General features: G+C 36.9%; 3 protein-coding genes across 7 annotated transcripts; all 3 read right to left on the minus strand.

The window, feature by feature from the left end:
- Positions 1-6,742: 6,742 nt before the first annotated feature.
- On the minus strand, positions 6,743-12,824 carry LOC103030477 (placenta-specific gene 8 protein-like). Its single transcript, XM_007231186.4, has 4 exons — positions 12,749-12,824; positions 10,936-11,072; positions 10,621-10,808; positions 6,743-8,909 (listed from the first exon to the last, which is right to left on the minus strand). The coding sequence occupies exons 2-4, from the start codon at positions 11,036-11,038 to the stop codon at positions 8,739-8,741; spliced, it is 462 nt and encodes a 153-aa protein (XP_007231248.2). The 5' UTR covers positions 11,039-11,072; positions 12,749-12,824; the 3' UTR covers positions 6,743-8,738.
- A 5,043-nt stretch (positions 12,825-17,867) lies between these two features.
- Positions 17,868-29,446, minus strand: ponzr2 (plac8 onzin related protein 2). 5 transcript variants are annotated; one of them, XM_022681057.2, is made up of 5 exons: positions 29,179-29,349; positions 28,334-28,419; positions 21,657-21,764; positions 19,857-20,011; positions 17,868-18,272 (listed from the first exon to the last, which is right to left on the minus strand). In XM_022681057.2, the coding sequence occupies exons 3-5, from the start codon at positions 21,760-21,762 to the stop codon at positions 18,147-18,149; spliced, it is 387 nt and encodes a 128-aa protein (XP_022536778.2). In that variant the 5' UTR covers positions 21,763-21,764; positions 28,334-28,419; positions 29,179-29,349; the 3' UTR covers positions 17,868-18,146. The 5 variants fall into 5 exon arrangements, with proteins under 5 accessions (XP_022536778.2, XP_022536779.2, XP_022536777.2 ...); XM_022681058.2 differs by having other exon boundaries at positions 29,258-29,343; XM_022681056.2 differs by lacking the exon at positions 28,334-28,419 and having other exon boundaries at positions 29,258-29,446.
- Positions 29,447-37,687: 8,241 nt separating this feature from the next.
- Positions 37,688-53,586, minus strand: cldn7b (claudin 7b). The gene is made up of 4 exons (XM_015608826.3): positions 53,026-53,586; positions 42,242-42,406; positions 41,890-41,974; positions 37,688-39,375 (listed from the first exon to the last, which is right to left on the minus strand). Exons 1-4 carry the CDS (start codon positions 53,246-53,248, stop codon positions 39,216-39,218), a joined length of 633 nt encoding a protein of 210 aa, XP_015464312.3. The 5' UTR covers positions 53,249-53,586; the 3' UTR covers positions 37,688-39,215.
- Positions 53,587-65,515: the final 11,929 nt, after the last annotated feature.

Below are 65,515 nucleotides of genomic sequence, written 5' to 3' on the forward strand. Positions count from 1 at the left end.
GGGGATAGAGAGAGTGGGTAAAAGAAAAGATGAGTGAGAGAAAGATTGATAATGAGATAATGAGTCATTAGAAGCATACATTAGCGTCTACAGAAATGTCTAATGCCCTCTCAATCAGTTTCAGCTCTCTTATTTCTCCCGCTCATCTTCTTCATCTTCTTGCCCTGTCTGTCTGTCTGTCTGTCCGTCTCTCTGTCAATCTGTCCATCTCTCCTCTGGTATCTGATGATGATGATAAGGATGATAGGGAGGAGGGGCTATTCTCTGAGCTGGGAATTCTTCCAAAGGGCAAAATAAGCTGCTTCTCTCTTAACCGAAACATATGTTTGTTTTTGAAAGGGTGGATTAATCTTTGTCTTTGCGCTTAATCACTCGCTTCTGAAAGATTAATCATGGGAACCCAGGAATCCACTGTAAATGTATCTGTTGCTCCATCTACTGGTGAAATACCTGCACATCCTCTGATTCTAGAAAACACTGCTGACCACAGACAAATCCTGCCTCAAATCATTTGCTTCGAAATAAACCAAAGCATGTTTTTTTTTCCATTTGATTGGATTTCCAGTTGCATTGTTCTGTATGTTCGTGTTTGTGGGTCTGAATCACAAAACGAAAAAAATATATATATTATACAAGATAGGAATAAATGAGATAATCACCAAATTATTCAGCGATCACAGATCTTATCCGGCCCAGTGCATGATTACATCACCCCGGGCGAGCCAGTCTGTTTACTCAACAGATGATCCTGACTGCCTTTTTTCTACAATTACTCTCGTTCCTAGCGTTATGCAAAGCAGGGATTAGCGGAAACTTTAATGATTCCAGGAAGCGGCCTGAGCCTAATCATCAGCACTCATGCAGTTTGAGCTTGGCAGGGAATCTTTGGAGCTGAGAGAGGTACAGCTTAAAGTCCAGACAGGAGGGGGGAAAAAAAAGAAAGAGTGAGAGTCATCTTAATAAAAAAATTCTGTTCTTTTCCAAAGAACCTCTTAAAGAGTGATTCATCTATCAGCATCCCCCAGAGATATACAAAGTACTCCACTGTATCCCTAATAAGTTAAGTCTACTCAAATCATTTGAGTTAATTTGTTGCCTCAAATTCATAAGAGTTTAAACAACTTATGGGTTTACAGCGAAAAGACCCAGACTTGAGTAAAAGTATTCTAAAGTTCTCTATTAAAAAAGTGACTGAAATAGAATTTAAAGTGCTATTTAAGCTCTACACTTACTGTATTTTTCGCGCTATAAGGCGCACTATATTTTAAGGTGCACTATCAATGAACATCTATTTTCTGGTCTATATATTCACACTGGATTATAAGGCATATTTTAGGAGACACTATAAGGAACTTCTAATTTAGCAGGTCACGCTGCTGGGTGGAGGGGGGGGGAGCTAACTAAGTTAAGTGAAACTATGCTAAGTAAACAAAACTAATAAAAAAATCAGACCAGCACTGGATCTGAATCTACACAGATCTCTCTCCTGAAAACTGGAGAATTAACATTCGCGCTAGCGGGTAATGCTAATGCTGATCCAGCTGTGCTAACCAGGGTTAGGAGCAGGCTACAGGCCGGTAATACTCACCTCTGAACAGCAAAAGAGCTAGTGAGGTTAGCGGGTATGCTAATGCTATTACAGACATCCCAAGTTGCAAAAGTTGATTTCAGGGAGGTTAAAAAAGCCTTTATTTGACAAAAATTGACAGTTACAATACCACAAAAAATTGCACAACATCAAAAACATTTCATATCATATTACAATAATTATTAATATTGCCTCCGCCATGATCTGCTTTCTCTCACTCACTGAACAAATCCTGTCCGGGAGGGGGGAAAAACACTGCCCGCCCACACTAAAAACTGATTGGCTGTCTCACAGACTCTTTGCAGAGAACAGGCCAATAAGAACCCTCTGTTTTCTCTCTCTCCTTCCCACACACGACTAGAAAATAAGTCTGTGGCCTGTGTGCGCGTTTGTGTGCGCGTTTGGGGCACTCGTTCTGAATTCCGGGAGATTATATGTGACTCGCGGGCATCAGGGAGCCACTACCGAAATGCGGGAGACTCCCGCAGCTTCAGGGAGACTTGGTTTGTCTGCTATTACCCCCTAACCACCAATGCTATTCCAGCAGTGCTAGCCAGGGTTAGGAGCAGGCTACAGGCCAATTATACTCTTGTTACTGCTGTTGGTCAAAGTTGACCCTTTTCTGTTTGACCATCCCTTTGCCTGATTTTTGTTTCTTTTATTGATAAAATATATTTTTATCAGCATCTGCACATGCCTGAATTCTGCCCAGCCATGAGCAGAATGCACAGGAAAAAATGCTAAACTACAAAGCAAAGTTTTAGCTAATAATAAATGTTAGCAAACAGGACATTAAACAGTTGTTCTAATTGCTAGCTTAATGCTCCAAACTCAATGATAGCCACATTACAACACTGACTGGACTATTCAGTCAAATTACAAATGAAACAGAAGCACACAGACAATTAAACTGGCAAATTAAATTTGTATTTGTTTTGCTTTTTTTTACTTGTCAGAGAGTATGCAGATAATGGGAGTCCAGACTGTTTTTTTTTTTTTTAAGAAAATTGAGCAAGAAGAAATGGACGACTCTGTTTCAAGAGCAGAGGCTATGATGCAACATGTACAGTACCATTCAAAAGTTTGGACACACAATCTCATGAATATTTGTTGTTTATTTGCACTGCCCATCACAAAAAAACATTAAATGAGAATAGGTGTGTCCAAACTTTTGACTGGTACAGTATGATAAAACAGTCTTCATCACTGATTAAAATTAAGAGCTCATTTTTAAATTAGCAATTGCACTTCAGCCTGGATTGGAATTGACCCCAACCCCCACCTCCTCCCCAAAAACATGCACCAATAATAAAGTTTTCTTTTTTCTAAAATGAGCATTTCTGACCATGTTACCAATACTTATGCACCAGATTATGACTATGACTAGTCACACCATTAATAGTCACTCCTTTTTCTATCGCATTCAAACATTTTCTCAATGTAAAGGACTGTACGACACTTAACCCTCTTTTTAGCCACTCCAGAATGCACTTTTACTATGTTTTTTAACCAAGTATGAGGTATGAGAGGAGGTGGTTGTTAAACCCAGTCCGAGTTTACAAGAATAGACTTGGATGTTTGGGAGATCTCTATGCATGGAGTGTAATCTCATTCCTAAGATATAGGGAACAAATCTGTCCTTCTACTCCAGTCTTACTCAGTTGCATAATTCTTTAGGCTTTATAAAGAACATTAAAGCGACTTAGGATAATTACTAATCCCAAAGGCTGTTTACTGAACAGTAAAACTACACATTACCTATTTATCTTTAACTATAGTTGGTTCCATTATTATTAACAGTGTATGTGCAACACTCATTACACTGACACCCAGCCCTGACCCACCAAAATGTGTATGCTCTTTAAGCTTTTCTAACTGTGTCATGACCATCTGCTGCATGTTCTGCACTGAAGTTCAGTCATGACTGGGCACTGCATGATCCCATTAGCCTGAAGGACCCCTGGCAGCCAGTCATCTTTGTGCTTGGGAATTGATGGCCCACAAATTGCAAACTTAAGTATACCACCTTAAGTATACCACCTTAAACCATTGTTGACCTTAAATAAAAACATTACACCCATGTCCAATGGTTCACTTTATTTAAAATGAATACAAAATTTGTACAATAAGAAGAGTGTTAGAATTTGTTTAATATAGGCTACATTTAAACAAAGCTTGTTATGCACACATCTTCTTTCTTTCTCTTCCTTTCTATGTCTGTGGCCCAAGCCACTCCCTCTCCAGGTGTTCTCACTGTAGTAATTGACTGACTGATGCCAGTTTCATCAAATGGGATATTTTCTTGACTCCACCTGTTCACCAATTTGATTTAGTCTAAGATTGGAGAAGGCGTGCATTAAAAATCAAAAGAGGGTCAGTTTGACCGTGGCCAAAAATGGGAACATGCACTACAAAAACTATAGTTAGCATGGCAGGTTTAGCAACAGTGTACAGTCAACGATTCCTTATTGGAAACTTTGGTTTCACATTTTGTTAATTGTTTTTTGCATGTTCCTATAGGTTGCATGTACCTTGTATTCTCAGTGCGATTATGCATGACGATTCGTAAAGAATACATGTACAGTTACACCCCTACTATACATTCTCTATCACAGTCATCAAAACATTCTTATATATAAAGGGCTATATACTTACAGGGGTTGGACAATGAAACTGAAACACCTGGTTTTGGACCACAATCATTTATTGTCCAGACGGACAGTTCTGGTGGAAACAGGAGAGTTGTATGTTTTTTGTATACAATCCGGGTTTGCACCAGGACATCCCTTTTCAGACAGCTTCCTCTTGTGTCCACAGTTAATCCTGTTAGATGTGGTTGGTCCTTCTTGGTGGTATGCTGACATTACCCTGGATACCGTGGCTCTTGATACATCACAAAGACTTGCTGTCTTGGTCACAGATGCGCCAGCAAGACGTGCAGCAACAATTTGTCCTCTTTTGAACTCTGGTATGTCACCCATAATGTTGTGTGCATTGCAATATTTTTAGCAAAACTGTGCTCTTACCCTGCTAATTAAACCTTCACACTTTGCTCTTACTGCTGCAATGTGCAATTAATGAAGATTGGCCACCAGGCTGCTCCAATTTAGCCATGAAACTTCCCACACTAAAATGACAGGTGTTTCAGTTTCATTGTCCAACCCCTGCATATATTAAGGGCTAACCAACATGGCTGTCGGCTGGCTGCCGATGACCACGGTAGCTGACACCAAGTGCACCAAATGCAGCAAAAGGCAATGGGGATGTCCTCAGAAATGTTAACTGAAAAACATGAAATACACATTAATACCATGATTTAACCAATCTTAACTATGTCTGTCTATCTATCTATAAATCCATCCATCCATATGTCACTACTGTCATGCAAATATCTTGAATCCAAAATGGCAACTTAACAGGAGAAGGACCTCAAAAGCTGCTGGGGTGCATATAGTTTCCAATAGGTTTGGCAAAAATAGCACCAGAATGCAAAGCAGCCTAAAGGCATGTCAAGTGGCCTTTGTCCAATTACTTTTAAGCCCCTAAAATAAGGAAGCTTTGTAGAAAAATGGTTGCTATTGCAGTTTTACATGTAATGATGAAAGGTACCTGTACACATTCCCAATAGAGACAATCATGCATTTTTTTTCCACAGCGTTCACACTTAACCAAAGTACCGAACCCACAGAGAAAGCACACGCAAAAAAAGGTCTAGTGTGAAAACTTTTTTTTTTCATAAATTTTTATTTCTAATAAAACATCAGTAGGGTGATGACTAGCACATGCCTCCTCTGATACATGTGAAGTGAAGTCAGCCACTGCTTCTTTTCAAACTGTTGCTGATGCAGCTTTACCGAGTAGCATCATAGCACGCTCGGAGGAAAGCGCAGCGATTCAGTTCTGATACATCAGCTCACAGACGCACCTTATGCTGATCGACATCACCCTTATGGAGTGATGTGAGGAGAGAGAGCACCATCTACTCACCCAGAGAGAGCAAGACCAATTGTGCTCAGGTCCAACTACATGAACAGGATTTGAACCGGCAATCTCCTGATCATAGCCCTCTGGACCCCTCGGAGCCCCAAAACTCCACAACTTATTGAAGAAGATAAAAAAGGCTTGGGGGAATGAATAAAGACAGTAAAATAACACATTTACAGTCTCTGCAAGAACATTAGTCTTTCACAGCACAATATAACTTCTGTTATATTCTTATAAATGGTATGTATGTATGTATGTATGTATGTATGTATAATACACATGAAAGCCTAAAAAACTGTGCTGCTCTGTAAGCTTTGCTAACTGTGTCATGACCATCTGCTGCATGTTCTGCATTGAAGTTCAGTCATGACTGGGCACTGCATGATCCCATTAGCCTGAAGGACCCCTGGCAGCCAGTCATCTTTGTGCTTGGGGAGTGATGTTCCTTTGCAGACTACTAATATTTAACAACTTGATGATAGCATTGATTGGCTAATCATAGGTTGTATGATAGGTTTCTGCCATCATACAGATTAGACCTGATGACTGACAGACATGTCAAAACATGGCATTTAGCATGACTATACATTATGAGGGCAAGATTGCTAAAATTGTTTGTCTTTGTCATTTTAAAATGCATGGCAGAGCATTTCCTGTTGGACTAGTTTATAGTGTGCATTGTTAGAACTGCTGTAAAATGCATATTGAAATGAGATAACACAGTCTTATACTTTTGTTAGTTCAGAGGAGACTATGTTTGCAAAGGACACTGATCTGCTCTGAATTATACAATAAATAATAATTAAGAAGTCTTGCTGGATGTTATTAAAATGGACTTTTAAAGGCCTTTAAAGTGAAAGGATGCTAGCCTATGAAAATATTGTGAAATATCTCTAATCTCTAAATTAAACCACATTAAACCTCCTGTGATCTTCAACAAAAAGGATTCCTGATAAGTTTCAACACACCCATGTCCCATGGTTCACTTCTTCTATTTATTTAAAACCCAGTTTATGCCTTCTGTGTGAACCTGTACAATTCTCATCATTGCCATTGCATTCTTACAGTCCCCTCCAAATGTATTGGAACAGTGAGACCAATCAATTTATTTTTTCTGTAAAGTAAAACATTTGGGTTTTATATTAAAAAAAAAAATTCTGAGACAAAAAATCAACATTTCAGCTTTTATTTCCAGCTTTGTATTTACATCTGTTTTGAAGATAGCACCTTCTGTCTGAACCCACATTTTTCTTACAAAAATATTGGAACAGAATACTTAAAATAAATGTAAGTAATTAAGACTATATATTTAGTAAGCCGGTGACTCACCAACACCACCAAACATTTGAATTCCTCTTTTGTGATGCTTTTCCAGGTTTTCACCATAGATTCTTTCAGCTGGTGTTTGTTTTGGGGGGTTACTCCTTTCAGTCTCCTCTTTAGCAAGTAAAATGCATGCTCTATAGGATTTGGAGGGGACATTTAAATGGATACACCTAAATTAAATGGGAATGGTTGGTGATATCAACTTCTTGTTTGTGGCACATTAGTATATGGGAGAAGGAAAGGTTTTCAAGATGGGTGGTGACCATAACCATTTTGAAGTCTTGAAGACATTTTGGATCCAACTTTAGTTTTTTCAATACGAAAAGGGTCATGTGACACATCAAACTTCATCAAATTTCACAAGAAAAACGTGTTGTGCTTGGTTTTAACCTAACTTTATCCTTTCATGAGTTATTTACAAGTTTCTCTTTGTATACAGCCCTTAACACGTCGCAGAGGTTAACACGTTAGGAGCGGAAAGAAATTGTGCTGATGTCTGGTGAACGCAGAACCTGGGTCATTGCAGCAGATTTTAATGCAAGACACCCTACGAGACCGCCTATCTCCCATGCTACAGTTAGCAAAAAGCTTGCCCAGTTTTCGTGAAACTGGTTCAGTGTTGGATTTGCCAAAATGTGGACGCATGAAAACTGCGACTAACGTAGACACATCAGTGGCTGTGCTAGCTTTATTCAGCAAGAGCCCACAGCGTAGCACTCGCCGCCAGTGGAGAGTGGCATCAGTCGAACATCTCTTCGGCGGATATAAGCTACTCACAAATGGCACCCTTACAAACTCCAGCTGCTGCAGCTTCTCATCAAGAATGACCCAGATCTGTGTAAAAGCAACAATTGGAACAGGACCCTCAGTTTAAACAAACTTTTATGTGAATGGAAAAAAGTTAACAAACAAAACCACCACTATTGGTCTGACACTAACCCACACTGGATAGATCACTTCAAGACTGCTGGAACACAAAAATTGGTGGTATATGGGGTATAAAGGTAGTGGGACCATTCTTCATCAATGAAACCTCAAGGCCACTGGATATGTGAAATTGCTACATGATGATGTGATGATGATGAGTTTTTTCAGCAATATGGTGCACCACCACATTATGGGTGTCAGGTCCGGGCATTCCTAGATGAACAGTTTCCTGGAAAGTTGATTGGTCATTGTGAGCCAGTTGAATGGCTCCCAAAGTCTCCCGATCTGCCCCCTTAGACTTTTATCTTTGGGGTTATCTGAAGGCAGTGGTCTATGCTGTGAAGATACAAGATGTGCAGCACCTGAAACTACGGATACTGGAAGCCTGTGCTGGCATTTCTTCTGTGTGAACACAATGAGCAGCACTTTAAACACATTTTATAAGTGGGCAGAAACTTGTAAATAACTCATAAAAAAGGAATAAAGTTATGTTAAAACCAAGCACACCATTGTTATTAATAAGTTTGTTGTGTCACATGACCCTCTTCTCACTGAAGAAAATAAAATTAGCCGACTACAAAATAGTCGCCATGGTCACCACCCATCTTGAAAAGTCCCCCCCCCTCCCATATACTAATGTGCCACAAACAGGAAGCTAATATCACCAACCATTCCCATTTTATTAAGGTGCATCCATATAAATGGCTCACCGTGTATAATGTTTATGATGTGCTGCACTGATATTTTAGTATATGCATTGTGTAATTACAGTGTAATTATTAGAATTTATATTTCCAAAATACCCTGTGAACATCACACCACTTAGTAAAAAAATAACATATTCCATGAGAGAATTATTGATAATGCCAGCTGGTGATTCTTAATTGTGTGAGAAAACGTGAGTCTCTGTTGGCTACACTGCGCTGACTATTACTGCCGCCGGCTGAGTGGTGACGACTGGGACCACCGGCTGGCTGCTGATGACCATGGCACGTTGTTGACGTTGCGTTATCTCTCTGTTCATCTGACACCAAGAGCACCAAGCACAGAAGCAGGTAATGGCGATGTCCTCACAGATGTCACCCTGAAATACACATATATACAATAATAACAAGTTTATCTTGGTCTTGTCCGACCACAAGACATGGTTCCAATTCATGTTCTTGGACTACTTATCTTCAGAAAAGTGTTTGCAGCCTTTCTTTTGCATCTTCTGTAGAGACAATGACAAAGTAGGCAGAGTTGATACAATGTGTGGCGTATGGTCTAAGCACTTAAAGGTAGTCCTCCCATGTCTTCAACCTCTGCATGATTTCTGGCAGCTCTTATACATCTATTTTTTAAAGCCAGCCTCTGGATATTACGCAAAAAATTCAGACTCAACTGCCCTGGCAAAGCCTGTTCTGAGTGAAACTAGTTCTTTTCATAGCCTAGGCCATCTTTGTGGAATGCAACTATTCTATTTAGCACATCCTCAGAGAGTTCTTTGCCATGAGCTGTCCTGTTGGATATCCAGTAGCCAGTATGAAAAAACTGTCCCCAAAACACCTCTAAGCAGCCACATAATACCAGAGCGGGACAACGTCATGACTGAGCACAAATTGGATGTGAGGTGTACTCAGTTGTGTTGACAGTTATGTAGACATTAATAGATGTGTGTTGTGGTATGTTCAGAAGATGTTCAGAAGTTATGCTTAGAATCCATAGTTCTATCAAAGCTGTACACTAACTACTCTAATTTAGTTCTAAGTTTAATTTCTATAGTACCGTCCCATGAAAATATATAAAATAAAATATTTACACAAAAGTAAAGGATGTAGTTACTTTTGTTTGACACTGTAGGTTAAAAAAATTAAAGTATGTAAAAAAAAAAATATTGTATGCATGAAAATAATTACAGTCAGGCCTTGAGCCAAGGGGGTGGTGGTTATAAGTGAAGTGTCCCACATCCTTAATCTACCAAATACTTAATAATTTACCAATAGATTTTAAATTATATATTTTTTGTCTAAAGCAGTTAGTACACCGCACTGTTCCTCCTTGTTTCTTTTTACAAATTGCAGTAAATCAACCATGGTAATTTTGCATATTTATTAATTTGTGCTGTTTATTGGTCACAGTTTCCAAATGACAGATAAAGGTAGACACTGGCAATAGTGATCAGACTAGTGAATATTGATTAGACTGCACAATTTTGGGAACCTATAGATTTTTTTTTTTTTTTCATCGTCAACAACAAAACAACATAGCATATTTTTTGCTCTATAAGGCACACACCAGATTTTAAGGCGCATTATGCGACACTAGTAAGGAACAGGGGTGCTGTCATGTTTACCTTCTAATTCAGCCGTCTCGCCACTGGGTAGGGGTGGTGATAATACTCACCTCTGAATAGTGAAAGAGTTAGTGTTTAGTGTGGTTAGCAGCTAATGCTGCTCCAGCAGTGCTAGCCGGGGTTAGCAGTGGGCTACAGGCCAAAAATACTCATATCTGAATGGCAAAAGAGCTAGAGCAGTTAGCGGCTAATGCTAATCCTGCATCAATCTCAAATCTCGGTGCTGGAAAACTTAAATGTAAAACTTCTGTATAATGCTGTACTTCAGTTGGATGGCTTTACTGCTGCTTACAACCTCACTTTTTTCAAATGTATACATATGGTGCATTGGATTAATAGGTGCGCTGACAATTTTTGGGGAAAATTAAAGGATTTTAAGTGCACCTTATAGTGTGAAAAATGTGGTAAATTAAAGTTTAAGGCTGCTGCTTGATCATGGTTCGAAGAACTTAAAGCTTACCGAGATTTGGTATCTGTAGCGTACTGCCACCCTCATGGAAAGTGCCACTGGTGGCACACAAATAGCGACCCCAAAAGCCGCCATCACCGCTGGGCCGCAGATATCCACCAGGGGCAGGCATCTGTTCTCACCAAATTTTTCTGTTGTGGAGCAAGCATGGCAAGGACAGCACCAGAATGCAAAGCAGCCTAAAGGCAAAAGGATCAGCCGTACAGTATAAAGACTACAGTAATGTGCTACAATCTCAATAATTAATACAATATAACATTAGAATAAACGCTGTAAAGTCTGTAGTGAGTATATTTAAGTACTCACAGTTATTCATGTCCTGGCAGCAGTCGCACAGACCAGTAGTCCAAAAAGTGACACGAGGCACAGCCTTTGGTGCTGGCTGAACTACAACAGTTGTCCCTGCCATGATCAACTACGTACAGCAAATTCAGAAGGAGGTCCTGCATGAAAGACAATAGGAATAGCATGAGACTGTCTTATTACTACACTGTTTGCTCTCTAAAATACTCTCAAATTTCTAGATTCCTATTAGTACCTCAGAAAATACTCTGTCTGGCCAAAAAATATATAATATTTGGTTGTACATACTGTACATTATTGTACATACATATGTTGCTGAACCTAGGTATGACCAACTACACTAGCCCCAGATCGTAGCACTGCCCCACAGGCATGTACAGTAGGCACTGGGCATAAATCTGGACTCATCAGACCACCTCCTTCCACTGCTTCATAGTCCAATCTTTTTGCTCCCTAGCAAACTGAATCCATTTTGCTAGTTATCCTCACTGATAAGTGGTGTTCTTAAGGCTATGCATCTGTTTAGTCCTAAACCTTTGAGTTTCCTGGGCACTGTGTGTGTGGAAATGCTTTTACTTTCACTATTACACATATTTTTGAGTTCTAGTGTTGTTTTTCTATGACTACACCAAAATGATTGCCGCCCACCATCATTCAAGTTTTTGTTACGACACATTCCTTCCTTAAATATGATGTGTCCCCACTCTCCTTCCACTTCTTAATAATATGTTGGACAACTATTAACACAATTGTTTCGAGATGTTTTCGCTTATTGGTTAGGGTTAAATAACTTCAATCAAATCCTGAGTCAAATGAGCTGCAGCAGCAGCAGTATGCCTCTAATAGTGGTGAGTCCCAGATTGGTTGGACATGAGCAGGAGGGTGGCATTATTGACGAACTGATCTGTATATTGTGATGTGTTTGCGTACCAAAATACACGGACCCATCATCCACACCTATAGCACAGCTGAACCTAAGAGGAGGCTGCAGAGGCTGAATTTAACGATTTTTAAAAGGTTAGGATATGTTTAAATATAAACATTAAATATAATATATATGCAAGCAGAACTATTATGTTTCCTTACTTCAAAGGGACACATTTCAGCTATTAATTGACAAAATATGGTTTAGAATTTAGTGGCTCTTTAAGTATGTCAGTATGAATGCTAAACAAACCAAAGCTAAATCTTAACAGTGCATCACTTTCTGCTTGTTTTGGTCTGTGCCAAAATAGCCATGCTCAAAATGAAAGCATTAATACAACTGTTTTGGTTTTACAATAAAGAGTTAAACCAAAATGATGTAAGAAGTAATGATTACAGACTTTGAAAAACCTGAAAAAGAAACCAATAAAAAATGGCCTCAAAAGGCAAAAAATGATATTTTTGCACTTGCCACTTTTGCAGTTCTGCACTGATAAAACATATCTGGTATATTTTGTAAGTAATTGACGTTTGCTCTCTTGCATTATGAGGATGTTTTCAGAACAGTGTGACACAAAGTTAAACAGTTTTACTGTCATGCATACAGTTTTACTTATCATGCATAAGAAGTATATATCTGTAGAGAATGCTAACTTATTTAACATGATCATGTTATTGAACATTCACACAATATCTTGTCTAGAAGGTTTAACGCAGAATAACTGCATTCCAAACCAAGAAGATAAATCAGATTAATTTTAAAGATCACGTCTGCATTTCAACATTAAATATTATCATTCCACTAGCTAAAGATAGTGAATAGATAGATAGAGATTTTTTTTTTTTTTTTTTTAGCTATAAGCATTTCTAGACACAAAACTTATGATCTCACCTGTGGTCTTGGTGTTGCCCGTGCTGCTGAGAGTTCTGGTTTGTCCGTCACGGCAGGATCATTTGTTTCTCTGGACAGATTGTTTTGTTGATTTAAAACATGCAGAGAATGCATGACATTTATCTCTGGTTACTTCCTTAACTTGCTCAACACCTTTGATGAAAACAGATCAGGTTGAGCAATCTCGGTCATATCTTATTCAATTGTCATCAGATTCAGATTCTTAATTCACAACCAGAATGAACTCTAATGTAGAGCTACAGAACAATTCTTATGATTTAGTTTAGCATTGTTTTAATCCATGGTGAATAAAAATACATATGTATAAAATTGCATTCAATATGTTGTCATACAATGTATTATTTAGTAATGCATCATGGCATACATCGACCTTTTTAGCTAGTCATTAGTGTATTTGTGTTTGTTTTTTCATTTAATTTATTTGTATTCTTTATGTTTTGTATTTGATTTGATGTTTTGTGAATTGATTTCCTTACTTTTGAAGAAAGCTCAGTGATATGAACTGTGCAACACATGGTCTCAGTGCTTCCAACTGGCATTTTTCAGCATGATAATGCTCACTCACACACACACACACACACACACACACACACACACACACACAACAACAACAAGAATTTTCCAAGAATGTCTACACCAGATTGCAACACTTTCTTGGCTTTCAATTTTGTTGACCAGCTATAAAATGTTATTCTAGTAAGAGAACATAAAAAGGAGCACAACATCCTAGGTTAGTTGCATATCAGAAGCATCAGTAGTTGTTGGTTTACTTACAGATTCAAAATGGCCTGAAATAAACAACTTTTTAAAAGAGACCCATCAGTCTACTGTTGTGTTAAGAAAGAAAGGCTAATCAGTGTGAGACATTGCAAAGAAGCTAAAAAGAGTAGAACAAACTGGCTTTAAGAAGGACAAAAACAAGAGTGGGAGCCCCTGAAAAGAAGATAAATGCTCAAGAGGCGATTTCAGGATGCTTCAGAATTTAAGGCAGAATGACCAAGGAAAATCCATACTTCAAACTGGCCAGAGGCCAAAGAGAAAAGACACTGGTCACTGGAAGTCTGGACAAAGATATTGTGGACAGATGAGTCCAAGTTTAAGATTTTTGGTCAAACAGTCCATTAGAAATTATTCAAATTTGTATTTGTGGCAATAGGGTAACAGTAGATTACCTTCTGCTCCTGTTGAGGGAACCCAAATGGGGTAAAAAAAAAAAAATCTCACATAATGCTGCTTTAAATTGGACGTTGATTCTGACAAAAAGGGCACTTTCACACTAGCATTATTAAAAAAAAAAAAAACCTTTGGTTTGTTTTCACACCTGCTGAAACTAATCGCACCAAGAGTGCAAACAGTAATCGCACACAGGTTCAGACCAAAACAACCGCACTCAGACCCACTAGAGGAGGTGGTTACAATCTGGTTGCAAATGAACTCCAGAGTGGTTCGCTTGTAGTAAGAATGTGATTCGATCTTGTTCCAACCCGACTAACAAATATGCTCTTTATATTTTAGTTAAAGAGCTGTTCAGGTGTAGCAATAACCAGATACGTTAGCCAGATAACTAACAACAAATGCTGTCTCTGCTGCTGCTCCATGCTGAGGTGTTTTCAAAACTCAACATGGTATGTGCAGCGTTCACTGTTCTCAACTGCATAACTCTGTTTACCCTGTGGACACCTGCGCTGCACATCCCATTGAAAATGCTGGGTTTTGAAAGTGCAACAGCGAATTGATCGCATTCAGTGTTAAAGCAGCTTTACAGTGCGCAACTATACGCATTGATATTAAATACAGAACACAGTTCCTACAGTATATTTTCTTTGTTGCTTCCACGGCAGAGAGCTCTGACCAATCAGAGGGGACGTTGTGCTCGCAAGCTTTGATGGGGAGCATATTGGTGCATTCAGGTTTGTGCCTGTGTGAAAACAAACCAAACCAAATGAAGAAACCCCTCAAGTAAACAAACTTATTGCCAATCCGGACCAAAAAATCGAACTACCAGTGAAATTGGCCTTAAAAGTTAGTCACTTTAATTTAAATTCTAGTAAACAAAATAATCCTTCCAATACCCTTAGAAGGACCTGTGGAGTATAATTCCCTCCTTTTGTTGTATTCTCTATGCAGCTCAGATAATTTAGAACAGAATCCAATCTTTATTCCAAGAATCTTCACCCAATCTAGTGATGATAAAATCAGTGCAGATCTTAATAAAAAAAAAAAATAGCGAATGCAGACTTCTGTTTAGACTACTAAAAAAGGAATCCCACTCAAAATTACTACAATGAGAATTATATTATGTTTCCTGTAGGGTTCACACTTTACTAATCTAAAATCAAATTATTTATTAATTTATAAATTATTCTACAGGTAGAGGTTGTTCTTTGTACATTATTAATGCTGTAAAAATTCTAGCCATTTATTACAGTGCGTCAAAACGAAAGAGGCGTGAAACAAGCACACCAATCTGGGTAACGCACTTTTTTTTCAACTTGTTTTGATCAGCTGCAACCATTGTGTTGACAGCAGAAGAAAGGTATGAAGAAGTGTCACTCACATTGATTTACTGACTCTATTGTTGGTAGATTCTACAGGGAAATGTGCAGCATTTTTTTACTTGCTCAACCTGTTAATAGCTGTCAGAAGAAGCATGAAGAAGAACCATCCACCAGTCACAGGTGTGGCATATCAAGATGCTGATTAGACACAGCGATTACTACAGAGGTGTACTTTGGGCTGGCCACAATAAAAGGCCACTCTAAAATGAATATGATAATAGAATGCCACAAATGCATAGGAGCATGCAATTGGCATGCTGACTGCAGGAGTTGAATGTTCATTTCTCCACCATAAGCCATCTCCAAAGACGTTTTAGAGAATTTTGCAGTACCTCCAACCGGCCTCACAACACAATATTTAGCAACTTCACACAGCCATAGACCAGTGAAATCATGTCCTCATTTTGTAGTAGGCGCCATGTTGTTTATGCCCATATTTGGGGTTCCGTGTCTAAGTGGTTCAAATGAATGGGGAATTTGAATGGGCTTTTCAAAAACTGGCCTCTGTCACATTCTGTGGTAAATAAATATGTTCAGAACCCTGTACGTTTTATTCTGTGTACATTTACCTCCTAAATATCACTGGATCCTCTGAATTTCGAGATCGTTTAAGGGTAGTAATTAGAAAAATGCTAACTTTAAGCTAATGCTTAACTGATATCGCAGCACAGCGGCTGGAAATGACAGGACTGGATTCTGCATAACACCAGTGAACTCTGATCAGACCGCGTTTTGGATTATTATGCTTATTCACAGAGGATCATTAAAGCATTTGAACAGGTAAAAACTCTTTCAGTGATGTTGAGCAGTGTGATGTTGAGCAGTGTAGTCTGTGTTAGAGCTTTAAAAGGCAGATAATAAGAGAAAGTGGCTTTCAGTTCAGCAGCGCTTCTCCGAAGGGTTTAGTATTTAATAACGGTCATTCGTTTATACTTATTACAACACCTGACCCAAATAATCAACTAACAACTAACTAATCAACTAACTACCTGCCCTCACTGAGGCGACAACAAACCAGAAACACCAGTTTACTTCACTGCATCATAAAGACGGCAAATGTTAAAACGTGTAACAGCTGGTTCTGGAGTATTACTGACCCGTTTTACTGATTTTATGCTGTGACGCTCTCAGCTCTCCTCAGTAAGGGCAGTTAGTTCATTAGTTGGCTCAGGTGTGTTTAATATGCTGTAAAGTTAAGGCTGGAGTTTGCTGGTGTTGCATCGAAAAGAGTCCTCTGCTGATCTCTGCAGCTACGCTGGGAGTTCAGTTCACTCCGCTGTAGCATTAGCCTAAAGCTAGCATTTTTCTCATTAGGAATCTTAAATGATGTCGTAATTCAGAGGATCCAGTGATGTTCAGGAGTAAAATGTACACAGAATAAATCGTACAGGGGTCTGAACAGATGTATTTACCAGAGAATGTGACAGAGGCGGGTTTTTGAAAGCCCTATTCATTTTTCTCATAGGGAACAACCGCTTAGACACGGAAGCCTTTCGAGGACTACAGAATGACACACCACTTCAGTGGTCTATTAAAGAAGGACACAATCAACAACCTGATCGTGACTCTATGTGAAGGAGATGTGTTGCACTGCTAGAAGCTTTCACACCAGATATAGACTGGTTTTCTAAACCCCAGATTCTCACAATACTGCAAAAAGTACACATTTTAGAGAGGTCTTTTACTGTGGCCAGCCCAAGGTACACCGGTGTAATAATCATTGTGTCTAATCAGCATCTTAACTTGCCACAACTGTAGCTGGTAGAAGAGCTCACAAACAGATTTACACCCAATTGTGAGCAATTTGAGAGAAAATGAGAGAAAGCCTTTTGTGTACATATTCTTAGAGAGGTCTTAGATGGGAGCACAACCAAGTGTGTTGTGTTTTTGTTTAGTGTATGTCTGATAAACAAAAAGCAAAATAAATCTGTATGGGCCAAATATTTTTCACAACACTGTGTAGATTACAGAAGTAAATAGATAAAAAATCAGCACTGCAGAGTTCAAGAAGTTTACTCCAATCTCAGCAGAGAACAGAGCTCAGCAGATTAAAATGCTAGCACTATGGCCAGAGGATCCCAAATAAAGATTCGGGGTCATACTACTCCATCAGCAGCCAGAGTCTGAGAGGGCACAACTGGCCATGATTTCTCATGTTGAAAGCTGGTCAGCACAGGCATCTGCTGGCTGATATATCAGAGCTGGAATTTGGTGCTTTCCTGATATTGGCTGCATTATAGAATACGGACAGTGGCAGCTGTGAACAATGCATTATTTTCTTTTGCTTCTTGTTAAACTGCACAGAATTATGCTCTAGTCCAGAACACAGAACCTTCTTCCTGTATTTACTTGCCTTCTCCCAGCCCATATAGCTGTGACCAATCAGAAGTGATAATGTTCTCATGTGATTTATGACGACTCATGGTAGGCTAGAATTTTTTTTTTTCCCTAGTCTACGTAAACCCACTTTTTACTGTTCAAATAATCGTCAGTTATTTTTAAATAATGAACTGTAATTTAACAAAAATGTCAATCAGCAATTTGACAAACATTTATATTTTTATTTAAATACAACATATTTTCTATAAATAAAAGAATACACAGAATAATGCAATGAAGTTCACAGAACCTTAGAATCAACAATATCAATAAATTCACTAAGAATAAAAATGTTTTGATCTAAACTCAGGCATAACAAGTATCAAGGTAATAAACACTCAAAATCCTTCAGGTGGTATATAATATTACTATAATAATACTTTGTTTTGACAGAACATGGACTCATATAGACTCATCAATTCGTAATCAACACCATGTTGCTACAACGTTGGTCTTGCGTTGATGAGGGCAATGGGAATAGACCGCTTGTTCATCTCTCGAGACATCTGACACCAAGCACAGGAGGTACAGCAAGTGGCAATCAAACAGTCGTTACAGATCGTCCCCTGTGAATGAAAACATAAACATCCAATAGGAGTTTAGTATTATTCAGTAGTCGTCATCCAACAGCTGATTTGTTTATTAGAGAAAAATCAAACAGTTCTAGGGTCATTAGTAAAAAAGATTTTTGTGAGTTTTATGGGCAGCAAACATGACTAGATCTTCTACAGGTTTCTGATTTCTGCAGCTCATGGAAAACACACTTCAAATCAAATCTGGGCCAAATAATGGGCTATTTATGTGCATTAAGTAAATACACATACCTGTACACATTTTTTCCCCTTTTTAATTTTTTTAATCCGCAATAAAAAAAAAAAAAGACTACAACATTTGGCAAATAAAATAAATTATCTATCTGTCTGTCTGTCTGTCTGTCTGTCTGTCTGTCTGTCTGTCTGTCTGTCTGTCTGTCTGTCTGTCACACAGAATGATCCATTTTAAATGTTGACAACAAAAACCCAAAAATCAGTGTTTTAGAAAATTTGAATATTTCATAACACCAATTGCTACTTTTGGAAGTTTGACCAGCGTGCCAATTCCTGCTGGAAAACGAAAAGAAGAGCCATGTTGCTTCACTGTGTTAGATCCAGTACAAAGTCCTCTTTGGTGTTCTCACAGAAAATCCTACAGCACTTCATGCTTCCCTCTGCTGACAACTTTTATAGAGATGCAGATTTCATTTTCCAGCAGGACTTGGCACACTGCCAAAAGTACCAATTGGTCTTATATAATATTCAAAATTTCTGAGACACAGATTTTTGTGTTTTCATTGGCTGTGAGCCATTATAATAATAATAATAATAACAATAATAATAATAATAAAATAATAACAAAAAATGCTTAAAATAGATCACTCTTTGTGTAATACATCTATATGACATATGGAGTTTCATATATTGATTTTTTTTTTTTTGAGATGCACTAGTACATCATTGGCTTAAACCTATACACAGTACAGTAACAAAACCAAAGACCACTATAACAACAATTTACACAATTGAAAAAGATCCTTGCATTATAACATATAATGTGATTAATATGTTTTTTTCTCATCATTGTATGTTTGTAAAAACATAATTGTGTTTGTACAGCTCTGGAAAAAAAAGAGACCACTTAAAAATAATGAGTTTCTTTGATTTCACCAAATTGAAAACCTCTGGAATATAATCAAGAGGAAGATGGATGATCACAAGCCATCAAACCAAACTGAAATGCTTGAATTTTTGCACCAGGAGTGACATACAGTTATCCAAAAGCAGTGTGTAAGACTGGTGGATGAGGACATGCCAAGATGACTAAAAACAGGGTTATTGCACCAAATATTGATTTCTGAACTTTTAAAGCTTTATGAATATGAACTTGTTTTCTTTGCATTATTTGAGGTCTGAAAGCTCTGCACCTTTTTTGTTATTTCAGCCATTTCTCATTTTCTGCAAATAAATGCTCTAAATGACAATATTGTTATTTGGAATTTGAGAGAAATTCCAGTTGTTTCTAGAATAAAACAATGTTCATTTTACATAACCTATAAATAGCAAAATCAGAGAAACTGATTCAGAAACTGAAGAGCTGTATTTTCTCTCCCCTACCTTAATGCCATAGCGGTGGCGCATCGAGACTCTCATTGATAGAGTGGCTGCAGGGACGATACCGCATATGTCCAGCAGGGGGAGGCATAAGCACTGTCCATATTCTTTTGTCTTTATGCAGGCAAAGCAAGGGCAGCACCAGAATGCAAAACAACCTGAGGAACAACACAGGAAGTAGGTATGGGTGTGTATAGTGTCTCCATTGTCTTCTCATCCCACAAGCACACAATGTTTACGTTAAACATCTTGGGGACACTTAACCTTCAGAAAGAGCTCAGTCAGGTCCATAAGTAGGTCTGTTTCAACTGCTACAATTTTGCTTCTGTAAACCATCTAATTAGATTTGAAACAAACCAATCAGGACATGATTACAGTGCAGCCTTAATTCAAGAGCTTTTACAACAACAATACTGCATGAACCCTTTAGGGTTAAAAATAACAGGCTGGACTCCAGACCAGAGTCTGATCCAATATTTATGTTTTTGTTAGATTGTACATTTAGTCCATATTGTTTTGCTTTCACACTGCAGTTTAGTGACTGAGTGAACTGAAGAACTATACATTACACTGACTGGATTGTACAGTAGAATGTTGTCAGTCCAGTGAGATGCCTTTTTACAGCAGAAATTGTCACAAAGCAGCTCTATAGAGAAAAACAGGCCCATGCCTCTTATAAGCAGCACCACAGAGATGCCAATTATTGTGGTGACAACAGTGACAAGTAAAAACTCTAACATTAAGAGGACAAAACTTTAGGAGGAACCAAGACTTTTCAGATTCTGTGCCAAAGTCCGTCTCCCAGCCAGAATAGGTTCCCTGCAAGAGCATTCCTGTTACCCAGCAGATTAAACACAACAGATTACACTCAGATTCTTTGGTAACACTTTACTTGGATGGTCCATTTTATGGCCTTGTTGATGCTCAACTGACATTCAACTAACACTGAATTGAATGTCCATTCAATGTAACTTAACCCTATGTTGAAGGCAAATGATTCAAAATAGAACCTATACCTACACCTAACCCTAACCTTAACCTAAGCTTAAAATCTAACTCTAAACCCAATCCCAAAATGTTAAGTTTAGAGTTTGGGTTACAGTTAAATGTAGGGTTACATTCAATAGAGAATCATTTACTTTCAATTTTCAGTCCAATTGCATTTAATAGACATGCAGTTGAATGTTAGTAGAATGTCAGTAGAGCATTAACGATGCCATCAAATGGACCATCCAAGTAAAGTGTTCCCGATTCTTTTACTTTCTGTTTAGAAATAAGGGTTAATCTACAGTTACAGTAGATACAGAAATCACCAGCACGATCCGTACCTTCCATACAACTGTATGAAGTACGTGTAGAGGACTTATTTCAGCAAAAAAACAGGACCATTTCTTAATAAGTACACAAGTGTGAACTCCTGTTCTTGGTGAGCTGTTATTCTAGAACTGGAACAGCTGCGTACCTGATGATGACCCTGTGACCCTGTGAAAGCCTGCTTTGAAATCAAATTAATTACAGGCATGTTAAATTCTGTTAATCCTTATGAAGCTCAATAAATTAATATATGTCATATGGCAACTTTATTATCGGTCAATCCTGCAGGTTTTTTGCAGGGCTGAGCGATATATTGTAAATATAGAATATATTTATTGTCGTCAATATGTTTCTTAAGCTATAATCTGCCCACACCATTTCTACACTTAAAAACTCTTCCAAAATGCCTTTTTTTTAATAATTACAATATTTTTGTGACACAAAATCAGCACAACTGCACCCCAACCAAAACACTACAGAGTAACTTACATTCAGGTACGTCATCACAGCAGTCACAGATTCCAGACCCCCACTCGTCAGACACTCTGGACTCCAGCACCATCGAGGGAGGAGTGATAACCACTTTAGTAGTCATGGCTGTGAAAAATAATATATATTATGAAAACAAAAGTAGTCAAATGCTGAACCATTTGTTCTTATGTTACAATATTAAATGTTTACATATGGTTGCCATATCAAAGCTTTTATTTTCCATAGTTTAGAAACAGCACATCTTTGTAAGAAAAAATATAATTTATGCAAAATTGCAAATTATATATTACCATATGCAACATAAGGTAACATTTAAAGTTAACATTTAGTCGACTGCTGACATTTGTTATGTCACGTATGACGCTTCCTCTCTCAGTAACTAATTAATAACTGATTACAAATATGATCTAATGAAACCTGGCAATTCCAGAACACACTGTATCAACACAAAAAAAAAAAAAAAAAAAAAAAAATATATATATATATATATATATATATATACATATACATATACGTATATATATACGTATATATATATATATATATATATATATATATATATATATATATATATATATATATCAAATAAAATGGTAGATTTGGGCATTTGTGATTTTTTGGAAATTTGACGGATTTGACAAATAATATCTTTCAGTTAAAATCAGCGTTTTAAGTTCTAAATCACTGAAAACTCAATCAGATCCGAAACCTCCACAACTATGAGTTCTAAATTTAGCTGCCTGATTGTCTGATTACCCATATCCACTCACCTGAGTGATTCGCTGAAGCACCGCTGGCTGATTTAGTCTGATAGGGAACAGTAAAGCACTGCTTTATACTGAAGGACAGAAAGAGCCATTAAATAAGAAACTTGCTTAACCTGTCAAACCAGAACACACCGTCCATCATTGTCACCACTGTATCTGAACAGGGTGGGACCGCTACGATACAATCACCTGCATGAGCTCTTAATTCCAACAGAACACATCACCGAAACTGAGGTCATAAGAAATCTATGTCTATCTCACATATTCAACCACAGGCATAGATACAAAGATTTCCAGATAAAACCCAATCTCCACTAACAGAGACTGCCAGTGTAAGATAAAGTTAGAACAAAGTATGATATGAGAAAAATGACAAGAAAGATAGAAAGAAAGAAAGACAGAAAGAAAGAAAGAAACAAAGAAACAAAGAGGAGAATAGAAAGAGAGATAAACACAAGGAGAAAAAAAAGACAAACCTAAAAAGAGGGAAAAAATGCAGAGGGTAAAAAAGACAAGGAAAAAAGAAAATGAAAAAAGACAACACTACAAAGAAAAAGAAAGAAAAGAATGAATTTACAACAAAATGATTTTAATAACAAAATGAATTCTGAAATAGCAAAAAAAAGAGATTTTGAAATGGGAGCCAAAAGAAAGAAAAGAAAAAAGAAATGCAATGGAAAGAAAGGGAAATGAGAATTGGGGAAAAAAAAAACATGACAATTAAACGAAAGAAATGCAGAAAAATGAGAAATGAGAGATAGGAGAAAGGAAGATGATATATAGGTTTGATCACTGAAAGACTGGAGGCGCTGCTTCTCTGTTGCTATGGCAGCAAAACAACAGCGTCCTCCCAGTTTCAGTTCTGTCTCTAGAGCTGAATTCTGTCCTGCTCTTCACTGGTTCAGTATCTGAACTTCACTGGACTGCAGGTGAGCTTCAGTAGAGGGTCTGGACCAAGGGGCAGGGCTATTAAAGCAGCTCATCTGGAGATATAAACCCTGTCCTGAGAACAGAGACAAACTCCCTGTTTGGATTCATCATCTGGATTTAGAGGAGAACAGCCTGGGCTGGGTCGGGTCCAGGACGTGTCGTAACGAGGGGCCGGGCTGGGAAATCCCTCAGACGTGATGAAGCTCGTGGCCCTTTAAGACCAAACAGCTTTCAGAGAGCGGAGCTGGGGTGGGTGGGTATGTGGGGGGCAGATCAGTCAGTCAGCACTGATCCTTTCCAGCCACACCGGTCAGCCTGTGGCATGAACTCAGTCACGAGCTGTGGAGAACAGAAGGTTATAGAAGGTTCAGTGGAAGTGATGCAGATATAGGACTGTGCAGCCCAACTGCAGCCCTGTATGAGGAGAGCTACAGTACTGGTAAGATGCTGGACCCACTGAGCCAACCAACAGTCAGTTTATAGCATCAGCAGTTTTACCTTGCCTTATTCTTTTTAATATCTGAGAAAGGAAGGAGTGGTTCTGGATTGTTTTCATCCCTACGAGCTCGGCTGCTGCACTGCTGCATGCTGTACTGCTGCGGAAGTAAGGAGGAGGGGGGGAAGGAGCACGCGGTGGGCTCCAAGAAGGAGGGGGAGGAAAACAATGAGGAGGAGGAGGAGGAGGCTGCTCCGAGGAACGGCGGAAAACCGCAGAGGCAGAGAGATGCTTCCGTTACCGGATTGTACGATACAGCGGACATGCCTGAGCTCCTGCCCCCCTGCAGTCCCTTCAGATCAAAAGACAGAGACCCTCGCCTAATGCAGAACACACACATCCTCACAGAGACGGGCATGGACCGCCTCAGTCTCAGTGACCAGCCCGAGTGTCCGCAACACAGGACCAGCCAGAGGGCACCAAAGCTCGGGCAGATCGGGCGGTCCAAGAGAGGTAAATTCTGCAAGAAATAAAATAAAAATATTTAATAATATTTAATAATAATTTAATAAAAAAAAATAATTACTGCTTAAAAATAAATAAATACTGTAAATGTACGGCAAAAAGTTAATCATAGTGAATATTAGTTTTAATCCAAAGTAGCAAAAAGAAAGAAAGAAAGATAGAAAGAGATTCTAAGAAGAAAAAGAAAATGAGGCATGTAGGAGGTAAATCTTATATCTAATAGTTTAAATCTAAAGCACTAAGTCAAACTATTGTGACTGAAATGATGCTGAAGGGACTCTCCACCAACTTTTTAAAATTCAGATACAATACAGTGCTCAGGATAAACAGTATCAGAGTGTGAAAAGCTTCATCGTTCTCCGTTTACTTACCAAATTAAGCCAATCACCACATTTAAACAACACAAACACACATTTAATTAAATGTACATTCTAAACTCACCACAAACCTACGAGTCTTCTGAATTTTATATGGAATAATATTGATTAGGGATCAAAATATTGATACTGCAATATATACTGTATATAATACTTTCATTTGAAATATATAATCTACGTGTGTAAAACACAGGCACTCTAAACTCCCTTACACTTGCCCCCAGAGACTGTAAAAAAAGATTCATTCAATGAAAATGAAGCCAAAATCTTCCGCCGTGTTGGCAATCCTGAAACCCGAGTCTGCGCAGTAGAGTCCAGAGGAGGGAGAAAGACTGTGGAGAGCAGCCTACTCATTTAAATAACCCCGCCCCTGAGGGCTGCCTCGCGGTCACAGGCTGCAGAGCGGAACGGAGCGGAGCTGACGTCTGTTATTGGTCCCGCCCATAACCAGCCCTTTTACAATAACCACACCTTTTTGAATAGAGCTGAATAACGTTTTAAAAAACGAATTCTGTGGGGATATAAACAATTTTACAATATAAGCAGAGGTTATACTAGCTGCTGCATTTAAATAAAGGAGGTAGAATTACAGTATATTAGAAAAATAAAACGTGATTGAAAGTTGTCTGTTTTGCCATTGAAACCTATGGGGATGGGTGGGGTTACACAGCTTTCTGCAACCAAACAGCAGGGGGCGCCCGACCTGTGGTGGCTTCACTTTTGAGAGACGATGCTCTGTCCAGCTATACACAGTCTATGCTTGCCCCAAATTTGACTTAAGTTAGTGCTTTATTATTCCACATGGAGGCACTATTCAAATGAATCGGTTAAACTTGCGTTGAATAATATTGGCTGTCCTCTTTACTCCCTATAATTAAAGAATAATTAAAGACTGGAGTCAACTATAGCCAAAATCCACACATCATATTAAACCCCAGAACCTTCTAATCTAACCAGCATTACCAACATCAGCCATTAATTCATCTTGGATAAACAGTTAGCATCTCCAGTTAGCCATTAGCTATTGTGGCTAATCTGCCATTTTGAGCTTCATAATAAAAGTCCCAAGGCAAATCACATTAAAACATACTAAAACAATCAATAAATAATAATAAAGAATGTTTAATATTTTATTGGCACCATTTCATTTTATTTGGACTACTAAAACTATTGATTAAAATATGGTCAAATATCTTAATTCTAAATAAAAATTATGGCGTATTTGAGCAACCTAGAATATCCAGAATTTTCTGTTTTCTATTATAGTTTTGTAATGTATAGGTTCATAAAGGTTCAGCTATATACAGTATTATAGTACCTGTTACTGACTGATGCTCATTACAGGAGCTTATGAATCTATGCCAGTTATTCATTATTTATTCATTCATTCATTCATTCACTCCTCACCTAAAATCTTTGCTTAGGAATGCAGTTAAATGTGATTAATTTAGATTAAGTCAACCACAGAGCATGTAATTAATTAGCTTTTTAGCCACATCTACACAACTTTAATAGTGTAATTTTTCATACAAATATAAATTAAAACTTTAAATGATTGATTTTGTATTAGTTGCATTATTATTATATTTTTTTTTTAGCTCTAACTAATATTAGAAACTATAGTTTACCATCTATTACTAACATCTAACTACTAAGAAACTTGTTTGTTTACACTTATTTTCAAGGAAGTCAAAACTCCAATAAAACTTGTCTAAAGCAATATAAAACAAAAAGTTACATTTATTGATATATTTATTTATTTTTATTTATATATGAGCTCCCTTTAATCTGTATTGCTGTAGGCAGCATGGCCGGACTGGAACCACATTCTGGCCTAATTAAAGATCTTTTTGAAGGTATTAACTAAATATGACATTTAGCTACGGAACGTTAGACAAACACCTGAAAGATCCTGCCGATTTTTTCTGTTGTCATATCGTCTTCTTTCACTGCAACGCGTTTAGTTCCTCTGAACAAGATAAAACTCTCCATCCTCAACTCCATCCAAAGCCTACAGCAATACAGACTGTGTAGATAACACTGCAGTGAACTCCCGCGCAACAGAAACCCACCAAGAATAAACAAATCAGTAACTTCCGGGGCACACAAATGGGTCAAGTTCAAAATCAAAATCAAATTCGGCTCCTGGTCCGTTTTTTAAATTTCCAATTTTTGTTTGGATAACCAAATAAAAATACAAAATACAAGCCGTTATTCGTTTTTTGGTATTATATTCAAAAACGAAAAAACGAAAAAACGAATTGGTTTTTTAATTTTCCGATTTTGATTCTCAACTGAATATCAAATGAACGAATGATACACGGATTACAATGCCCACAGGGCAGCTGAGTAAACTCATAATACCTAAATACATAAACACATCAAGCATCAAAGCTACAGAAATTACCAAAAAATACCATAGCGCCTCCTACAGTACTGGAGCACCTATACACCACAACCAAAATGAAACCCACAGAGAATGTGACATAGTAAAAGGTAGATTCAATGCCTGCAGGTTCATATACAGAGGAATTAGCCCCACCCAGATCATTATTACACAGAAATATGCACTTGCATACCAAGTCATGGAACAGCAATATTCAGCAGTAATTTTGAATTGTTTCTTTAGGTGATGGCTTGGGAGTGGCCAGGATTGTACAAGTGACTGCCTTTCGGGAGCATGCACCCCCGGTTCCTTCCCCAATGAAGTCCATGGTCATTTAAACATTAAGACACAGTTTCCCAAGCAGGAATTAAGCCTGGTCTTGATAAATCTTCCACTGAAAGCAAAACATAGTCTATGACTGGGTTTCGTTTTTGTACACAGTTCAACAAAAACATTCATGAGCTTCATTGATGCTGATTATTTATTTAGAGCAATTATCTGCATATATCTTTTAGAACCGACATCCTCTCCAGTTTCCCATTAAAATCCTGGCAGAACATTAACAGTATGAAACCCCACGTGGTTTGTTGGAATGCTTCCGTGATGCTTGGTATTTCACACCATATACACACACACAACACACTCTGCTAGGTGAAAGTGGATTCCGATTACCTTTCATCACTGTTCTTGTCTCCTACACTCAATTGAATTTTTTAATTAGCTGTTACACAACAATCTACTGTCGAATACCAATCTTTCAGCTCCAACAGCATCAGATATACACTATATGGACAGAAGTGCTGGGACACCTGGGAAAAGATCTGGACAGAGCACCGTTGTTTCAGAGAACAAAGCTCTACTGCCTGCCAGCTCAGACTGTTAGAAAGAGTCACACACACAAAACAGAGCTGTGTATAGGGCTGTATACAGACTCAGGTTTTGGGAAAGGTGCTCTAATTCCAACAGAAAATGTGTGTATATATTTTGTATTATTAATTTTAAATAGATTATATGTAGTACAGTATATTTATTAAATGCGATAAATACTGTTTACTTAACAAAGTAGGTGGACTTTTTAGGATTTTAGCAACAGTGGCTAACTCTTCAGATGCGCTAACTGGACGCTAACAATAACCCATACGTCAAAATATAGTCTACAATAAATGATGCTCTTGTAAAGGGCAGAGGTTCCACACAAACACTCTGCACTCGCTCAGTCGCGTAGTGTGAACTACTAAAAGATGCTCACTGACCTGTCGCCGACTGCTCACAGAACAGTCACAGACACATGGCAAATATCTGAATCAGTCAGCGACTAGGAGTCAGGAGCAGCAACTACCTACAGCCAATGGGATCACAGAAAGAGAAAAAGTCCAAAACCCACCATAGCTGTTTATGAAGAGTCTTCCCTGTTAGATCAGTAAATTGCTGTTAAACTCTAGAGGAGGCCCACGAGTGAGTCCTCTATGAATGAAGGTAAATGAAGCTAAAAGCTAAAAATAATTATAAACTACTTTGAGTATTTCTTTAATTTTAGAAAGGCAAATAATGTTTTTTACTAAAACAGCAAAGAAAACATGTCTGTTTTTTTCGGTTTATCTACAGAAAACTGATTTTACACTGTAAAAGCACTAGCATTATCGCTACTGTGAGCTGATTGGTTGGCGATACAGGCAACATTAGAGCATGTTTAAAAGGCTTATAACTGGAGTTCAAAACGATAAAAAAAAACAATGTTTACGGCACTGAAACATTTGATACAGTTCTGTGTTGAGGACATAAGTACATATTTCAGTATAAAACCGATTAGGCATGTAAAAAACAATTATTTAAGTGATTGACATCATTAATATAAATAGCATTATTTTAAATGTGTGTGTGTTTGTGATGGGAGGGGGGTGGGGGCATTCAAATGTAGCGTAGGGGCCCCTTAATCCAAAACTGTGCTAAAAAGTAAAGCACATCAATAAGAGAATATTCAAAAACTATTTTATCCACATTTACTTCCATTCACTGGAGACTCGCGCACTCTGTCGCCCTCTAGCCTTTTACAAACAATGGACAGGACTAGTAAACTGCATTCCCAAATTTTACACACCTGATTCAGGTAATTAAGAGCCTCTGAGAAGAGAGTGGATTACTGGATCTGGGTTAGATGTGAAGGTCTTTAAACTGACCTCTGCTCCTTCTTCTGCTCTTCCTCCAGTGGTGATCGAGGACGAGGACCTGGACGACGTGCTGAACAACAACGAAGAGCTGCCGGTTACCCTGAACCACAGTCCAGCCTGAGGAGCAGCGCACCTGCATCCAATTTCGCCCTACTCTGGCTCTCTCTCGCTGCTGCGCATGCGCAATCACCTGTAACGCGTCAGTCCATCACCTGTAGTTTAGTGGCAGTTTCGCGCGCTAAGGTGGAGGTGTGCTCAGGTGGGGCTTGGTGGGCGGAGCCACAGTTACGTAAAAAGCTGATTTAAGATGATAGGCCAATGTTGAAAGAAAATAACAGCAATGTATCGGAATGAGATTTATAGCGATATATGTAGAGTTGGGGGTTTAAAGCATTTTTGTTTTGTGCCTTTATATTTTTATTGATTTATGATGAGTATTACTCTTATTATATTTATTTGTCAATATGAATATCATAATTATTATTGTTTTGTTTTTTTTGTCCGATAAAATTTTTATTGTTGCTAATTCTGACTGCACTATTCACCAGAGGTTTGCATTCTTCTGATTTTATGCCTTATTATTACTATTATTAATAATAACAATGTTAATATTCCCTTAGATCAATGAGAGACCATTGAGACCACTGTAAATCGTTATGCATGTGTGTTTGCAGTGCAGTTCTCCTTTAAACGTGTTCATATGTTTACTTTGTTGGATTGAGAGTTGATTTTTTTTGTTGTCTATGTTTGCAGCAGTTATTCATGATGATTAGACAATTTATTTACACACATAATGTCAAAATAAATACATATAAACATAATTATATTATGATAAAGCGAGGTTAAATAGAACAAAAGCACATACGCTCACAGGGAACACAGTCACACAGACTATATCTCCGGCTGTTTTTTTTTTTTTTTAATGCTGTGTTTCTTAATTTTCAGTATTTTTTTTTTTTTTTCATTTTATTTGTAGTGTGTTGTTACTTATATTGACCGCAAGGTGGAGACAAATCCAAAGGAAAGACCCTCTGCTGCTGCTGCATGTGCTGCTGTTTATTTGGATTTTACAGCTTTGAATGCTGCTGATTAAATGTGTCACTACCTTCAATTATTGCTTGTTTAGTTCTTTCTTTTGTATGCACTTAAAAAAAAGCATTAAAATACATTCATAATTCAGTGATGGGAGATCTAATCAGAGTAGAGGTAGCAAAACAGAGCCTGTAGTCATAAAGCCTGATGATTGAAAATAGTCTCATTATGTTATGGCTAGGCTTTGTTTTCAAACATTTCCATGGTATTTTAGGCTCAGTCCACACATATTCATATATTTTAAAAAGGGAAACTATATGTTAGAAAATGTATGTTTTAAAAAATATTTATTCAAAGATGTTTTTTCCTACATTGTAAATGAATACTGAAGTCAACCAGACTATATAGGAACACATTGGGAATCATGTTGTAACTTAAAACTGTTAAACAAACAAAATACTCCTGATGAGTGCCAGTTTCATCACAACATTTTTGATGCTCTTTGCGACTGCACTTGAGGATATTGCAAAGGTTTAAACACACACACACACACACATATATATATATATATATATATATATATATCTTTGCTTTGTTGGATTTTTGTTGTCTATATTTGCAGCAGTTATGATGATTAGACGATTACACACATAATGTCAAAATAATCACATATGAACATTATTATATATTGATAAAGCGAGGTCGAATAGAACAAAAGCACATGAGCTCACAGGGCACACAGCCACTGAGTTTATCTCTTCAGCTGTTTTTTTAAACCAAAACACTCCTGATGAGTGCCAGTTTCATCAGAACGTTTTTGATGGTCCTTGCGACTGCACTTGACAACACTGTCAAAATATAAATATTTAAGCTTGACTGACATTATTTTTTTCATTCCAACAAGTATTTTTTTATTTACTTTATTTGAGTAGTTTTTGTTATAACATGGATTAGAACACTACTCAAATATTCACTATTCACTGTATACCTGTAACTCTACCTCTTCACAACTTTACAACTGATGCTCTCAAACACATTAAGAGGGAAATTCAAAGTAATTAACTCTTGACAAGTTCAGCACAGCTGTTAACTGAAAGCCTGAATTCCTGGTGATTCTGTACATATTCTGGTTTAACACGTTTTTTTTTTTCTAAATAATTCTATGTTTTTCTTCATAGTTTGGATGACTTTAGTATTAATCTACTGTACAAAACATAAAAACAAAAAGAGAAAAAAAATCATGGGCCCTCAGTTTCAACTCCAACCCAAAATTATCTCCACACTAATTTCAGCTCAGTCAAGGCTGTAATTGGTTGAATCAGATCAGGTGGATTATAGTTGGATACAATTATCATGGAAAGATACATTTTATATTGGTAGACACTCCTTTATTCTAATGAACTACTTCAGCTACTTTAAAGCTCCACTAGGTAGGATTGAGATTTTGTGCTCGTGGGCTCCCCCTATAGTTGTAGAGTGTAATAAATGTTTCTCTTTCTCGTTTTCTGGCTTTCACAGAAATATTCGGTCTCTTTCCAGCTTCTGCCAGAGTGTCTGTATGTGAGTTTATAAAGAATGAACCAGTAGTCCTTGTAGAACTGTTAGAAGTAAAGGTCGGAAAGCAGGTCGCAGTTCTCGCGAGCGTTGGTCGCGGCCGCCTCGGAAAACTTACAGAGTCTGGTATGAGCTCAGAAGAGCTCCGGCACAGACACGAGAGCACCGCTATTCCTCCTATTATGCCTCAATGGAGCGCTGCAGTGAGTTTTAAACTGTAATCCTACCTAGTGCTGTTTTAAGTGGCACCAACTGCTAAAACATATGTGCAAATGCACACACAAATTGTAGATACTTTAGTAGTGCTGTACATGTAGTATTGCCAATAGAATAGAACACTGGCACGAATAATTATGTACCTTTTTGTCACTATGCCTAATACATTGAGCTGTAGAGTTTTTTTTAGGATGGTAGTGCTCGGTTCAACACTTTTCTGTTGATTTGGAAAGTTAGGGATGAGGTGGGTCGTTGATCATCCAACATAAAGACCTCCCTCATGCTCTTGTTGCTGAATGCAGTCAAGACCTCACACCAGTGTTCAAAAATCTAGTAAAAAAAGTTACTTTAACTTTAAAGCATGATAAGCTATATTTTCACTCTTAATTCAATGAGTAACTAACAATAAAGGGGCAGGTACTGTTCTTCAGTTCTAGTCATAGAATAAAACATGACCTGCACATCAAGTACTTTTATGTTGGCAACATTATTATACGTTTTTATTTTTACTTGTTTAATAATAATAATAATAATAATAATAATAAATCAGTTTTATATAGCGCTTTTCTTGGTACTCAAAGCCGCTTTACAGAAAAATTCACATACATACGTACAATATGCACATGTGTCAATGTTCATATGCAAACTTGAAAAGGTGGGTTTTGAGATGACGTTTGAAGGAGTGCAGGGACTCAGAGTTTCGAATGGTAAGGGGGAGGGAGTTCCATAGGGTGGGGGCAGCGACGGCAAAAGCCCTGTCCCCACGGGTCCGGTATTTGGTGGAGGTAGTTTGGGTGAGGAGGTTAGCATCAGCAGAGCGGAGTTGACGGGCGGGGGAGTGGCGGTGAAGGAGGTCAGACAGGTATGGGGGGGCGAGGTTGTTAAGGGCTTTGTAGGTGATAAGGAGGATCTTGAAATGTATGCGTTGTTTTATGGGAAGCCAATGGAGTTGACGGAGGACAGGGGTAATGTGCTGTCTAATGGGGGAGCGGGTGAGCAATCGAGCAGCAGAGTTCTGGACATATTGGAGTTTTTGAAGAGCAGTAGAGGGGAGACCATACAGGATGCTATTGCAGTAGTGCAATATTACGTAAGTGAAAGAACGATGTTTTAACTATGTGGTTGATGTGTGATTTGAAGGAAAGTGTAGGGTCCAAATAGATTCCAAGGTTTCTGACAAGTGGGGAAGGAGTGACAGAGTGACCGTCAATACAGAGAGTGAAATTTTGACAGGTGGAGAGGCTGGATTTTGGACCAAAGATAATAATCTCCGTTTTATTACTGTTTAGTTTGAGAAAATTATGGTTCATCCAGTCTTTGATATCCATGAGGCAGCAAGTGAGGGTGGAGAGGATGGCAGGGGAGATGGTTTTAGTGGTGATGTAAAGCTGGATATCATCAGCGTAATGTTGTTTAACATTTTTACAACACAAAACAAACAAACAAAAAAATTAATTTAACGCATTAAAGTTTAGCCATATGTACCTTTTTGTGGTATTTAATAAGGTGTTATTTTGGTAAGCTTATAACTATAAACCAATAGGGTTTAGTAAAACAAAAAAAAAAAAGGAATCACCCTAAATTGCTGAAAACCCAACATCCCAGAATGTTTCAGGCAGATGTGTAAATCGTTACAGATGTAGTCTGATTAGAGTGCATCAAAACATGCTTCTTCTCTGCTCTATATAAAGGCTCTTAGAGGCTACTTTTGGGTAGTATACAGTAACTCTTGGTGAACGATTGTTGACTCATCTATAGCCCTATCTGGACGGGATAAGTTTCTCAGGGGGGCGTCTGTGAAAAATATTTCACACTTCTACTCAGTGATAAAATATTTTCAAATTCAAAGTGCTAACAATCGCCTACAAGGTGATGACAGTACAGGCTCCTTCCTACCTGCACTCGCTCCTGAAGGCTTACGCTACCTCCCGGCCGCTGCGCTCCTCCAATGAACGTCGCCTCGCTTTACCAAACACTCACACAAAGCAATCCAGACTGTTCTCATACAGAGTTCCCCAATGGTGGAACAAACTACCTTCCACTACCAGATCAGGAGAATCTCTCACTATCTTTAATAAACTCCTGAAGACAGAGCTCTTCAAAGAGCACTTACTCTCCTAACACCTCTAACTAACTACCTTCTACTACCAGATCAGGAGAATCTCTCACTATCTTTAAGAAACTCCTGAAGACAGAGCTCTTCAAAGAGCACTTACTCTCCTAACACCTCTAACTAACTACCTTCTACTACCAGATCAGGAGAATCTCTCACTATCTTTAAGAAACTCCTGAAGACAGAGCTCTTCAAAGAGCACTTACTCTCCTAACACCTCTAACAAACTAACTAATTCTAACCTCATCTCCTTCTTCCTCTTCTCTACTCCTCTATCCCATTATTTCCCTCTGACCTCCTTAAGGCCCTATCTATAGATGCTTTATTTTTAACTTCTATTATTTTTGTACTTAACCTCTTCTATTATTTGCACTTCAATATTGTAAGTCGCTTTGGACAAAAGCGTCTGCCAAATGTAATGTAATGTAATGTAATGTAAAACTCTTGCATTCAGAGTTGAAAAAACAGGAGGACCAGTGATTTTTTTAGGCTTTCTAAGTCACATGACATCGCGGCGTTCAGTAGCTCCTCCGTTTTCACTTTGGCAGTGGACAAATAGCTATTTTATTGAACACAAGGTGATGAAACTTAGACATGTAGATAATCAAGCCTGTAATTTTTTTTTCAAAGAGACGTCTGAGAAAAACACGTACATGGTCAATCCAGGTGGGAATAAAATCACAGAGGACCCCCCATAAAAGAGAAAATTACCCCAGGACCCCCTGAGAAACTAATCCCGTCCAGATAGGGTTTAGGGATTAAGCCCTATAGCAGGTGTGAAAGGGGGTGTGAAACATGGTATCATGGAAACACTTCTCTATATGGTTCTAGTGTACACGAAGGATAGTCTGATTCTCACAGAGAGCTAGAATTGGTTACAACACCTTGCAAAGAAACTCACTAAACTCATAACTAACATTCTAAAAACTCATTAATATGCAGTATAAAGAGACTCCGCCCACGTAGCTGATGATGACGATGAAAAGATGTAGTAAAAGTTCTTTAGTCCATCACTAAATTGCAGTGTAAAACCAAAAATAAAATGGAGTAAATACTGTATATACCAGTGGTGTGCAGTGAGGCCCTTCTAACCCTTCAGAGAAGGGGTGACAAAAAGTGCATGTAAATAATTACAGATTTTTTTTTATCAGGACGTATATAATATTATTATTGTAAATGTAAGCATTTATTTTATAAATTAACTAAAATAAAATTAAAAACGAATTCAAAGCATTAGTCTGTGTTTTTCAGTTGCTACAGGACTCTTATCTGACTGACAGCTGTTCTAACCAATCAAAGCTTTTTAAAAAAGCTTCTGCCCACGTGTCTGCTGCCCTTCTCCTGATTTTTTGAAGGGTGTAGTACTGAGTCTATTAGAAAATCATAGGACAATCTAACCAATCAGACTCATAATTTTCACTCCGGGGCGGGGCTATGACTTTCTAACCCCTTCTCTGCGCTCGGATGAAAGGGTTACGCTACGTGCATTGATTAGTCGTAAAACGCAAGGGCGTAGGAGCAGGTTTGATATTGGGGGGGACACATTTGCCAATATGAACCCAAGCCCACCCTATAGTTTCTTAGAACAACATTTGTGGAAATTACTTTTAATCACAAATAATAATTTTTTTCTGTATTTTGTTTTTTATTAGTTAACAAGGTGATTTTACAACCTAAACATGTTACTTCACATTACATTTACTGTTGTAAGAAAAAAATATGCATATACATATACATATGACAAAAATGATCAGTTATCACCTAATATTTAAAATAATATAACAGATTTGGTTATTATTATTATTATTATTATTATTATTATTATTATTATTATTATAATCATGTATTGGCATGTCAATTCTGTTGTATATTTACATTTTCTCCACTCTTTAAAAAAATCCTACGCTTTTATTTTTCTATTAAGAGCTCTTCTAAAGATTGGTGTCCTTTTATGTAAAAGAATGTAACTTTACGTTTCATAAAGATTTTAATTATAAACGTCAGGACATGTGGCCTTACTGTGAACCCTGTTCTTACATATTCTACTGAATATTAACACTGTTCTACATATTCTAGAGCTTTCTCTGCTTTAAAGACATTTAATAAAGTAAGTGGTGGTATGATGTGTCTAATACACTGCTGGATATACATGATTAAACTCAGTAAACTCAGTAAATGACTGTTTATTAGCTGATCAGCTGGATCAGGTGGAAAACACAATTTTGGGGCAGTGATCAGGGTTAAGAAACTGCTTTAAACTACAAACATAAAGTACTGTACTAAATTCTGACTATCCACTACATCTGGCTTCTAGATAACTAGTTAACTAAATGAATTTTTGTTCATTATTGCTCACAGTAAATCCTGTAATCCTAAATTAATAAAGACAGTTTAAAAATGAAACAGTAATTAGCTGATCAGGTACAGGGCAAATTGAACATTACGTATATAGTTTATTTTTTCTTTAACGTTGACTTCCAATCTATCTAATTCCAAAGTTAAGCTAACTCACTCAAACAGCTGCAGTTTATTAATCACAGTGGGTTTAATCTGTGTGCTGATTTAGAGTCTTGTATTTTTAACCAGCTATCAGAAACATCATCACAGTTTATGTGGTTAGCCTATCGTTACCTTTCTTTTAGAAAAATCCCCGTATATCCAGATCTTAATCAGCTGAAGCTGCTGCAGCCCGATCCCGCTGCTAAATCTCACAACGAGGGGGCGGGGCTTCCTCCACTAGCACACCGCAGGCCGCAAAACCAGCAAGCTGATTGGCTGTTTGTGCTGAGAGGCGGGACTTAATACCTGAACCGGCTCCGTGATTGGTCCGGTCTGTCTCCTCATTAATAGTACAGCTGATCTGAGCGAAACGATATAATTTTTGGGGGGGACAAATCCACCTGTTTCCAATATTGGGTGGGACATGTCCCACCCATCCCCCCCGGTTCCTACGCCAATGGTAAAACGGAGCGCGCATGCTGGATTAATTAAATAATTAGCTAACTATCATGGAAATAAGACAGATATTGTGTCATATTATATTAAAAAGCCTTTTTAAAGGCTGCCCTTCAACGTGAAGCTAAGTAATCGGCTGCCTGATTGATGAGTTTTGTGTGTACTTAATGTTTTGGCTGCTCTGGCGTCCTGTAGGCATACAAATGAGTGATCTTTGTTGAACGGCTGTACTTGTAGGAAAATTAAGGATTCATTGTTGGGTCTATTGTATACTATTGTGGTTTGTAGCTGTATTTTAGTGGGCTGTTTATGTGTATTAAGTTCATATAACTCAGTCAAGACAGAGAATATATAGTTATTGTAGTATTTATCAATGTGTCAGTCAATCAATGGTGAAACAATGTCCCAGGCATCAGGCAATGTGTTCATAACAATGTGATAAAAAGCTTTTAAATTCTTGTGTGAGGGAGTTAGACTTTAAAAGATTAAAACATGCATTAATAAATAAGACAAAACAGCTCACTCAATTTTTTTTTTGTTTATTTATATAAAATTAATTGGCATAAAATAATAACATTTTAAAAAGAAAGTAAGAAGCTTCTCATCCGATATGGCTAAGGAAAAATGATTGGGACCAGCAGGAGAAAAAAACAAAAAAAACATCTACAGCTATTTCTCCAGACAGATGAGTGGGTTTAAGAGAGGAGGTATATAAGAGGTTTTGTTACAGCTCTATGATGATAAAGCGCTATCAGAGTTAAAACAAATATTAAAGAAAAGGAGGCTGTCAGGTTTAGAACAGGTGAGGAAAAGGGCACAGCTTCCACAAAACTGAGTCACTGAGATTAAAAAGAGGCCTGAAGAGGGCACGGCCTGAAACCACTGAAAAGCATATTTTTGTTCTGGAAGGTGGGGAGAGTTTAAGCTTAGACAAAGGACAACTTTATCATTTATTGAGGGAAATAAAAAAGTTGCATGTCTCTGAGAGCTACAGTAACAAGAGAAAGCATTTTAAATATATAAAAAAAATTGTCTTATAATTATAGTCGCATGATTAAATGTATGATTTAAGTCTAGTCTTAGGTTTTATTTAAATTACAGCACTTTGAGGTGAAATAATTGCAATCAATGCAGTGGAAGACAAAGGTTTTTTTGTTCTTTTTGGTTTCCTAATACAATTTTGGAAAAAGCCTTTACAAAGAAAAAACAAATTACCTTATAAAAGTTTTACAGTGTAAAGGCCTCATGGATAGCTAAAATCTTTACAGAAAAGTAAAACCCTTTAAACCTAAAAAACGTGCACTTAATAGAGATTAATATAATAAAAATAGTTCAAATATGGTTTAAATGGGTCTGTACAGTATAGAACAAGGTTTTTTTGACCGCAGTGGTACAGCAGCAACAGCAAAAATCCCTTTGCAGGTAATCTATGGAACCATTTTAATATATAACTAATTAATAGTACAGTAATCATTTTATAGATATCTAATAATTTCCATTTAAAATAATTTTCTGTGCTGTGTATGCTGACCTGAATATAAACTCTATGCTAATACCCAATCCCCACCTTTGCTTTCAGTCTTCAAGTCTGGCCTTCCAAGATACTCAGAGTACACAGATGTTTGGAGAGGCATGTTTGCCTTTACTTTGGCTTTAAATAGGAAAATGAGTTCAAAGTGATATACACAGTTTTCCCTGAGCATGACAGGCTCTTCCTCTGCTCTATTACACTTTACAGATTAATTAATCAATCAATCAATCAATCTCAAGCTCTTATTTTGGCTTCTCCTTCTTGATTCTATGTGTGTTAGTTACAGCGAGCATATATTGAAACTGTAAAAAATAAAAAACAATAAAACAGGGTAAAAGGCACTTTTACATCAATGGAAGTAAATAAAAATAGTTTTAAAAACAGCTGGATCAGGGACAGGCCGGTAACAGCCTGTTTTTGGGTAAAAGTTCTGAACACAGCTGATCTGAGACCAGGATCACTGTGAAGCCAACTATAAAACTGGTTTCAGACCAGCAGAACAGAACATCCTCCACCCTTCCGCCCTGCAGGTCACGATCTTCTCAACCCTGCCCACCAGGTGGCGCTCAAACGTACTCCTTGGAGCTGCTGGGCGGCCGGGACTTGGTGTGGTATCTGGGGCCGGTGTTCCTGTTCTTTGAGCAAGACGCTGCCAGCAAAGCTCCGCCCATGACGTCCAGGAAGGTGCCGGCCCAGGCGATGAAAATGGCAGACCCAAACTCGTACCTGAGGAGAAAGAGAGAGAGACTTGCTTGAGTATGAGCTTTTGTTTGGAGAAATCAGCCACCTAAAGCATCTAAAGCATTTAAACCATCCAGACTACCTGAAACAAGAAAAGTAGATGAAGATTAAAATAGGTGCGGTCTCAAAAAGTCCTTTCAAAATGAGAGAATTCTTTAAGAAACATAGAAATATATTATAGTTATAGCTATTTAGGAACCATTCACATTCTGAAGATCATCAGGATGGAAATGCTTATCTGCTCATATCCTGCATTGACCTTTCTTGGTCTCTTAAGGGAAGAGCTGCTGTTCCGCTGTTCGTCCGTAGATAACTGTGTTAATGCACAAGCATAACAGATACTGAATGGGATCTGCTGACCACAGTTTCCATTAGACTCTGGGCACTTAATACTTCCACATTTGGCCAAACCAGCATTTTTATTTCCGGTTAGCCAAGAGAGCAGTGATGGGCAACAATAACATTTACATTATACATAAGGGCACAACTTGAATCTGGAATCTGTTTTATGGACTACAAATGGAATATAAAGCCATTTGAGACATGATTTAATCGAACACAGCCTTATCTAGCTTAAGAAGGTGTTTCTCAATTTTGTTTCTGGCACACTGCCCAACCGATCCAACTAGAAATGAATGAGCAAACAAATTATAGAGTTGATACTAGGCATGGGACAATATATCGATACTGGGATGTATTGTTTCAATTGTATCGATACGTGGCATCAAATGTTTTTTTTTTTTTGTTTTGTTTTTTTTTATAAACAAGGCACAAATAGGGTGAACCTGTGGTGAAGAATATTAGTTTTTCATATTTTGTGAAACTGACGCAAAGAAATCCAGAATTCCTGGTATTTATTTATGTAGAACTATTTTGTTCTCTTTAGTTAAACAGACACTGAATTATCAGAAAAAAATGTCTTGTAATATATATCAAATATTGCAGAATTACAATATCATTACAGAATCATCGTTATCATGCACAACAAAACGTGACATCATCAGATCGCCAGATGCCCTGTGATTCCCACCACTAGTTGATAAGGTTGTTTTAAGGAGTTAATGAATTAAAAATGTACAGGACAAGGATTTGGGAAATGCTAAGCTAAAGCAGCTGGGGCTAATGGTGATCCTGGAGGGCTGGCTCTTAGTACTTCTGCTAAGACCACTGGGAAAACTACGAAATTATGCAGGACTTGTCGCATCATAATCATAGGGTTGCAGCATTACATCTATTAGCGTCTTGGCTCTTTACGAAAAATACACCCCAGGCTTTTCTACATCTGCAGTTACAACTTAGTCTGGGTATGCTGGTGTTCCATAGTGTTTCATTGTGTGTATTTTTAGGATATTCTGATAGATTAAAGCACCATATCAGAAAACGCTCCCAACTGAAATACATGCACGATATGGATAGACTAAATCATTGTATTTAGGTAGAGAGAGGGTTAAATTGTTTCCTAGGAAAACCTTAGCAGTATTATTACTATTATTATTAAGATTCATCATGGACACGTTTTGTAACATTCAAGCAAAAAGCACATTTTGAAAAACAAAATAACTGTGTTTAAAACACTGTAGTATTAGCATTTATATATATATATATATATATATATTTTTTTTAAGAATTTTAATAAATCTGCCGCTCTGCAGAGAGACCCTTCTCCACACTCTGGCTCTATACACTCTCAGAGCTGCTACACTATGCACTTAGCTTAAGAAGCTCTTAAATGAACAGTGTACACATGAATACTGAATACTGGATGTTACATACTTCCCCCAGGCCATTTAAATGGTCATCCCCTCACCCCATTGTGAACATGTGAGCAATATTAAACGCTAAGTTTTTTTTGTACTTAGTATTTCTGAATTAGAGCTTAATTTGCTAACAACCAAGCTGATATGTTTACACCAAATAAAAAAAAAAAATGATATATCCAAATTATCATGCTTTTTTTTTTTTTTTTTTTTTTTTTACCAGCGCCCCACATTGGCTTATATATACTAGTATTTTAACTGACAATTAATATAAATATAATTCCATTTTACATTTAAATATTCACTATAAAACTTCTATAAAGCATCTTAAGAAGATCAATTGTGATTAATCGCAGATTATCACAGAATATTGTCTTTTTTTTATTGATTGACACCACTAGTCTTGATACAATGTTGGGCCACATTGCCCAGCTCTACAAAGTATAACAAAGTGGGAACACCTTCCTATTTACAAAGTCAATTGGTTACAGTCATCTTTCCCATTGATTTAAATGCAGAGGAGTATACTTCCTCATTGAGTCAGTCACTGTTCCTATAAAAGCCCCTGAATCTAATTCCAGTTAGATCCAGTATTTTCCTCCCTTTTTTCCACCAAACTTAGACAGTTAGACACACACCCCAGATAATGATGTTATATAATGTTATATTTCTTAACTGTATTCTTATTCTCTCTTTTTTGTAACTACGTGAAAACAGCTGTTGATCTGGCAGGAGTACATACTTTGTGTTGACCGGGGTGAAGGGGTTGTAGAAGTCCTGAATGATCTGATAGGAGAAATACGAGCAGGCAGCGATGGCACACAGAGCTATAAGAGAAAAAACAACAGAAAAAAAAAATGATGTTAAATGTCTTAATCCTATAAAACATCTCCACAGCACTGTCACCAATCCTTTCACTTCCTTCACCAATCAGCCAATCATGAGGTAAATTAGGGCTGAATCAAAGGTGTTTTGGCAGGTAGTTCCCTAAAAGCAGCCCTTAAAACCACTGATCTACACTATAGAATAAGAACAGCTAACAGGTACACAATAAAAAAAAGTTTCCTGACTCAAAACGAGTTCCACAAACTTGCCTCCAATAAGCAGAATGATTCCTCCAGTCATGGCGATGCGGGACTTCTTCACTTTGTCATCACCCCCACAGTTTGTGCACTTCATGCCCATGGAGGCCACGCCCAGTCCAATCACAGTCATGAGGATAGACACAACCATCAGCGCCCGTGTGGCCTGGAGAGACCCTGCACAGAGATAAAGAAACAAAGAGGACTTTAGGAAAAACAATGCTTAAAAAAAGTGTTTAACTAATTTAAAAGAAAACAGCAGGTGTAATCAGGTGCAGTCCATCAGATGTGATATCCGACAGATGTACAGGTACATGTAAAAAAAATTATATTATTGAACTGAATTCCTGAAAAAAAAGTAACTTTTCAAAATGTAAAACTCATATTATATAGATGTATTAAACACAGAGTGGTCTATTTTAAGAGTTTCTTTCTTTTATTGTTGATGATTAAAAAAAAAGTCAGTATCTCAGAAAATTAGAATATTATATAAGACCTATTGGTACTTTTGGCAGTGTGGGCAGTGTGCCAAGTCCTGCTGGAAAATGAAATCCACATCTCCACAAAAGTTGCTATCAGAGAACAGCATGAAGTGCTGTAAGATTTCCTGGTGGACTTGATTTAACAGTGGACCAACACCAGCCAATGTACAACACATCTATATAACATAAAGATGTATAGAGTTTCACATTTTAAACTGAATTACTGAAATAAATAACTTTTCAATGATTAATAAATGATAAATTTGAATTAAATGATTTTTTTAAGCTACTATTATTGTACACAAAACTTCTGGAAAGAAACTGGAAGCTAAACCTTAAAATTTCCTACAACCATAGGATTCTCCATTTAAAGTGTTAGAGTGTTTTCTCTGTGAAATGCATAGTTCTAATAAATTTACTATTTTTAAAAATGTCAATCTTAGCTACAAACATATTTTTACAAAAATTTAATTTTAATTTTCTGTAAAAAGCTGTATTTAACCCAATTACTCTGACCATTAAACCAATATTTGAGTCAAATTAGCCCAGTTAAACCAATTTAAGTTTTTTTTTTTTTGTTAAGATTTAACAGATTCATCACTTTTAACAGTTTTGCCTCAAGGGTCATTCAACTAGATTGGCATTAAAATACACTATGTATGTGTACTGTTTAGGAAAGAACTTTTTACTAGAAGACAACAAAAATGTTTAATTAAAAGATTAAAAAGATTTTCCATGCCATATTTCCCACAAATATATGAGATCCAATTTGATTTAACGTTGATTTTGTTAAGTCTTTAAATAATGGACTTATCTAAAACAATGGGGTCAGCTGGTTTCACATTTAGGGACCACACCTAGTCCTAGACCGCTAAGACTATATTGTGATATTTTTTTACATGGATTAGAATTACTATCATATATATATATCATATATATCATATATATATATCATTTAAAGATGTGTAGTGATAGCCTATTCTTAACGTACGGACTGGAAAATGTAACATTACAGTTTCATTTCAATACAGAATCCAACATCCCAGAATCTTGTATAGTCCAGGACTAAGGAGAATTATTGATAAAAACAAACTGAAAGCCTTAAAGACAAACAAGAACTATGAAAGGACTATAATGAAAATGAAATTGAATTAAAAGAAAACACCATAAATTGTGACGCAACTTGAGTATTATTAATTTTGTAAATTAGGTATCCAGACTGGGCAAAAGAATGGACAGTAAAGCCCATGATCTGAAGCAAAAACATGGCCAACATGGAAGCTGCTACCATGTTTGTTTTTGCTTTACATGAGGATTGCTTGCAGAATAAACAGGCAAAATACTACAATACTATAATTTCCTTTCTGTTCCATTTCTTTACATGGAAATGGTGGGATGGCTGTAAAACTTTGTACTGGAGCCAGCCACCACAGGGACATGAGACATTTTAGGCTTCACTTTTCAACCCCTGTTGTAGAGTATACTCACTCACATACAGTTTATACAGCCTATGGTTTTGTCTTACTAACAGCTAAGCACTGTGTACACCCACACTGTGAAGCATCACATTTCACACCACCACCACCACGAACTCTGATCTCAGATCTGTTGGTAGAAGTACTATTTGTAATTCTTAATCCTTCCAAATTGACTTAAGGTGGGGTATGAAACTTGTCCTATGAGCAATGGTCTTCAAAAGCAAATGGACATTAATGACTTATGATGGGGTTTTCTAACTTTCAACTTTTAGCTTTTATGAACAATCTTTTGTCTCCAATTGGAGACATTTTTTCATTGAAGTCATATTTGGTGTGTAGCTAATGAAACTACAACTAATGAGAGATTAATACCTATAACCCAACAAACCTTAAATAAATTATACACTATCCTGAAACCAATTGGAGGTGTTTGGTTTGGTATTAGTTAACAGGCCTGTATACATGGTTCCTGGTATTGTAATAAGAGAAGCATGTAGGATGAGGACAACGGAAGCTCTGGAAAGTCCCAGTCCACCGATTGGACTGGTTTGACCAAGGTTAGAATGGGGAGAATAATGTATGCTGTATGGACTTCCACTTTCTGAGAACACAGGGTGCATTAAAGACAAAAAAAAAAAAAAAAAAAAAAAAAAAAAAAAAAAAAAAAATCACGTGGTGGTGTGCTTTATTTTTTTTTTCGGTAATAAAAATAAATAATTATATATGAATTGTCAGTGGACAAACTTCTTGAACTTCTGACTAGACAGGATTTTTGCAAACTGTAGTAAAAGGCCAATATTGTTCTAACACTCTAACTACCTAAGAAAAACACAAAATAAGAGACCTGGGCAATATGGTAAAAAACAGAGACTGTAAAAAAAGCAGTAGAGACCAGAGGAGGGAGAAAGACTGTGGAGAGACAGCCTACTCATTTAAATAAACCTGCCCCTGAGGGCTGCCTCGAGGTCACAGGCTGCAGAGCAGAGCAGAGCTGACGGCTGTTATTGGTCCCGCCCATAACCAGCCCTTTTACAATAACCACACCTTTTTTGAATAGAGCTGAATAAGGTAAAAAAAAAAAAAAAAAACGTTTTAAAAAATGTTCTGTGAGGATATAAAAATTTGACAATATAAGCAGAGGTTACACTAGCTGTTGCATTTAAATAACGGAGGTAGAATTACAGTATATTAGAAAAAAACGTGATTGAAAGTTGTCTGTTTTGCCATTGAAACCTAGGGATGGGTGTGGTTGCACAGCTTTCTGCAACCGAACAGCAGGGGGCGCCCGACCTGTAGTGGCTTCACTTTTGAGAGACAATGCTCTGTCCAGCTATACACAGTCTATGGTAAAAACGCTATACTATGATATTTTAAGAAGAAAAAAAAATGTACAGTGCACTATATTTTATTGCAATGTTTGACAGGCAGATACAATGAATCAGCAATGGCAGGTTGTTAAAATATTGCTATTTAAACACTCCCTTATGCATAGCACATTGATTTCCTTTCCATTTTTGATGCCCATTGTGGGGAAAAAGTTTTACTATAATCATTAATTTTACTATAATCAGTACTAATCAAGCTAAGGAAGTATAATCAAATGCATTATGAATATGAAAGAGGTGTGATACTATGGTAGGCAACATGAATTGACAAAGCTTGCCCCACTGACCTAGAGGCCAGTTAAAGGGAACATGTTGACATGTTTCGGGCAGCGTGGAGGAAGGCAGCTGAGACAGTAGACACAAACTCACACTGAGTTCTCTAAAATACTTCTCCGTTTTAACGGTCCGTTACTTGCAAGATCTGGCCATTAGCGCCTGGTGGTCAAGACCAGGCGGTTGTTAAGCAAACTGTGCATGTAAGACAGATATGAATTGAGACAGACAACTTCTGATCAAGACCAGCCAGAACCAGCTTTTGGGGAACTGTTTAGGGTGCCTTCCACTGTGAGCTTGAGGTGGGGTTTGTCTATAAATGCTTGTCTGTGAAATAATCTTTGAACTTCTTCTCTTGAACTCCTTGTGAGTGGAAGTCGTTCCCAGAGCTCTCTTTTATTAAATTGTTACTTTGCTGAAGATAAAAAAGTATCCTGTCTCTCTAAAACTTCTCTACTTCGGGCTTCCATAAAAAAAAAAGAAAAAAAAAAGAATCCAGGGGAACACACTGGAGACGGCGCAGAGGGTAGTGCGGTTTTCCCAACACCATCAACCACATAACAAGGAATAATTAAACTTTTCATATAGAAAGAATCTATAATTTAAGTGTTTTTAAAGCATATAATTAATAGGCTTGAAAAAAAAACATGTCAATATGATAAAAACATGTATTGCAATATGATAAGATACCGTCCTACTGGATAGTTTGTCATAGCACATCTTAAACTTTTTTTGTTGGAGGCATCTTTGTGGATGGTGAGTGCTACAAAAATAAATAATTAAAATAATTAAAATCCAATAAAATAATAAAACAAAAAACAGCATGATTTGCGATGTTTCTCAACATAAAACTAAAAAGGATATACAGAAGACATGAAGCCATACAGGACAAATCTTGTTGTGTTCTAGCTTCAACCAAAGTCTGGCAAATCTTGTTCATCTAATCCAGGGGTGTCCAAACTTTTTTTGTTGGGGGCCAGAAGGAGAAATATATTTGAAGGTCACGGGCCACACTCCGTAATAAAACACATAATGAAATATATCACTTTAAATAATACTTTTTTCCTGATTATTTTATTTACACACCATTTTACTTACTATCTTTATCTTTGACAGTGTTGTGTAAACTAAGATTTTTCAAATTGATGTTTAATTTCATGATGCCTCTTAATATTAAACTCCTTAATTACGGCAACTTTTAGACTCTTTGGCCCGTTTTTCTGCGCTAGAAATGCGCACCCTCTCTGCTTTTAGACTCTTTGCCCCGTTTTTCTGCGCTAGAAATGCGAACTGTCTCCGCTTTTAGACTCTTTGGCCCGTTTTTCTGCGCTAGAAATGCGAACCCTCTCCGTTTTTAGACTCTTTGGCCCATTTCTGACTCCTAACTTTGAATCTCACATTATAAAATCCTGCTTAACAGCGGGCCAACTTTCATTCTATTTCTAAAATACCTCACGGGCCGCTCCAAAAAAGGAAACGGGCCGCAAATGGCCCACGGGCCGTTGTTTGGACACCCCTGATCTAATCAAAAAACTGTTTGAAGGCAATCATTATTTGGGTCAGGTTGGGTTGAGTAGGCTAAGGCTCTAATATGGTCTAATGTGTGTAGGACAGCAGATCTCCAGTAGCAGAGCTGGTGACCCCTGGTTTGTACTTTTTACTGGTTAAAAAGAGATTATTTAATATTACGATGCAAAAAAACAGGGCGTGTTTGAGCAGGAAAAAAACCTTTAAGAACTTATAGACTATTATTGAGAAACATCATGAAACTTTATGAAAGAATGTCTCTATGTGCAAATAACTATTGTTGGAGATGGATTTCATAATGGGCTGATAAGGTGTGAATGAATCACACAACTGATCATTTCTCAGCAACAATGAGTTTCTTGTACTTCTTTTCTCACATGATACTCTAAGCCAATCATTAGCCAGAAAGGAATCACCTGCTAAAAAAATGGCAAGATTCATTTTGCCAACCAAATTTTTTGCCATTTTTTTTCAACTGAAAGATTTGTACAAAGAGTCTGTATTCATTTACTCTTGCTGTTGAATGCAAAAAGCCCATCCCCCTACACCTGTGGTCAGGTGCGCCAAACTGGTTCCATCTGGAAGCCTCCTCTGAGAGTGCGTGAGAGTGTGTGTGAGTGTGTGTGTGTGTGTGTGTGTGTGTGTGTGTCACCGGCTTCTCTTTGTACACATGCTGGCCTATAACAGGTCTAACCAGTTGTGGGGAAGGGAGAAAGAGTGTGAGAGCGAAAAAGAGAGAGAAAACGCAAGCGAGAGAGGGTCAAGTTTCGCTCTGTGGAACCGCCCACCGTCTATCTCTTTCTCTCTCTGTCTGTGTTTTCCTTCAACCTGTCCACATAGTTTCTGTATCAAACAAAAGCCATTCCAATGTGGTGGCAAACAAAGAACCAGACAAGACCTGAATGAAAAACCATTAATAATACATTGTATTTACACTCATTTATTGCGCAAACAAATTAAAACATAGACCAAAAGGGCCACTCTAGGTTTTAATTACTTGGCAGCACCGGATTACACTTCACCACATAGTATAGAAGTTCTTTAGTGGTTCCTGGCTCATATGTACAGCTTTAGGCTTGTATTGTTTGTAGAACAGTCCAGGAAGTATCAATACTTTAAATTAAACTTCCCATAAAAATGTCCTTTATGCTTATATTTCATTTACACCACCAGTTACCTAGGATAGTAATTTCTAAACCCCATCCATGGTCAAGGAGAACCTTCTACTCTGCAGATTTTAATGGTTTCCATTATAACCATTATATATAAAAGTATATATAAAAGTATAATCATACAGAAAAACCACTTAAATCAAGCAAATATTAGAGCATTCAAGTAGTTTACAGAATTATCATCATTTTATACAACTATTACTCTGTTCACTACTGTAAGTGTTGGGTCACCAGGACCAGTTAATAACCAGCCAGGCTTTATGGTGTCACTCTGCAGAAATGGACTAATTCCTAATTCTCACTTTCCCAATTATCAGCAGTAGCGTCCTTATATTTACAACATTAGCTTAACAAGAGTTTATCAAAGTTGGCTTGTATTCTTGTTTGTAGGTGCCATAAAAGCTGTGTACAATAGATAAGGCTTATCAAAGACAGCGATAACAAAGAAAATCAAATAATAAACGCTCACGTATGGACTGTTAACTAGCAGCCATAAACACAGAGGCTTACAGAGGCTTCTGGAGACTGAAATGAATGTAGGAAACAATTTTTTTTTTATATCTCGGTCCAGGAGCTCATTGTTAAATTCATTCATTCAGACTTTATATGACAGTTTCTTTTTTTTAACCTCACTTTCTTAATTAGCTTACAGTGCTTTTAACACTGATGTGTGTCAATGATGTGTTTTTATTGGGTCATTTATTTAAAAAACAGTCCAGACTGCTCCTCATAACTCAAACAGGAACAGGTAGTGTGCTGAATATTAGAAGATATTTAAATATACTTATTTTATTTTTTCACCTCACAAAAACAACAAATTCAAAACAGGCTCTAGCTTAGTTTCCACATATGGAACAACAACAATAATCAATAATATAAGTCTTAATTTACAGGAGTTTCATGGGCCTTAAAGTAGAACCCTGTGGGACCTCACATGGTAACTATTAAACTATAAAAAAAAAGCAAACAAATAAAAAAAATAATATTTTTAATAGCTTTTAATCAATTTGCTTAGAGTTTAAATGTTTAAGTGAAGAAAAAAGAAGGCCTAGCCAGTGTTAATTAAGGCCACAGTGTTAGACGTTTCTATTCTGAAAGCAGCACCACTCAGTGAAGGTTATAAAACAAATGGCCTGTCCAAGCAACACGCCATTATGTGGATGTGGATTCGGATTTGCATAGGTTGGCTCTGGAACAAACAAGCAAATGTGACACCTTTACTCCGCCCCCTCCACACCCACCCTGATACTGGGACACTGAGGACTTTCCACCAACGGAGGAGGGGATGGGACCTGAAGCAGCACGGCCGTGTAATCATTACTGCAGTAATGAACAACCCAGGCGTAAAGGCGACACACTCTTTTGAGGAACTTTTCTTCAGCTTTTGACAAAGCAAATTATTTTATCCATTACTGTAAATTTACTGTTATTTGAGCTAAATAAATCTCAATCTGTTTAGAATGCTTAGAAATCTTTGTGTAGACACCCTTTCATTCTTCTGTGTGGTTATTTAAAGAGCCTGTATCATAGAATGTCAACCACTATTCATTAGTTTGGATTAAAATAGGTTAATAAGTAATATGAAGCATAAACAACCTGTGGTAGGTCACTATTTATGAAATGTGACAAAAAAAAAAGACAGCATATCCCCCTATGTTGCCTATATTCACAAACAACCCATTTTACACTGACGTAGGGAGTGTCTAGTTTTAAAATTAGGCATTATGTAAGGCAGACAATAACAGAAAAGCACATAATACAATAAAGAATGGTGCGTTACTTTACGCTCTGCTCAATGCAGTTGTGGTTGCCTTGTGAAGCTGATATTAGGTAGGTTTTCTAAGACAAGCTCTGATTCTGGTCTTCCTCCTATTATCTTTTGTGTAGGGAAGTGATGTACAGCACATGGTTTACACTAATCGCTAATATGAGTCGTTCGTTCGCGTTTTTGTTTCTCTTTGGTCACGTGAGTTCACGTCACACGTTTCCTGCCACTGTACCACTTGCCACACAGCCAAAGTTGAACCAAGCTGAATTTTGAAGCTGGTAAGCTGTAGTCTGGCAGAGGTGTGGTTATGGGCATGGAAACGCATCGCTATCTGCACTTTTTGGTGGTAGTGGTACACTGCTCTAATAGTTGGAACACAATCTAACCCAATGGGGATCAGCGTAAAACAATGCTGCTACCACGTGCAATCTGAAAATGCCTCAACAAATCTCACATACCCACCCTTTTTTTTTGCCATTTTTTATTAAATCTTTTTATAAGCTATGGGATTCCAACAAATTGCTAAAGTAAAGATTACACAAAAAAAATAATAATAATCTTGATATTTTTCAAATATATGAGTAGAAAATGTATTCAGAATTCGATTTAATGTTTCAGTTTTTACATAAATCATTATTTTTTAAAGAGACAGCACCATTTTAATTGATGCACAAGCTTATTTTTTCCTTTACATTTTATTTCATTTTTATTTTATTTTTCAGGAATACTAGTAATATTTTAAATTATTTTTGTATAGTAAGCAGCCCTCATCAACCTTACATGCAATTTTTATATTTAACATGATGCAAACATATCCGACTTGTATTTCACTGCCACATAAGAGTTATTTAAGGGTCGATAAAAGCAAATATCTAATCTACTGAGATTCCCTCAATCTTAATAATTCTATTATCACATTTAAACAGTAATATAATTAACCCCCAACCCTAAAAGACAGGTGTTTAACTGATTTGTTCTAATGGATAAATGGATGTTAGCATGTGTAAAATAATATATAGTTGTTTAATCCTACAAAACCTAATTTATTTGTCTTCTTATAAACATTTCGTTTCATTTGCTCCATTTCTATTCGTAAAAATCCTGTATAAGCCCTGAGGCACGGTTACAGATAAAATCTCCCCCACGCCCTTCCAGACCAGGTACAAAGACAAAGGGGGGAAAAAACAGTGAGTATATTGTGTCAACAAACAAACAAACAGAAAACCATTTAACTTGGAGCCAAGCACGGTTAAAATGCATACATATGTAAAACTCAAAGAGTCAAGTGTTGAAAACACAACAAATTCATTCTTCTTTTTTTTTTAGGAAGAACATTTCAATAGCTTCACCATCCTGCTCATACAGGTGCACACACACTGAGCACCACGCCCTAAAGCTACTACCCTATATGGAACGTGCCCGGCTCATTAAACACATTTCCTTATGCCCTCCAAAGTCCTATACTATACTATACTATGCCAGGGTTTAAAATGGAACAGGAGTTTAAAACAAACGATACAACCAAAGTGTGAAGCCTATCTGTGCCAATATCAAATACACGCCACCTTGAAAACAATAAAACTGAAAATAAAGACACACTTTATGAGGCAGGACACATTTTTACACTTCAATCTCAGCTCCAAATGAGTTACGCTCTTGGCTTGGCCAGGCGGTGGGCACCAAAATGGCCCATCATTATCACAGCAGTGTGAGGGAGTGTTGGAGAAAGCCATTGCGTGTGTGCAGACAACCCAGCAGGACAGCTTTACTCTTTATCACCAAACAACCAACAGGTCTAACCAGCTCACAAACACCTGAGGGTGCTGAACCTGCCGTTATACCGATACTGATACACCACCACTAAACAAGAACTGAATAACCCTGTGCACTAGTTAGCATTTTGTACACTGTAATCTAGTGTGAGAATGCTGTACAGTTAGGACTGAGTGGCATTGCCTAAATTGATATCATAATTTATGTTTCTTAGTACCTGGTGATGCAATACTAAAATATAATTCCGCTATCAATAAACAATAAAAAAGTTTGTATCTACAAACTAATGGGGGAAAAAAACAAGCTAAACTGCTTGAATTTTTGCACCAGGAGTGGCATAAAGGTATTCAAAAGCAGTGTGTAAGACTGGTGAATGAAAACATGCCAAGATGTATATTCAAAAATATTGATTTCTGAACTCTTGAAACGTTATGAATATGAACATGGTTTCTGTGCATTAATTAATTAAATATTTATGTATTTATTTGTATTTTTTGCAATATGTGTCGAAATCAAATTTAATCCAGTCCAATAAATAGTGATATAATACTACTTTAATAATACTGTATCATTTTTTTCACAATAGTGTTAAATCGGTTGTTCTGAAATGTATTTTTAAAACATATTTCTGGTGGAGGGATACATGAAGGGTGTTGTGAGTGAAAAAGTAGTCCCAAAAACAAAGCTACATTTCTACAGATTTCTATTTGCTAATTACTATTTTAGCTACCATTACAAACATTTGTATAATAAATAGCGTATACCGTATTTAAATCTCAACCACTAAATTATTATTTTTTTTTATTATTGTGATGAGAAAAAACGAATCTATTAATTGCTTTTTAATGATTATCATCTAAGCAATTAATAAATAAATTACTAAATTAATGAATAAGCCTGTGTGAGTAACTTTAGGTCAGGTGAGATCGAACACTTACTGTTCAGCTGCAGCATGGAGTCGTAGATTTTGCACTGCATCTGCCCCGTGCTCTGGAAGGCGCAGGACATCCACAGGCCTTCGTACATCGCCACCGCCGTGATGATGTTATCCCCCACATAGGCAGACATCTTCCACTGGGGCAAGATCGTCCCCGCCAGGATCCCGATCAGACCCAGGACGGCGAGGATATAACCCAACATCTGCAGCCCTTTATTAGCCATTTTACTGCTTTAAACTTCTAAAAAACTAAAAGTTATTCTGTCCTTCTGAGGTTAAAAAGGATTTGAGAGAGTTTGGGCTGAACCAAACAATCTTTAACCACGCTGAGGAGAAAAAAACGCAATAATCCACTTGTTTAAAGGATCAAATTAAAATAAATTAAAATTATTCAGCTGCCCTCCAGCCAAATTCCTCCTCTAAACCTTAAGAAAAGCGGCTAATTCAGCTAATTCCTTTGTCCTGCTGTTGCTGCTGTTGATCTGCTGCTGATCAGGTGTGTGAAGCACCTGTTGCTGCTGGAAGCTGCCCTGTGGAAATGGAGGGAACTGGTTGGCTGAAGGAGAAGAGCGCTTAAAAGGAGGCGTTGTTTTTTTACACACCCGTTTTCCGGACAATCACGTCTTTCTTTGCTCTTATTGGTCAACAGGAGCGCGCGGAGCAGTTTCGTTGCACTAGGATAGGATCTTCCTTTCACGCTACAAAAGAGCACGGAAGTCCTGCGTCATTCTGTAGTCCTCCGTATGCCCATATTTGGCGTTACTGCCTGTTAAACGTTGATTTTCAATGACAGTAATGACTTAGGTTTCCAAAAAAAATCGCCTCTTTCACATTCAGTGGTAAATAAATATGTTCAGAACCCTACACTGTAAATTTGCCAGCATTATTAATCAAATAGTATTCATATAATACATCATATAAACTTAAAGTGTAAAATTAACAGTGGTAAGTATAGCCTTATATACTGTGCATGTTTTTCTGCTGATCCTCTGAATTATGAATATTCATATACATACATATGATCTTTCTCCTGATATTTTTTTTATTCTTCCTTTAATTATCAAAATGGATAAATAGCATTTTCACATTTGTAAATATAAGATCATTTAGAAATTCTCAACTTAACCTAACTCAACTTTTTTCATAGAGCACTTTAAAAATATTGACAGCTGAAATAAAGTGTAGTACATAGATTAATTATAAAACATACAAAAAACACTAGAGACAAAATAGAAATAAAAAACAGTAAAGAGTTTCACAGTTTCTTGCTGTGTTAAAAGCCAAGGAATAAAAAATAGTTTTAAGAGTTAAAACAAAATTACACTGTTAGTTACTATAGTTCACTTTTCGTTTTTTTTAGAATTACAACATTGAATTATTAAAACAAAATTGAATTATTAGATTGTTAAAATATGTTCAATATGTTGAAAATATGTCCTTGAAAGATCCTTTTGTGTCTTAGTAACTTTTTTGGTTGTTTAGATGTGCTAAATATGTTATATGCCCTAGACTTCTATTCTACATTGTTGTTGTAATTGTTATTACAGTACATTTTAAAATTATATTAAGACACTTGCTCATTTATTGTTTATTTAATAAAAATGAATTTAAAATGCATGTATCCTGCTACTAGAGTTTAAAGCATTGCTGTGAGAATTTGATTGCATTCAGCAATAATAGCTTTGTTAGTGAGGTCAGGATGCTAATAATGTGAGGTAATAGGATCATGTTTATCTGCTCCAAGTAATCATCATTTTCTAATGGCAATATAACAACTAGACAGTATTTATATCAGCATCTGTGTCAGCAATGTGTGCTTAAACTTATAGTAGCAGGATGCACTGATTAAGAGTGTCCACAAATATGTAGATACGCGGTATACAGATCTACAGTTTATTTTAATTTATTTTAGTTTTATACTCCTTCAAGATAAGCAATGTTTCACGCGCAGTTTTACTCAGCAGAAAAGGAGTGATACACTTGTTTTGGTCTACAAGCATCCAATCGCAGCTCTCGATGCTGAATACAGGTGGAGGGAAAGGAATCAAAGGGCTTGGTCTGTGCGGTGGGAGGAGTCAGTGGTTCAGTTTCGCCTGTGTTGCTCCGGAAACCTGGGAAAAGGCAAGAGGGGGAAGGGGGTCGTGACGTCACCGTTTCGAAGACTGAGTCATGTTTCGACTCACCTGTACTACAGGTAAGTAACAGACGAGACTATGGGGTATAACTCTGTTTTGACTGTAGATAAAAATAGAGATGATTAAAACACCCCACCACCACCCCTCTACTCTGTGATGATATATATCATCCTTATAATTCATACTGGTAATTTACGGGCCATTCCACAGAATGGGTGCCATTTACTTGTAACTCTTTCAAATTAAAGTTATTGCACCTATATTTACCATTCAAAACATGTACTGATCAAACTCAGGCAGCTTTACTTAATTTTTTACTAGATTTCTAAGCTGAAGATGGTGAAAAACTCATGTGACATTTAAAAAGCATGTTTAAAAGCAAGTACACTAATTCCTTTGATTTTCTCTCAAGAAAATCTTTATTTTAAAGAATAATTGATAATTGATTTTTTATGACAAAAAATCACTCCTGTTAATAGCACTCATTCCTGTTACTTTTAATGTTTTCAGTGACCGGAATGAGTTTTTAACATAGAATTAGCAAAAACATGAAAAATAGCAAAATTGTGGCTAAGCTAATAGGATGAGGACACTGAGCGCATTCTAGTGGTTTTCCCAAAATATGTATTTTTAAAAATAAACAAATAAGATCTGAGAATTAATTTAGGTAACAGGATAGAACATTGAGATTGAGCTCCTTAGTCATAGTTACAATAAGCTAAAATATACAGAAAAACAAAAAAAAACAAAAAAAAAAATTGGTCTTCCCATGGTCTAAAGAAGAACCAACTGATGTCACTTCCTGTTGTAGATGTGACTTGTAGAATGTTCCAGATGTTTCAGATGAGGTAATGTTTTATGGTAAAAGTAATGAGTGAAACCCAGGGACACAACTAAAATGTGTATTTTAACTTAAATATTATGGATTTATTCAAAAATATTTATAAAGCATAGATTGGATTTGGACTCACACAACAATGCAAAAAAATACTTTTCTGAAGGATTTTAATAATTATATTTAATTGCAAAGTCTATGGTTAGATAGTGGGGACATGTAACAAATGCTTTTTTTCAGTGCTCTAAGTCACTTATTATTATTATTTTTAAATACATATCTTACTTTTGCAATTAGATAAATACACAAAGATAATATGCTTAATAATAAAATGTATTTTAAATATATTTAGTGAACAATCCTGGGGAATTGGGTGGAATGGCCTTTACATTTTTCATTAGAGTCCAGACCCAGTTCTGAATATTTGAATATTTGACCATAAATATTTCAATGTTTAAATCCTGATGTAACAGTAATGACAACAATGACAACTTCATAACTTGTATTTTTAACATTAGCCTCTAGAAACTAAGCCCATACTAGTTGTATGGAATGTAAAACATCTCATTAAAGCATTCATTTTAATTGTTAAAAAGATGGAACAGGTCTGTAGAAGTTTTATCTCCAACACTAACCCTCTAACTATACCCAGTAGCTCACCTACATTCTGTAAATGAGGTAACATGATCACACATTTACAGGAAGCCCTCAGGATGTTCAGTATATGTCACTTAGAGACTTCCTGAGTTAAGGTGAAGGACTGAGTACTGTAAGGAACTTAAGGAACACATATTTTAAACAATCTGTCACACATCATCATGGCCTCTTTGTATTTAAACAAAATTATCTCATTATTGTTTTTCTTGTTTTAATTCCATGTGTCATTTAAACATAATTCCTTAATAAAGAATTGGAACAAAGAAAAAAGAAAACACCCCTTTTTCACATAAAATGGCTTTTAACAGTTAAACTGTATTTTTCCAGGTATAGTTAAATAATTAGATTTCAATGCATGGAAGTGATAAACAGGGAACCTCAACCATGTTCCTCTTTCAAAAGAAAACCCAGCAGAAACAAAAACAAAGCTGTAAAACCAGCCAATTGCAAAATAATAAAATGTTTCACAACAAACTTCACTTGTTATATCTGCTGTATGCTGCATTCCATATATATCAGAAATGGGATATTGGATTGGGAATTACATCACATTTGAGTTGACAGTACTGTTGTAACAGTATACCCTGCTGGCACGCAACAGTATTAGACGTTATCCGGACATAATATTTGTCATATGACGTCATGACCAATATTATGACTATCTATCTATCTATCTATCTATCTATCTATCTATCTATCTATCTATCTATCTATCCATCCATCCATCCATCCATCCATCCATCCATCCATCCATCCATCCATCCATCCATCCATCCATCCATCCATCCATCCATCCATCCATCCATCCATCCATCCATCCATCCATCCATCCATCCATCCATCCATCCATCCATCTAAACTGGGCTGACTGGGCTGACTGTTACCAATGGTGTATCCGAACAAAATATGTTTTATACTATAATTTGTAATTTTTTTTCAGGTTGGCATTGTTAGCAGTTACAGTTATTCATATATATATATATATATCATCCTTATAATTCATACTGGTAATTTACGGGCCATTCCACAGAATGGGTGCCATTTACTTGTTGTAACTTTTTCAAATTAAAATTGGGAGAAAAAATTATATATATATATATATATATATATATATAATTTCTAGTTTTCCCCCCTTTTTTCTCCCAATTTATCTGGCGAATTATCCCACCTGTTCAGCTGTTAGCCAGCAGTATATCCCACATTACTAGTGATGCCTCAACACAAGGAGGATGAAGACTAGCACATGCCTCCTCCAACACATGTGAAGCCAATCTCTGACTCTATTTCTGAGCAGCCAGTGATACATCAACTCACAGACGCCTTGTGCTGATTGACATTACTCTTTGAAGTGATATAGGGAGATAACGCCATCTACCACCCTTTGAGAGAGCAAGGCCAGTTGTGCTCTTTCAGGTCTCTGGCAGCTGATGGCAAGCTGCATGAGAGGGATTCGAACCAATGACCTCAGCAGTTCCAGTTATCAACAACGCATTTTGCAGTATTGATTTTTGCTTATTCACATTTATGTTTAAGCCTGTTTGGCTGTGGTCAGTGGCTGAACATGAATTAAAGTGAAATCCCACTCATTTTACACCAGAAACCCTGAACGTTCACATTTTTTTACATTCCTATAAGAGGACATGTCTGACAAAAATCTTAACACTTATCTCTGACAAGCGAATCATCAATTAAAGGACTGTCTTTTGCTCCCTAATGACTGGTTCAGGCTACATGAATTTCTGAGTCATCAAGTTGTTGTACTGTTCACTCTACACTGCAGCTGTAGTTGTGCTGTAATCGTGATTCATTCAGTTGTTGTGGTTTTCACAATGCATGACTGATCAGCAAAATGGGGCTACAACATGTTACTCCTTTGTCAAGAATTACATGCTTTTTTTATCTTGGGAACTCACAGACTTATCTGGCTTCTCTCTAAAAACACGTTTTGTCACAAGCACGCTTGAGAACTAGCTATGATATGTTGGCTATCACTTTGCAATGGCTTGGTGAGTATCTGTCAGCAGGTCACACTACATGACTGAACGAGATAATCGAATAATTTTGGATTTGCCTCCATTTTTTTTTTACGAAATGAAAGTCAGTCAGTCCGAAAAAAATCAAAAACCCTTAATGTATCCTCAACTGCATTCTCAAAGACAATTAAAAACACTATGATGAAACTGGCTCTCATCGGGACCACCCCAGGAAAGGAAAACGAAGAGTTACCCCTGTTGCACAGGATTAGTTCATCAGAGTTACCAGCCTCAGAAACCGCAAGTTAACAGCTCCCCACATAAGAGAATTTAAATCAGAGGTGTCCAAACTAAGGCCCGCAGGCCATTTGCGACCCGTTTCCTTTTTGAAGTGGCCCGTGAGGTATTTTAGAAATAGAATGAAAGTTGGCCCGCTGTTAAGCAGGTTTTTATAATGTGAGATTTAAAGTTTGAACGCTAGGTGTCAGAAACGGGCCAAAGAGTCTAAAAGCAGAGAGGGTGCGCATTTCTAGCACAGAAAAATGGGCCAAAGAGTCTAAAAGCGAGGAGAGTGCGCATTTCTAACGCAGAAAAACGGGCCAAAGAGTCTAAAAGTTGCCGTAATTAAGGAGTTTAATATTAAGAGACATCAAGAAATGAAACATCAATTTGAAAAATCTCAGTTTACACAACACTGTCAAAGATAAAGAGAGTAAGTCAAGTAAAGTGGTGTGTAAATTAAATAATCAGGAAAAAAGTATTATTTAAAGTGGTATATTTCATTATTTGTTTTATTACGGAGTGTGGCCCGTGACTTCAAATATATTTCTCCTTCTGGCCCCCAACAAAAAAAGTTTGGACATCCCTGATTTAAATGCTTCACGGAGTATTTTTGTTTACTACATGATTCCTTATGTGTCCCTCCATTGTCCGGATAACTTCAATATTAATTAACATTGTAGGAAATACATTTAAAACAAAAACATTGAAAGAGAAGATGTGCTCAAACTTTTGACTGCTACTGTATTTAAATTTGTAAACAAGGATGACACTGTCCAGTTCAGTTCATTTTTAGATTGAATCGTGTGTTTTTGCTACAGTGTGTTGTTTTGTGATCAATTTTCTTGTTCTTTTTATCTCTGTCCTCCTGTATGTCTGACAACCGCTCTAAAGCCACAATGCCCTCTTTGTCCCGGAGACCCGCCCACCAGCCAAACAGAAGTTATTTCAGGTCCTGCAGTGCAGCAGAGCGCGGGATGCCTTCAGGTATTTAGTGTCACTCAGAGCTCCTCTGAAATATGTAGTGGATCCACTTCCTGTTTCATTTTGTTGTCTGGGTGCTTCCCACAACCATGCTGAAAATGCATCACTAGAATTTTAGTAGTGTTGTTTGATATTTTGCAACTCTATATCTCCTTCCTAGACCCCTCTGCACACACACACACACACACACACACACACACACACATGCACATGCATTTAGTAACAGAGCACAGGCTAGCATAACTAAGCAATGCTAATGGCCAAAAGTATGTGCCCCTTAATTATAGCGTTTCAGCCACTCTGTCATGCCTGGCGCCAAAGGCATTCCTGTCTCTCACACACTCAGCTCTACCTGTGATCTCCAGTCTCCAGACTACATCATCCAGGATGCACTACACACTGACATCACTCCCATTTAAGATCACATGACACTATACACAGCACTTCCAGGAAGTCAATCACCTGAATATCAATTGCACCTGTTACACTCACTATATATACACCTATACACTTCTCAAACTCCTTGATGAATATTGACGGTTTATCCTCAAAACACACGTTTTTTTCCCTGCCTTTGTAAACTCTCTCATATCCAAATTTGTTTTTGTATTTACTTTGATATTGCCTTGCTGTTTATGATCCTTGGACTATATTTTGGTTATGGTATGTTTTCTCTCTTTTGCTGCTGTTTACCAGTGTTGACCTTGCTTGTTCTGACTATCCCTTTGTCTGCTGATTTATTTGATAAAGTATATTTGGATTTGCATCAGTGAGTGAGTCAGTAGTCTCTACAGATACACATATTCACACTATATTTACAGGTCTTATACAATACATGTAGAAAATCATGGATAAGGGAATGTGAAGACATCTCAGGTTTGGTGCCTTTGCTGGTTGGTTGCTGTGTCACTGGTGGCTCCTCCCACCCCCATATGTTTCAGTGACAAAACAGACCAAATTGGGATTATAATCACCTGTTGTAATCACATCATTATTTATTTATTTAGTTTTAAGGTCTTTGGGCCTTCCTATCTTGCAGAAATTGATTTTTTAGTCTATTAATTTATTACATTTATTAAAAAATAAAATATTTTAAGAATAAAAGTCAGCATTAACTGTAAACTGTAAGAAACATTTACTTTTTAATCCAGTTTCCATACTGCCCCACCTTTTACTGATTTGGGGTTGTAAATGTAACTTGTTACTTCACTTTAGGTTTTTTGTGTATCTTTACTTTACTAAACTAGTTCTATTTTGGGTAACCTTTACTTTAATTTCAGTTCATTTAAAATATCTTTCTTTCTTTTTTACTCTACTACAGTCTCTACTACAGATACATACATTTACCTTGCTGGTCATTTACAATAACTGTAGAAAATCATGGATAAGTGTCTGTGAAGAGATCGCAGGTCTGGGGCCTTTGCTGATTGGTTGCCATGTGACTGGTAGCTCCTCCCACCCCTGTGTGTTTTAATGAAAAAAACAGACATTTATCAAATTAAAATGTCCTCTAAACTTTCCATCTCCAGTGACCCAACAATTCAACAGTTTCCTGTTGAACAGTTCTAATATGTTCTAATATTTACCACAGTACTACTTTTTTACACAGTTTTCTTACATTTAGTTAATTTATCTTATAATTTCATTTTATTTAATATACAGCATTTGATATATAAGTATTTACTCCATTGTAATGTTGCCATTTCCTCTGAAAGCACTTGTTTTTTTGGCATTAAGGAAACAAAGTGACACAGTGTGTAAGGTGTCCAAACAGCTCCCAATTATTAACAATTTTTTTCAGGCCACTCCAGTTCCCACACACTCTTCTTCCGCAGCCTTGTCATTGTAAAGCGTGCAGCATGTGCCTTTACTTCTTTTTTTTTTTTTACCTAAAACTGCATAAATGTTCCCAAAAAAGTGGTCATCCTAAAGGCAGCATATGTAGCTCTAAGATCTCAATGTATTTTTTTTTATTAATGCTGCAACACAGAAGCATACTGACACATACATAACATGACAGACCCCAGCTTTTAGACCTTTTGGTGCATATCATTTATCTTCTTCCAAAAATATCTGAAATATTGATTTCTCTGACAACATTACACATTTCCACTGAATGGTCCATCCCAGATGCCTCTGAGCTCAGAGAAGACAACATCGCTTCTGGATCTAAGTAATGCATACACCACATGGTTCTATCAGCTACTGTTGGAATGACTGAGGGATCTGAGATAACAGGTGTTCAGCTCAGGTTTGCAAGCTTAGTGAAATTCCTCCCATTTCTTAAATGGTTTAAAGATGTTACACAATGTAGATTAGAAATATGCAAATTCCGCTTCTGCTGTTGTAATCACACCATTTTTTAGTTGTTTATTATTTTATTTTTATTTTTATTTTTTAGATTTTTGGGCCTTGCTACCTTGCAGAAATGTAGCCTGTTAGTTCTGAACCTAAAAACAGGAACTATTTTATAAATAAAAGTCTAAGTCTAAGTACTTTTAAATCCATTTTCCATACTGCCCCAACTTTTACTGATTTGGGGTTGTAAATATAATTTGTTACTGTAGTTTTTTGTGTATCTTTACTTTACTAAACTACTTCTATTCGGGTGCCTTTTACTTTAATTTCAGTTCATTTAATCTTTCTTTTTACTCTACTACATGTTCAAAATCTGCTCTTCCTATTGGTTACACATGAAACTGTAACATAAAAATGACAGAAATGTGAACCAAGCATCAGGCTACAGTCTGCACTTAGCTTTGATCTTATTTTGAACTGTTGTACATACTAAAGCTTCCCAGTCCAAGCATATAACGGTGTAATAGAGTGCAATTTCAGAAGTGCTTTTGTCTGCATAAATAACCAAATATTTGAAATATACTGTATAGTTGCAGTAGTTATAGTAAAGAAAACCTTATTTGTGAACCTGTGTATGTGATATAAAACCCTTTTTCTCCTACAGAACACTTGAAAAAGATGCCTGTTCACTTTCTACTCCAAAAATTTGAAAAGGAAAATTTAAAAATATACATAAGAAGTCAAGTCAAAAGGCTTTCATTATCATTACGTCTGAGTACAGGTACACAGTGCAACAAACGTGCAACATAAAACTATAACACTACAATAAATACAATAAATACAGACTAGATAGTTCAACAGACAAGACAGTGCGGTACCGATACAGTACATTTAAATGTGCATAGTGAGAATAAGGTGCAGAGATATGTAACACTGTAACATATAGAACAAACATGATCACAGCAGTTACTGAGGTAGATAATATACAGTACATAGTGGAATTAGAATTTGCAGCAAATATTGCTGATAGGGATAGAGAGAGTTTATTCTCTGTGTGCTGAGAGTGTGTGTAGAGTAATAGGTGGGTTCAGTATAGTCTTTGTGTTGTGTCTGAAAATTGGTGGGGGTTCAGTTCAGTTCTGTGTAAAGGTGTTTGGAGTGTGGTTCAGCTCCATCTCTCTGTGTTGAGGAGTCTCACTGCCTGGTGGATGAAACTGTTGTAGAGTCTCTAGATAACACATCAAAATAAAAGTTTTCAAGCACAGAAAATGTTTGATTTGTATCGCACGAAAATACTGATTTTAAAACAAAGCTTATGAAAGCTCCAATTTTGTGATTTTTGTTCACTATATTTTGACAGTTGCAGATTGAATTAAATATTTTTAAATATTTTCTATAATACCTACAATTAGGATTTTCAGTAATGTTTCCTACCAAATATGAAACCGTATTATGTAATGCTTGAATAGATATCCTCAAGATGCCATCGCCTACCGGAGTTCTGAGAGAGCACAATTGCCCTTGCTCTCTCTGGGTGGGTAGATGGCGCTCTCTCCCCACATCACTCCAAATGGTGATGTCCGCGGCACAGGGCATCTGTGAGCTGATGTATCAGTCGCTGCGCTTTTCTCCGATGCAATGCTGCATCAGCAAAATTTTAAAACACGTATCGGAGAAGGCATGTGCTAGTCTTCACCCTCCTGGTGTTGGGGCATCACTAGTGATAAAGGGAGTCCTAATTAGTGGGTTGGGTAACTGGCTGAGTAAAATGGGTAGAAAATAGGGGGGAAAAATTTTATAAAATTATATTTAAAAAAAGATATCCTCAAGATGTAGGCGTGTGATATCAGGGAGAAAACTGAAAAAATTGCTTATTCATAAAACGATAATTTTAGCAACTTGCTATATATGTGTTTTGGCTATCTAATAATTTAAATAGACATCAGGGATCAAATAATGATGTTAATAATGACATTTTATTAAAAGATTGGTAAACCAAGAGTAACACCAGAGTAATTTATCTAAAATGAGCTACTGTTATTGTGTTTAAGTGTATAAGTGTATTGTTATTTAAATCATGGTACTTTTATTTTCAATACTTAGAGTATTACTTAGAGTATCACCGGAGTAATATCTTATGGTTTTGGTACTTTACCCGCTGCCGGTAATCACACACCTCTTTCCAGAAAACTGTCTTGCGTCATGTGACACACTGACAGATCTTTGTAGATGTGTGTGATGGGTGAGTTGCTCTGAGTGTGTTGGAGTGTGAGTGCTGAGTAAAGCACTGAGGAATTAGTGCATGCTTGATAACACAGCACACAGGAAACTGTCCTGATCTCTGTCAGTTTCAGGTACTGCCCAGACAACTGAAAATTCCATACCATGCTTTTGAAACGGAGGCACTCTATAGAGAATCATAGCAAGCGAATGAAATTGAAGTGTGCTAACCTAGACTCTATTAAGAGAATATTTAAAGTTTGTTTTGATCATTTCTAATTACTTTATTTAATTGAAAGTGACGCAAGAAATGAAAACTATTATTATTATTATATTTATTATTATTATTATTATTATTGTTGTTTGTTCTATGCTTTTGATTATAATTTAATGTAAACTAAAAAAAAAACAGTCGCACTGAGGAACTGACAGTACTTGTGTTCTTAAGCTTCACCAGTGTAAATACCTCCATTAAAAACAGTATTTTCAAAGTTTGAGACACTGCACATTGAATCTGGAGTGCGACCAACCTAAATCCATTGCAAGATGATTTTGCTTTTAGGTAGTTATAAACTTAACGTGACCAATAATCGGCTAAAAATAGAACATTTTCGTAGATACAATTACTTGAGATAAGGTTAAAATAACTATAAATAACTGAAATAATCTTACAATTATTTTCTTTTCTAAGACATCCTTTTTGGCAGTGCAACAGTTTAGCCTTGTGCACTCACACTCATGTCATTTCCATTGCTTTGTGTTCTGTTTACCTCGGAAGAGCTGGGAATTATGTCACACCCAGGTTGACACTGTTCCTGTTAACCTTCTCATTAATCAGGTGTCAAATAAGGGCAAATACTTTGGTTCGCTAGTTAAGTAGAAATTTTGGTTATCTATCCTTAATTATAGTTCCAAACAAATAATTATAAGCAATTCTTTTTCAGATGACTTTTTACTTCTACTCCTTACATTGTTACACAATTATGTGAACTTTATAATGCTTACATCCTATTTAATTCCAGCTTGTTTTTATTCTGGTTATTAATTATTTAAAAAAAAAGTATCCAAATAAATCTTTCCATCCAGATAGCATGAATTTGATCGTGATTG

The sequence above is a fragment of the Astyanax mexicanus genome, chromosome 20 (assembly GCF_023375975.1).
Source record: "Astyanax mexicanus isolate ESR-SI-001 chromosome 20, AstMex3_surface, whole genome shotgun sequence".
NCBI lineage: Eukaryota > Metazoa > Chordata > Actinopteri > Characiformes > Acestrorhamphidae > Astyanax > Astyanax mexicanus.

Bases quoted from the DNA above. Each gene is read 5' to 3' on its own strand.
- ponzr2 (XM_022681056.2), bottom strand. From the start codon at position 29,387: ATGCAGGTGCGCTGCTCCTCAGGCTGGACTGTGGTTCAGGGTAACCGG. The intron at 20,012-21,656 runs GTAAGTTACTCT...GTTGTTCCTCAG, and splicing joins CTGTGATGACGTACCTGAAT to GTTGTTTTGCATTCTGGTGC. The intron at 18,273-19,856 runs GTAGGGGAGAGA...TTTCATTCACAG, and splicing joins GCCACCGCTATGGCATTAAG to GGGACGATCTGTAACGACTG.
- cldn7b (XM_015608826.3), bottom strand. From the start codon at position 53,248: ATGGCTAATAAAGGGCTGCAGATGTTGGGTTATATCCTCGCCGTCCTG. The intron at 41,975-42,241 runs GCAAGTTTGTGG...TTTCTCTTATAG, and splicing joins AATCATTCTGCTTATTGGAG to CTCTGTGTGCCATCGCTGCC. The intron at 39,376-41,889 runs GTATGTACTCCT...CTTTCTCCTCAG, and splicing joins TTCACCCCGGTCAACACAAA to GTACGAGTTTGGGTCTGCCA.
- LOC103030477 (XM_007231186.4), bottom strand. From the start codon at position 11,038: ATGGCAGGGACAACTGTTGTAGTTCAGCCAGCACCAAAGGCTGTGCCT. The intron at 10,809-10,935 runs GTGAGTACTTAA...TTTTGCCTTTAG, and splicing joins CTGCCAGGACATGAATAACT to GCTGCTTTGCATTCTGGTGC. The intron at 8,910-10,620 runs GTAAGCTTTAAG...TGTGTATTTCAG, and splicing joins GCTACAGATACCAAATCTCG to GGTGACATCTGTGAGGACAT.